At 33.8% G+C, this 72,089-nt stretch overlaps 4 protein-coding genes across 7 annotated transcripts; all 4 read left to right on the plus strand.

Moving 5' to 3' along the window:
* The first annotated feature begins 19,026 nt into the window (after positions 1–19,026).
* LOC146901416 (azadirone synthase LFS-like) lies at positions 19,027–23,558 on the plus strand. The gene is made up of 11 exons (XM_085733571.1): positions 19,027–19,168; positions 19,272–19,461; positions 20,894–20,971; positions 21,101–21,152; positions 21,499–21,620; positions 21,721–21,806; positions 21,887–21,945; positions 22,045–22,101; positions 22,183–22,228; positions 22,342–22,421; positions 23,231–23,558. Exons 1-11 carry the CDS (start codon positions 19,085–19,087, stop codon positions 23,316–23,318), a joined length of 942 nt encoding a protein of 313 aa, XP_085589697.1. The 5' UTR covers positions 19,027–19,084; the 3' UTR covers positions 23,319–23,558.
* Positions 23,559–26,900: 3,342 nt separating this feature from the next.
* LOC146901417 (kihadalactone A synthase LFS-like) lies at positions 26,901–30,706 on the plus strand. The gene is made up of 11 exons (XM_085733570.1): positions 26,901–27,066; positions 27,163–27,355; positions 27,600–27,677; positions 27,806–27,857; positions 28,328–28,449; positions 28,564–28,661; positions 28,770–28,828; positions 28,940–28,996; positions 29,082–29,127; positions 29,254–29,333; positions 30,351–30,706. The coding sequence occupies exons 1-11, from the start codon at positions 26,983–26,985 to the stop codon at positions 30,448–30,450; spliced, it is 969 nt and encodes a 322-aa protein (XP_085589696.1). The 5' UTR covers positions 26,901–26,982; the 3' UTR covers positions 30,451–30,706.
* A 757-nt stretch (positions 30,707–31,463) lies between these two features.
* LOC146901418 (kihadalactone A synthase LFS-like) lies at positions 31,464–43,157 on the plus strand. Of its 4 annotated transcripts, XM_085733573.1 has the most exons (11): positions 31,464–31,560; positions 31,655–31,847; positions 33,786–33,863; positions 33,959–34,010; positions 34,097–34,215; positions 34,414–34,514; positions 41,053–41,111; positions 41,217–41,273; positions 41,354–41,399; positions 41,513–41,592; positions 42,785–43,157. In XM_085733573.1, the coding sequence occupies exons 2-11, from the start codon at positions 31,712–31,714 to the stop codon at positions 42,861–42,863; spliced, it is 807 nt and encodes a 268-aa protein (XP_085589699.1). In that variant the 5' UTR covers positions 31,464–31,560; positions 31,655–31,711; the 3' UTR covers positions 42,864–43,157. The 4 variants fall into 4 exon arrangements, 2 of the variants coding, with proteins under 2 accessions (XP_085589699.1, XP_085589698.1); XR_015021871.1 differs by lacking the exon at positions 31,464–31,560 and having other exon boundaries at positions 41,061–41,111; positions 41,354–41,439; positions 42,785–42,822; XR_015021870.1 differs by lacking the exon at positions 31,464–31,560 and having other exon boundaries at positions 31,660–31,847; positions 41,354–41,439; positions 42,785–42,822.
* Positions 43,158–46,122: 2,965 nt separating this feature from the next.
* Positions 46,123–49,465, plus strand: LOC146901419 (myb-like transcription factor family protein). Its single transcript, XM_085733574.1, has 3 exons — positions 46,123–46,585; positions 47,825–48,033; positions 48,736–49,465. Exons 1-3 carry the CDS (start codon positions 46,306–46,308, stop codon positions 49,225–49,227), a joined length of 981 nt encoding a protein of 326 aa, XP_085589700.1. The 5' UTR covers positions 46,123–46,305; the 3' UTR covers positions 49,228–49,465.
* The last annotated feature ends 22,624 nt before the right edge of the window (positions 49,466–72,089 follow it).

Here is a 72,089-nt window from a genome sequence, read left to right on the forward strand (position 1 = left end):
CAACGGTCATTTCAAAGGTGTTTGAAGGTGTGTGTTTGCAATTTGGACGAAAGCGTTGACATTGTACTTTGTACGAATTGTACAACCACGTTCTCCACTACTCTGTTTTGTGTCTGCACTTCAAGACAAGAAAACAGCTCCAGAATACGGTCTCGCCTGCATAGATGTTCCTTTGGATAAGGAATGGATTTCAAATTTGTTCTTCATAGGACAACAACCAAATCAGGCAAAAGATCATTGGTGAAAGATCAAGCTTCAACAACGACTCTTTGGTGTGCTGGCAATTTCACAACGTCTCTTTCACACCTCTATATAAAGGAGTGAAGACCTAGAGATTTGGTAATGCAAGAACGCTGAACGAAAGACTCACAAGATTTTCACAAGTACCAAACCTCTGCTGAAATTGTTCTGCATTCACTTAGAATTTCTGTGTCTCAAAGTCATATCTTAGAAATTCTTAAGTCCATTGAGTCTGTATCTGATTTGTATTGCGAGCACCTCTGATTGTATATCAAGTGTTCAACCTTAAACAATTTTCTGTGTAATTTTGTTTAGTTAGGAAGTCTCTTGCAGTTGTGCTTGAGCAGGAAGTCTCTTGATTGTGTTCTTGAGCAAAGGAAGTCTCTTGCTTGTGTGCTTGAGCATTGGAAGTCTCTTGCTTGTGTGCTTGAGCATTGGAAGTCTCTTGCTTGTGTGCTTGAGCATTTGTAATCAGATATTACTCATAGTGAAATCTCCTTGGAAGTGCAAGGGGGACTGGACTACTTCCGGATTGTGGAAGGAACCAGTATAATTGCTTTGTGTCGTTCTTCTTCTCTCTCTCTGTTTTATTCCGCTGCATTTAGATTCTGATCATCACTTCAGAAGCTGTCTCACTTAGCTTCTGATCAGTGTATTCAGTTGTTTAGAGAAACGAAGAATTTTTCAAAACACAATTCAACCCCCCTTCTTGTGTTTTTTCTCACCTTCAATTGGTATCTAGAGCCTTGGTCTGTTGTGTATCACTTAACCGTGCAACAGTCAAAGATCTGAGAAAAACATGACTACTCCTCCTCCTGATGGTGATACTAGCTATAAAAATGTCTCACATGATTATAGTGATAGTAAGAAAACCAGTGTTGGAAAAGTTCCAAAGTTCAATGGAGATGCTGAAGAGTTCTCTTGGTGGAAGACCAATTTTTACAGTTACATCATGAGCCTAGATGAAGAATTGTGGGATATTCTGGAAGACGGCGTTGGTGGTTTAGTCCTTGATGAAGAAGGAGCTGCTGTGGATAGAAAGAAACATACTCCAGAACTGAGGAAACTTTACAAGAAGCACCATATTATCAGAGGAGCTCTTGTCACTGCCATACCCAAAGCAGAATACATGAAGATGAGTGACAAATCCACTGCTAAAGCTATGTTTGCTTCTCTCTGTTCAAATTATGAAGGGAGCAAGAAGGTCAAAGAAGCAAAGGCTCTCCTGCTTGTACATCAGTATGAGTTATTCAAAATGAAGGATGATGAAACTATTGAGGAGATGTACTCAAGGTTTCAAACCTTAGTTTCTGGTCTACAGATTCTAAAGAAGAGCTATGTTGCTTCTGATCATGTAAGCAAGATTCTCAGAAGCTTACCTGCCAGATGGAGACCGAAGGTGACTGCCATTGAGGAAGCTAAAGATTTAAACACTTTAAGTGTCGAAGATCTTGTTAGTTCTCTCAAAGTTCATGAGTTAAGTCTTAATGAACATGAGTCTACTAAGAAGAGTAAATCAATAGCTCTTCCATCCAAAGGCAAGTCATCAAAAGCTCTCAAAGTGGTTGAATCTGAAGAGGAAGAACAGTCAAGTTCAGATTCTGAACCAGATGCTGCAGAAATGGCCATGCTCTCAAACAGACTTCAATATCTGGCCAAGAAGAACAGAAAGTTTCTCTCCAGAAGGGGTAACTCCAGAAGCTCAAGGAAAGAAGATCAGAAGGGATGCTTCAACTGTAAGAAGCCAGGTCACTTCATTGCTGAATGCCCTGATCTTCAAAGAGAAAAGTCAAAGGACAAGTCAAAGAGGTCTACATTCAAACCAAGCAAATTCAAGAAGCAGATTAAGCAGAGTTTAATGGCAACCTGGGATGATTTGGGTAGTGAATCTGGATCTGATAAAGAGGAAGCTGATGAAGATGCAAAGGTAGCTGTTGGGTTGGTAGCAACAGCAACTTCAGAAGCTGGGTCAAATTCAGACTCAGAAGATGAAAATGAGGTATATTCCAAAATTCCCAGAGATGAACTTGTTGAGTCACTTAAAGAACTTCTTACACATTTTGAAGTAAGAACCAATGAGTTGAAGGATTTAAAAGAAAAATATGCTGATTTGGTACAACAGCAAAAATCAACTTTATTGGATCTGAAAGCTTCTGAACAAGGACTTAGGGGCTTTGACTTCATGTGTAAAACATATGAAGATCAGCTCAGGTTCTTATGTCAGAAGCTACAAGAAAAGTGTAATGAAAAACCTTTAAGTAACCATGAAATTGCTCTTGAAGATTTTATTATATCTGGCATTGACAGAAGCAGAGTGGCTTCTATGATTTATAGCATTTACAAGAACAATGGCAGAGGAATTGGCTTTCCAGAAGTGAAACTGGAGAAAACCAATCTAAAGTCTTGTTGTGAATGCATCAAGGAAGGTCTGAAAACATTCTTTGTACCAGAAGGGGCTGAGTTGGAAACTGTTGTTCAATCAGAACCTGAAGCTTCTAGTTCTAAGGCTAAGATTACTTCAAAGCCAAAGAACTCTAAGTCAAAGGCTATGATCAAATCTGATTCCAAAACTTCAAAGGTTAGGATCCTGAAAAGATCAGAACCTATTCCTCAGAGTCTGGTGAAACCAAAATCTGGGGTTCTGAAGTCTAAGTTTCAGAAGAAGACAGTTACTACTTCTGAAGTACCAAAACCTAAGGTGATGGTTAATCAGAAGCAATCCAACTCACAGCACAAGGTACAAGAAGTGAAGAGTAAAGCCTTATGTACTAACCTTCCAGGACCCATAGAGCAATGGGTACCTAAATCTAAAAATGTCAATGATGCAGGTATGTCTAAGAGCAGTGCCAAAGCAAAGATCATGGTACCTAGACAGTGGTTGCTCAAGACACATGACAGGAGACAAGTCCATGTTCCTCAGCCTAACAATGAAAGAGGGAGGAAATGTGAAATTTGGAGGCAACCAGTCAGGCAAGATCATAGGTACAGGAACTATTGGTAACTCCTCTACCTCGATTAATAATGTATGGTTGGTAGATGGTCTTGAACATAACCTTTTGAGCATTAGTCAATTTTGTGATAATGGTTATGATGTGTTTTTTGAAAAACCCAACTGTACAGTAATCAACAAGGAAGACAAATCCATTGTGTTCAAAGGAAAGAGAGTTGACAATGTCTATAAAATCAATTTTTCTGAACTGGCTGATCAGAAGGTGATTTGCCTACTATCAGTGAATGATAAGAAATGGATGTGGCACAGAAGGTTGGGACATGCTAACTGGAGGTTAATCTCTAAGCTTAGTAAGTTACAACTGGTGAAAGGGCTACCAGACATTGACTATCATTCAGATGCACTCTGTGGTGCATGTCAGAGAGGGAAAATTGTGAAATCATCTTTTAAAACAAAAGATTTTGTTTCAACCTCAAGACCTTTAGAATTACTCCATATTGATTTATTTGGACCAGTAAGTACTGCATCCTTATATGGAAGTAGATATGGATTAGTCATTGTTGATGATTACAGCAGATGGACTTGGGTGAAATTCATAAAGAGTAAAGATGTTGCGTGTGATGTATTCAGTAGCTTCTGCACTCAAATTCAATCTGAAAAAGAATCAAAAATTTTGAAAGTCAGAAGTGATCATGGTGGAGAATTTGAAAATGAGCCATTTGAAGCTTTTTGTGAAAAACATGGAATTTTCCATGAATTCTCTTCTCCTAGAACACCACAACAAAATGGAGTTGTAGAGAGAAAGAATAGAACTTTACAAGAAATGGCCAGAACCATGATTCATGAAAACAATTTACCAAAACATTTTTGGGCAGAAGCAGTGAATACAGCATGCTATGTTCAAAACAGGATCTATATTAGACCTATTTTGGAGAAAACAGCATATGAACTCTTTAAAGGAAGAAAACCCAATATCTCTTACTTTCATCAATTTGGATGTACTTGTTACATTCTGAACAACAAGCTCTACCTAAAGAAATTTGATGCCAAGGCCCAAAGAGGAATCTTTTTAGGTTACTCTGAAAGGTCAAAGGCATACAGAGTGTATAATTCAGAAACACTCTGTGTTGAAGAATCTATGCACGTTAAATTTGATGACAAGGAGCTTGAAGATAAAACTTCAAAGCAGGGTGAAAGTTTTGCAGAGATACAGGTTCCTGAAGCTACTCCAGAACCTGATCAGATAGCTGAGTCTGAAGATAGTCCAGAAGCTGAACCCACATCAGAAGCGCAAGATGAAACTGCTTCTGATGAAGCACAAGATGGCTCACATCAAGAAGATCCTCCCAGAAACACATTCAAACACAAGTCTTCACATCCTGAGGAGCTAATCATTGGAAACAAAGATAGTCCAAGAAGAACAAGATCACATTTCAGACAAGAAGAGTCAATGATTGGACTAATCTCAATGATTGAACCTACAACAGTTGATGAAGCACTTTCAGATGATGGATGGATCCTAGCTATGCAAGAAGAGTTGAATCAATTTCAAAGAAATGATGTGTGGGATCTGGTACCCAAACCTCAGCACAAGAACATTATTGGAACAAAATGGGTATTCAGAAACAAGCTGAATGAGCAAGGTGAAGTAACAAGAAACAAAGCCAGACTTGTTGCACAAGGGTATAGTCAACAAGAAGGCATTGATTACACTGAAACGTTTGCTCCAGTTGCAAGATTGGAAGCAATCAGGTTACTTCTTTCCTATGCAGTTAATCATGGCATAATATTATTTCAGATGGATGTCAAGAGTGCATTTCTCAATGGTGTCATAGAAGAAGAAGTGTATGTTAAGCAACCTCCTGGATTTGAGGATATTAAATATCCTGACCATGTTTTTAAATTGAAGAAATCACTATATGGCTTGAAACAAGCTCCCAGAGCTTGGTATGATAGACTAAGTAATTTCTTAATCAAAAATGATTTTAAGAGAGGACAGGTTGACACTACACTCTTCAGAAGGACCCTTGGGAAAGATATTCTTGTTGTGCAAATATATGTTGATGATATAATATTTGGTTCTACTAATGCATCTCTTTGCAAGGAATTTTCTGAGTTAATGCAGGATGAATTTGAAATGAGCATGATGGGAGAGCTGAAGTTCTTCCTTGGCATTCAAATCAATCAATGCAAAGATGGAGTCTATGTTCATCAATCAAAGTACACAAAGGAGCTTCTGAAGAAGTTCAAACTTGAAGATTGTAAAGTGATGAACACTCCAATGCATCCTACGTGCAACCTGAGCAAAGAAGATGAAGGAACTAAAGTAGATCAGAAGCTGTATAGAGGTATGATTGGTTCTTTGTTATACCTCACTGCATCTAGGCCAGATATTTTATTCAGTGTATGCTTGTGTGCAAGATTCCAATCAGATCCTAGAGAATCTCATATGACTGCTGTCAAGAGAATCTTCAGGTATTTGAAAGGAACAACCAATCTTGGACTCCTTTATAGGAAATCCTTAGATTATAAGCTAATTGGATTCTGTGATGCTGATTATGCTGGTGATAGGATTGAAAGAAAGTCAACCAGTGGCAATTGTCAATTTCTGGGCGATAATCTTATATCCTGGGCTAGCAAAAGACAAACAACTATTGCTATGTCTACAGCAGAAGCAGAATACATTTCAGCTGCAAGTTGTTGTACACAACTACTTTGGATGAAACATCAGTTGGAAGATTATCAGATAACTGCTAACAGTATTCCCATTTATTGTGATAATACTGCTGCTATTTGTTCGTCTAAAAATCCAATTTTGCATTCAAGAGCGAAGCACATTGAAATCAAACACCATTTTATCAGAGATTATGTTCAAAAAGGAATTTTAGATATACAATTCATTGATACTGAAAATCAATGGGCTGATATATTTACTAAGCCTTTAACTGTTGAAAGATTTGATTTTATAAAGAAAAATTTGAACATGCACTTTGTATCTGATTAAATGCTTGCTTGCTCCTGAATAGGATTTTAGGTTCTGAAGTTAGTTCAGAAGCAGTAGTCCATCAGAAGCTCTTTATTGAGGTTCTGAGGAAAACTCGCTTCTGATGATGACGTCAGCATCTGAAGTCCAGAAGCTGGATTTATTGCTTCTGAATAGTTGAATTAGTGGAAACGTTGGAAGTTACCTTTTAAAAAAAAAAAAAAAAAAAATAACTTCTGGCCCACTAACTTGGTAGTTACTCTGTGAACTTCTTACGTGGCCTGTATGTGTTGGTGTATAACTAAAAGGGCAATGATGATTTAAAAAGCTTTGAAAGTACTTTTCACGCGCCCCCAATTTTGTCATTAATGTTTTGTTTGTTTGTCTCTTTTGAATTGCAATCGTTTTACTTTTAACACTTTGTCAATTCACACACTACTCACTCACAACAAACACATTTGCTCTCAAACCTCTTGCGAAGTAAGCGCATTCTCTCAACCTTAGAACCCTAAAAATCTTCATCTTCTTCAAATCTTCGTCAATCATCAAATGGCATCATCAAGCTCAAAAGTTTCAGAATCTACATCAAACAAGCAAAGCGTATCAGAATCTGGGTCCATCTACAAAGAAAAGACTATGGATATTCCATGGGAATCCTTGATAGTCCAAATAGAGTCACCAGTGGATTTTACTTCACTCAAGAAGTACGAAGTAAACATGGAAGGTTTAATAGAAACACAGGAGCTGTCTGAGTATTTCAGAATGCTAAATGGGCCAACATATGTGAATTTGGTCAAGGACTTTTGGTTAAAAGCTGAAGTGTACAATGAAAAGCCTGCAAAAGTTGTAAGCAAACAAGCTGGGTCAAAGAAAGGGAAAATGGTCATGGATATGAATCCTACATCATTTGACAGCTTAGAAATAAGGTCTGAAGTGATGGGCATTCCTATAACCATCACTGAGGAAGTTATAGCTAAAGCTTGTAGAAGGCATGCTGAGGGAAGATTCCAAGAAATAGTCAGGAAGGAAGATGTCCTGCTACAAGGTTACTACAACACTCTTTTGGGTGGGAAGAAGGATGCAAAGCCTTCTGAAATGGAGATTCACAACAGGATGTTGGTGAAGTTCAGTAATGATTGCTTCTTTCAAAGAGCAGGAGGATCTGACCAACCCAACAATCAACAGAAGCTAGCAATCTACTTCATGGCTATTTTGGAAAAGATAAACTTCCCAAGATATGTAATGGATCATCTCTGCTGGGCCATAAACGAAAGCATTACAAGAGAAAGAAAACAAGTACCCTATGGAAGATTGCTGTCTGAAATCTTTCATCAAGGAAGGGTGCTGGAGTTCTTAAAAAGGACAAGGAGTGCTTCTGATAAATGTTTCAAAGTCTCTACTGCTGAAAGGACTATCAGTAGCAGGAGCTTACACTCTATGAAGTTCTTCAAAGAAGCCCCTAAAGATGAGAAGTGGTTAGAGATGACAACTGCTGAGACTGAGATAATCAGGGACTTTCCTCCCATCTTTAAAGAAAGCAACCCTGAAATCTTAGCCAATTTAGTAGCTGAGTACATCTTGGAGGAAGATGCAAGCACTCAGGATGAAGCTGCTCCTGTTAAAGTGAAGAAAGTTAAAAATGCTCTTGGAGCTGCTGCTGATAAGGTCAAGCAACTGAAAGTTGTTAAGAGAAAGAGAGGAAAGACTGAAACTGTCTACCATAAAGAGAAGTTGGATGAAGCTCTGGACGAGTTAGAGAAAGAAGAAGCTGATCCCAAGTTGAAGAAGAAGAAAGCTCCTCTTGAGTTGAAAAACTCTATGTTTGAAGTAACTCCAGTCATGGAAAGGATGGCTAAGGAATACGCTGCTGATAAGTTAGCAGATAGAATGGAGAAGAAGAAAATTAGGGCTGCTTCTATTCCCATAAAAAGAAGCAAGGACAGATCAGAGTCAGTCATCACAGAAGAGCATCTGAATAAAGCTCTTGATGGGATAAAGGCAAATGAGCACAAGAAGAAGGCATCTGAACTAATCTTCACTCCAATGGTTGAAGTAACTTCTGATATGGAGAAAGAAGCTGATGGGCAAGCTGTTCAGATGCTAGCTGAATTAAAAAGGAAAGAAGCTCAATACAATTTGGAGAGGGATCAAAGGCTCAAGGCTTCAGGTCTGGAGAATTGTGATGAATTTTTCAAGAAGAAGTCTGAAGAAGTCAAGGAAGTGGCTGTTAAAGCTTCAGAAGCGGTTCTGAAAGCACCTAGTACTATCACTTCTGAAGCTGGCCCTGCAGATCAGGTAATCCAGATTCCAGTCACCTCTATCCCCACTTCACCCTCTTCACCATCAGCACCTGAACCAATAGAAGACACTTCTGTCTTAGACAATCTTGCTCTCCACTACTCAGGTGAGTTACCCATAGACAAAGCCTCAGAAAAAGCCTCTGAAACAACTCCAGAAGCAGCTGCTTCTGAAAAAGTTGTTTCAGAAAACCCTCATCAACAAACACCTGAACCACAAAAACCCACAACACCCCCACAATCACCAATAGCCATCACTGACCCCCAACTCAACACTCAAACAACAACTTCACCACAACAACCACCATCTGAAACTGAATTTCAACCTTTACCTGAACACTCTCCTGAACCAACTCCCATGGATGTTGACATCTCTCTAGTCAATGTTCAAGCCTCAACCTCCACCACACACATTGATTCTGACCAGCCCTCATCTTCTAACACACAAACACACCTTACCATTCCAGTTCCTAACCCTATTCAAGACTTAGAAATCAGTGATTCTGATCTTGAAATCCTTGAACATCCACCCACAAACATCCTGGAATCTGGATATATCAATTCTGAGCTTCTGACAATCTTGAGTCAGATGCACAATCTGGTGGATCAAAGAAGGACGATTGATCTCACAGGTGCATATGAAGACTCCTGGGTATCTCTTCAGAACCGGGCAGCTGAGGTTATTGAAGAAATCAAGGCTAAATGCATCAGAGTCAAGCAAGCTTCAGTCAGAAGGCTAATGGAAAATCTGAATCAGAGTCTTAGAGTAAGAAGTTCTACACTGCTCTTGGCAAACCAGCCTTTCTTCTTTGAAACGGATTACTTGACCAGAGAAGCAAGGCTGTGTAAGCTTCTGAAGAAACAGATGGCACAGCAGCAGCAAGAAGCTAGAGAAAGGGAACAAGCTCTTCTTCAGAGGCAACAACAACTTGAAGAATTGTTGAAGAAGAAGATTGAAGAAATGGAAGAGATGAAGAAACAACAACAAACCAACCCTTAGTTGCACACCCTTGTGTTTTTCTTTGTTTGTTGTTTGTTTTATTTTCTTAGTCCTTGCTTCTGAAATCATCTTGTCTTATTTTTTTTTGCTTCTGAATGCTTACTGATTCTGACTGTTTAGCTGCTTCTGACAATTGAATATACATGATTTTTGCTCTGACTTATTTAGTTCATTTTCTTTTATACTCTCTCCTGTTTGAGTTTTTTTCTCATATCTTTTTGTCTTTTATGCTTAAATTTATTCTAATTTTTTTTGATAATGACAAAAGGGGGAGTATATGTGACAAGTATTTAAAGGCTCTGAGCCCCATTAATGGCATTTGAAATTTTTGAAAAACTTCTATCTTTTTACCTTATTGGTATAAGCTATGAATGAACGAAGGAGTATCAAAATTCAAGTAAAGTTAATTGAACCATTCTTCTTATCTATAAGTAAATTCTTTCAATGATTCAATTTTGCTTTTAAGCTCTGATAATAATTATTGCGCAAAATGAATTTAATTAACCTGGATAGAACTTAGGGGGAGCTTACAAACCTCACCTTAAAGACTATCAGACTCAGGGGGAGTTGAGCTTACAAACCTCAGAACCCCAAAGTCAACTTGTTAATTAGATTAACAACAATTGATCAATTTTAAATACTTTTGTTTGTCATCATCAAAAATGGGGAGATTGTTGGAACAAAATGTGTTTAACAATAAACCTTAAAGAGTTTTGATGATAACAAGGTATTAAAAATTGTAAATTGGATTAGCTAATATTTGTTCAAGTGTACAGGACCATAAGTATAAAGTTACATCATCATTGGTTCTGAATGAGCAAATAAAGAGCTATGGAAACAACAAAAATTTGAAGCTTGGACGCTCCTGAAGGCAACTTGCTCCTGAAGAAAAAGCGCTCCTGAAGTCAAGTTGCTCCTGAAGAAAAAGCGCTCCTGAAGTCAAGCTGCTCCTGAAGAAATAGCGCTCCTGAAGTAAGCTGCTCCTGAAGAATAGTGCTCCTGAAGACAAGAGGTCCAGAAGTCACATCATCAGAAGCTGCATCATCAGAAGCTGCAGAAGTCATCTCATCAGAAGCTGCATCATCAGAAGCTGCATCATCAGAAGCTGCCTCATCAGAAGTCATTTCACCAGAAGCTGAATATCAACTGGATTTGCAAAGAATCAAGAATTGAAGAATCATCAATGCAAAAGCTGTCTATTGGATTCGAAAACACAAACAAAGGATTAGTGGAGCTTGCAACGGTCATTTCAAAGGTGTTTGAAGGTGTGTGTTTGCAATTTGGACGAAAGCGTTGACATTGTACTTTGTACGAATTGTACAACCACGTTCTCCACTACTCTGTTTTGTGTCTGCACTTCAAGACAAGAAAACAGCTCCAGAATACGGTCTCGCCTGCATAGATGTTCCTTTGGATAAGGAATGGATTTCAAATTTGTTCTTCATAGGACAACAACCAAATCAGGCAAAAGATCATTGGTGAAAGATCAAGCTTCAACAACGACTCTTTGGTGTGCTGGCAATTTCACAACGTCTCTTTCACACCTCTATATAAAGGAGTGAAGACCTAGAGATTTGGTAATGCAAGAACGCTGAACGAAAGACTCACAAGATTTTCACAAGTACCAAACCTCTGCTGAAATTGTTCTGCATTCACTTAGAATTTCTGTGTCTCAAAGTCATATCTTAGAAATTCTTAAGTCCATTGAGTCTGTATCTGATTTGTATTGCGAGCACCTCTGATTGTATATCAAGTGTTCAACCTTAAACAATTTTCTGTGTAATTTTGTTTAGTTAGGAAGTCTCTTGCAGTTGTGCTTGAGCAGGAAGTCTCTTGATTGTGTTCTTGAGCAAAGGAAGTCTCTTGCTTGTGTGCTTGAGCATTGGAAGTCTCTTGCTTGTGTGCTTGAGCATTGGAAGTCTCTTGCTTGTGTGCTTGAGCATTTGTAATCAGATATTACTCATAGTGAAATCTCCTTGGAAGTGCAAGGGGGACTGGACTACTTCCGGATTGTGGAAGGAACCAGTATAATTGCTTTGTGTCGTTCTTCTTCTCTCTCTCTGTTTTATTCCGCTGCATTTAGATTCTGATCATCACTTCAGAAGCTGTCTCACTTAGCTTCTGATCAGTGTATTCAGTTGTTTAGAGAAACGAAGAATTTTTCAAAACACAATTCAACCCCCCTTCTTGTGTTTTTTCTCACCTTCAAGAAAAGCATCCAAATTGTTATTCATACTGTTGTAATAATAATAATAATAATAATAATAATAATAATAATAATAATAATAATAATAATAATAATAATAATAATAATAATAATAATAATAATTTATACAATATAAAAGAAAGTAGACCGTTTTGGACCGACTTTTTCTTATTTTAATTATACACTTAAGCAAATTTGACCATAAGAATGCTATTTCGTTGGTGTCATTAAAAAGATAAGAATTTATATTATATTTGTTACATTTACTTGAAATATATTATATTTGTTATATTGGTTGCATCATTTAAAAAGATAAGGTTCCTTTGTTACGTCCTTCAAAAAAAAGTTTAGTTTATTACGATATGAAAATGCAAAATATCTATTATTTGTACATATAATTTTAATCAAAATCAAATTAATTTTAATCAAAATTTCATAAAAACTATTGCTTGTAATTTATACCATTAGCGCAACAAGAAAGAGCAGATAGACAGACACAAAGTGCCCGTCTAAACGCTAGTAATAATAATAATAACTGGATTATAAATGCTTACCGGAATCGAACTATGTGACATTTGATAAAGGTTCTGTATAAATACTACACAAATACTACTCACAACCCAAAAAAATCCAAGTTACACCCAAAAAATATCAATATATCCTTTAATTGAGTTCACACGTTCACGCACATTGGTTATATATATGTAAACTCAGTTTACTTGGTTTATGTAAATTGAGTTTACATAAGTTAAGTAAACTAAGTTTACGTGTACATGTATAAATTGAGTTCACACGTTCACACACATTAGTTATATATATAAGTAAACTCGGTTTACTTAGTTTATGTGTACATGTATAAATTGCGTTTACGCGTTCATGCACATTAGTTATATATACGTAAATTAAATTCACATATGTGCTACGTAAACTTAAATTACGCTACACATGCGTGTGCTACGCAAATTTAAATTACGCTACCTTACTACTTAATACGTAAACTTAAATCACGTTACCTTACGTAAATAATACATGCTTTAATCTAAATTCATGTCTACCCTATACGTTACACACATATCAGAACAAAACGAAAAAACGAACAAACAATAAATAGAAACTCTTCAATGAAGAAATTCATGAAAATTCACTTACTTGCATGAATAGAGTACAAATCAATGAAAAAGATGTTGATTCAATGTTTAATCTTGGTAGGTATTGGTTGCACATCTATGATGGTTTGTGGGTGAAAAGGGCCGAAGGTTCAAATGATGGTTTGTGGGTGAAAAGGACCGAAGGTTCAAAGTGATAATGAAAAAAAGATTTTAAGGATTTAGGAACCAATTTGTCTATTTATTGTTAATTTTAATGAACACTTTGCACACAAGTGTGAAATTGGGGGGTTATGAGGTGGGAACGAATGTTATTGTTGGGAAAACAAATCTAGGGAAAAAAATATTCTTTAAAATAAAAAATACGAGTAGATTGTTCAAAAAAAAATAACGAGTAGCATAATGTTTCAGGCCACGTGACATGCCACATAAAGATAAAACTATCGAAGCGGTGAATTTACACACGTTTAATAATTTTAGGTTTTTTTTTGTCTTGTAATAATTTTAGGTTTTTTTTTGTCTTGTAAGAGTTTACAATTTGACGGGTTTTTTTATGGCTATTTACTCCTACATAAACATTGTAAATCCGAATGGGAGTGAGACAAATTTCCAGTTCACACGTTTTCAGTGTAATTGAGAGGCGTATTGAATGTGTTGGCCAATTTCAAGTCATCTTAGAAGTGATGACAACTTATCATTTGTCTTTTTTCCAAGAGAAGACATTAAAGATGAAGCAGGTTTGTTTCAAAGGATTCATATTCAGATGAGTGACTATAGTGCACTTCATACGATCTTAAATACAAATAAAAATTGGTTAAAGAGGTTCTAGATATATATAAATTTGTAGTATGAAACTTATAATGTTTTTTTTTTAAAAGCATGAAAATACATCATAATTGTTCTTTGGTATTTTTATGTTCTAAAAAAATTGAATGATTGTTTTTTTTTATGTGAATAAAAATATCTCTCTTTTTTTTATGTGAATAACTATATCACATGTGAAACTTAGGTCAAGTGCACACAATCAATCCATTGGTAGGCTTTTAGAAGCAGAATTTCACATGATCATCTATTTGAGAAATAAGTGTGACCAGACTTTTATCATTCACATATGCACTTACATGTTTTTTCCCCGCAAAAGATATGAATGAGTTACCCATTCATACACGTCTACATAGGAGGATCACATTAGAAATTCAGGAAAGGAAGTTGTGGATTAAGCTGATTAATTGAAAATCTAATTCCAGCATGGAATTCACCGGCAATCAATTTTGTTAGGCAAAGAGAATTCTCTCTTCTTGCAATGGGTTTTTTTTTTTTGGTAGTGTCTTGCAATGGGTTTGGCAGGCAAGTTAGCAGCTACTACTACATCACGCCCTTGGCTCAGATAAGATTGGCGTAATACCCCTTAGCTCAATTGGCTATTTACTTAAAAAAGAGGCCCTCTAATTAATTTGGAAGTAAGGAAGAGGCCAAAACTAATATCAAATGAAAACTAGCTAGCAACCGGTTGTTTGGTCTCAAATATAAGCAATAATATGTAAAAAAAAATTATTTTCTTTTCTTTATCATTTTTTGTCCTAATTTTAAAATAAATATATTTTTCTCGATATTCAATACACAATATGTAGAGGGGCGATTTCGAATTTGCAATTTTCAATTTCTCTATATGTTATTTTTCACCATTAGATTATTTTAAACGAAGAAAATATTAATCACAAGAAAAATGAAGAGGGACTAGAGAATCATACAAAGAGAAGAATTACACCACACATTTCGGTGACTTTTAAGGTACACAAATGGTTAAATTTGTGTAACTATACACAAGTCCATTTGTAACCATTCATTTGTGGATTTACAATTTAATGGATAGAAATTTGCAAGAGAATATAAGATATGATATATCTTTGATGGTTATGAAACATCAATAAACACAATGTAACATTACAAATAACTAGATTATAAAAGAAAAGTGATATTTTAAAAATATAATAAAATGTTTTATTATTATTTTACAAATAAAATTATTTATTTAACTATAAAGAATTAATGAATATTTTTTTCACGGTAATAGTTGAAATTTTTGTTATAAAGATGTCGTGAATAACTGTTATATTAACTTTTTTTTATAAAGGATGTCTTTTAAAGGATTTTTTTATCATTAGCTCAACTCTTTGAGCTCACTACTAGAAAAAGCAAAATTAGAGAGGAAAATTAGTGACGGAAAAAATAAAATCCCTCACAAATTCTTTGGTCGCAAAATTTAGTGACGGAATTTGAGAGGGATTTCATGTTTTCCGTCACTAAATTTCCCTCACTAATTTTTGTTTTTTTAGTAGTGGAGTTAAAATAAAAACCACCAAAGGAGCTCCTACCAAGGACGTATCCGGGGAATACAGGGTTCGATTCCCAAGGGGAACAACGCTTGGCCAGTGCGCATGCCTCTACGCATGAACCGGATTAGTCGTCCACCTTTGATGGGTCGGAAACCGGTACAAAAGCCAAAAAAATAAAATAAAATAAAAACCACCATATGCTAGAGTGTACATTTTTACAAAAGAAAAAAAACATATTATATCCTTAAACATATTTTGTTATTTATTATTATACATATTAGTTTATCAAAAATTTATTAGTGATTTATTTCAAAAAAAAATATTACTAGTACTTTTTTTTTTGAAAAGAAAAAAAGTATGCATATAGTAATTTTTTTCTAGTTACCAAAAAAAATGCATATAGTAATTTTTCTTTTCGAAAGTTTTTTTAGGCAGCCGTGAGCATCCATACGGTAACAATTATTTTCTAAACTAATTTGCATTATAATACCAAAATATACTAAGGATATAACAATTTTTTCATTATAAAATAAGACGGAGGATGTTTTTGAGGAAATTCTAAACTAAAGATATAAGTTATTAACGTATTGATTTTTTTACTATATGTTAAGGAAATGACACTTTTTTTTTTGAGGAAAAGGAAATGACAAATTATTCAGTTTTATTAACAACAACAAAAAATCACTCATTCTTCATTATTAAATATAACATTTTATTCTAATTTAATTATTTATAATTCTAAGATATATATAGTGTTAATTGATATTTCATAACCAACAAATCTATATTATATCTTATGTTCTTGTTGCAAATCATATCCATTGAATTTTTGAACTCATAAACCTATAGTAGATAATGGACTTGTGCATGGGTACACAAATTTAACAATTTGTGTACCCTAAAAGCCACCACACATTTCATAACTTATTCTTTTATCGGTTTATCCCTCTTTCTTAATATCGGGTCTAGAGAATCATACACAAGAAATTTATTCACAACCTAATCATCATATTCTTCATCGGTTTTATTTGAATTATTTTTTCAAAAAAATATTTTCAAATCCGAATCAAATAAATCTGATGCACCATATTTTTTTGTTTGGTTAGGAAGCTAAAAAGAACGGAAAAAAAGAAGAAGGAAACAATTAAGCTCTAAGGAACCATGTTCCCATAGAGTCTGTGGAGAGAAGGTTTGTGATACCAGTTGAAAGGGAGTGATGTCGTGAATCTTAATGAATAAGGGAGTTTGTGATACCAGCTCTAAGGGATCAATGTTAGAAGAAGCTCTTAGCTTAGCTAGAAAGTCAATCTTAATGAATAAGGTATTTGATGTCGTGAATCAAAGTGACATATTTGTGAAACCTTAGAGTTGGAATTTGGAGAATATCAACACAATGAAAAGAATATGCGAAATAAGTTTTATAATGGTAATTTTGCTGCTTGGCCAACAATAGTCCATGTTGAATAACATGGAACTCAACATGGAGGATATTAGAGGATCATGGATGTAGCCCCGAGAAACTAGAGATTTATTTCCTTCTCCAACACACCATATTTGTGTGAGTGAAAATTATTATGTGGGGGAACATATCCTTTCAATTGTTTTTCTTTTATGTCTCTCAATTGTTATCAATCTTACCATTGAACGTTTTTACTCATTTTTTATATTAAAAACCAATACCATATTTTTCAATTCAATTGTAAGATTGATAATAATTGAGAGACATAGGATAATTTTTTTTTGGAAGGATCTATTCCATCATGTGAATATTGTGGTGTTGTGTGTGTATTGGGTGAAGTCACGTGTGTATCGACAACGATGTGCAAATAATTTTTATTCATAGCCAAGATTGTAATAAAAAAGGGAAAATAATTTTTAAACACCCAACATATCATTAGAGAGAAATAAATAAATAAAAGTCGTGCTAACATATGTTTTTAATTTTTTTTTAAATAGTTTAGTGTATTTGTTATCACTTCCCATAAATAAACGGTCATGCTAACTTATGCACTTATATACTTTACTATGTGATCAATCAAAAGTGAAGTGTAGAATAAAGGGGGTGTATTGGATTAGGATTTTAAAAGACAATTTTTGCTTAAAAAAGTCTCAAAGATTTTATAGGATTTTAATGACTTTCATGATTTTAAAAGACAATCAGGATTTTCAATTTGGATTTTGATGGATTTAAATCATAAGATTTTAAAGAATTTTAAAGGATTTTATGGATTTACAAGATTTCAAAAGATTTTATGAATTTTAAGGACTCATTGAAAAGAAATGATTAAAACACACTCTCTATCATCCTCTATCATAACATTTTCAATACATACTCTTATTTTTTATTTTATTTTTATGAGAGATAGAAAGAGGGGGGAAGAGAGGAAGGAGAGAAGGGATAAAAGAAAGAAGAATGATTAAAACACACTCTCTATCATAATATTTTCAATACATACTCTTATTTTTTATTTTATTTTTATGAGAGACAGAGAGGGGGAGGGGGGAGAGAGGAGGGAGAGAAGGGAGAAAAGAAAAAGGAGAGAGATAGGGGGAGAAGAGAGAGATGAATAGAGAAGGGAGAGAGAGAAGGGAGAAAAGAGAGGAGAGAGAGAGAAGGGAGAAGAGAGAGAGACGAAGAGAGAAGGGAGAAAGAGAGAAGGGAGAAGAGAGAAGGAATAAGAGATAAGAAAGAGATAGTAAACTTTTAAATAAAAACAATCCCAAGCAATCTTATGTCTTCATGAAAGACTTTTTCTTGTTAAAATTTCACTAGAAAATCCTGCAAAATCCATCAAAATCTAATTTATTAAACAATCCTTTGAAATTTGAATGATTTTGAATACCATGAGACTTTTTTTAAGTGATGAAAAGTCTTGATTGAATACCTCAAGACTTTTTTAAAATGACAAAGAATCTTGATTGAATACCATAAGACTTTTTTTTAAATTGCAAAGAGTCTTGATTGAATACCACAAGACTTTTTCATAATTAAAAAGTCTTTTAAAATCCCTTAAAATCATAATCCAATACATCCCCTAAATGTATAAAAGTTAAGAGTATTTAACTAAATGTTTTAGAAAAAGTGTATCATACATGTTTAATATTATCCCTCGTGTTTAGAGCTGTCAATTGAGCCCCAAATTTCAAAGCCCACTTGAAAAAGCCCCCACCAAGCCCACTAAATTAAAGCCCTTAATTGAACAAAATTATTTGGGGCCAAGCCCACTATAAAATCAACTTATTTGTGGGCCTAAAAAAAGCCCACATTAATTTATTTTGGGTAAAAAAATTCCGGTAAATTTTTTTTCTGGGGTAAAAAAAAATTTTTACGGTAAATTTTTTCTCTGAGGTAAATATTTTTTTTTACGGTACAAAACTTTTTTTTTGGGGTAAAAAATTTTTTTTACGGTAACTTTTTTTTTTGGGGTAAAAAAATTCCGGTAAATTTTTTTTCTGGGGTAAAAAAAAATTTTTTTACGGTAAATTTTTTTTTCAGTAAAAATATTTTTTTTTGGGGTAACTTTTTTTTAAATAAAAAAGTTTTAAAAAAATGTTTATAGAAATTTTGGGGCTTGGGGGCTTTTTGATTTTTTTATTTGTGGGCCTGCATCAATGTGGGCCTTTTTGTTTTGTGAATTTTCAAACCCCCTTACTATGTGGGCTGGGGCCAAAACTTCAAGGCCCCATGATATTGACGGCTCTACTCGTGTTCCATCACCCTATTATTTTAGTTCTCCATGATAGAATGATGATATCAGAAAATCGAAAACAAATCTCTTCAATACTGTTTGCAGGTGACAAACATATAAAAGATACTCCAAGTTTTGTTTTTGATAAGCAATAAACATATCTAGCTGTGAAGCAGAAGTACTAGTACTATATAAGCCATTTTGATATCAAAGGTCCATAGTTAGACATTATTATCAAGTGAAGCTAAATTGGAAGTGAGTAGCATCAAACTAGGAGATGGCAGCAACGGCACCAGTGAGTCTTCCTATCATAGACCTCTCTTCACCAGATCGTCTTTCCTCAGCCAATTCCATCCGTCAGGTTTTTCTATACTATTTTTTTTTGAATAAATTTTGTATACTATTATTAGTATTAGTTTAACACTAGAGATATTATTGCAAATATTAATAATTAAAATTTATAGGCATGTGTTGAGTATGGTTTCTTTTACATTGTGAACCATGGTGTGGACAAAGATTTTATGAAACAAGCGTTCGAGCAGAGTGCAATGTTTTTTTCACTTCCAATTGAACACAAAATTAAATTGAACCGCAAGGAGTACAGAGGTTATACTCCTCTCTATGCTGAGAAACTTGACCCTTCACTCTCCAAAGGTATATATCTCTCTTTTCAAAAGGCTAGCTACACTAGACCAATGAATGACGTGTAAGTTTATACTCAATTACCAATTCAGTCCAAAAAAAATTAGGAGTTAAACAATGTGGTCCCTCCTTTAAAAAAATGTGGTCCTAAAAATTACCTTGATATATGATAGAATACTATGATATGGTTCATCCCCTTAAGTTTAGTTCAGTTGGTAGGGATATTGTATTTTATATGTAGGGGTTGGGGTTTGAACCCCGGATACTCTACTTCTCCACAATTAAATTGTGTGAGCTATAGCCACTAGTAGTCATTGTCCGATCCATGACCATAATTTCAAATTAATCCATAAAAATATAAAATTTTATATCATTACGATCTTTTGGACAACTTTAAGGATTAAATTTATAAACTCAACAACGAGGTCAAGCACTAAAACTATTAGCAAAAAACTAAGTCCTATATAGAATAAAGATAAGGTCTTAAAAAGAGGAACATCTCTTATTTTAAAAGTTGGTTTTTAAAAAATGAGTTAAGACTCAATATAAAATTTTAAAGATGTATTGAAGTTTACTTAAGATTTGTTGAATCAACAATCATTTGTAATACATGATCAAGCCCCATATTGTTGAGCGTGATTGAGTGTATTGAGCAAAATTCACGTTTCAAATAAAATAAAGATATCAGGGCACCCATTTTCCTTCGAAGTGGTTTTGTAAGAATCAATATAAAATGACTAATGATGTTTGTACAACTATTTTTAACAACTTTTATGACAACCTTCTTTTTAATTCTTAATTGTAAAAAATAATAGAGAATAAAAATACAATGAGTGTATAAGAGAGAATTGTCCAAAAATTATCTCAAAATAGTTCTATAAATATCATTTTTCATGAAAAATATCTAAGAGAAAAGGTGATTAAGTTGTTTACCTAGGGGCGAGCCTATGGTTATTAATTGGTTAGGCAAAGCTACCCAATTTTTTATTTTATTTGTATAAGCATGTGTATGTGTTTTTTATGTTTAGCTACCCAATAAAATATATTTAACTACTAAAAAATAAATTTGTCTGTCAAAACTAAGGATAAATAAGACACATAAAAGATTTTCAATTGTTTGATAGATTTATTTCGTCTTTTTTTAACACTTTCGATAACTTAGGTAACCACAGAGAAAACTTTGTTAGTAACGATATATAATTGTAAAGACATAATATTATATAGGCTTATTTTGCTTATATATGTAAAATTACTGTTAATTTTTCTTCTCATGGATTAAATTTCACATATTATTTTTAAAAAATATATTTTATTTTATTTCGTTATATTTGGTAACCTTGTAAAAAATTGGTTAGCTTCGCCACTTTTGTTATGTTGATTCTACAATTGTTGAATTTTAAGAGAGATTGATGAAAACTTTAATATGAAGTTTTATTATAAGCAGGTGATCCAAAAGAGAGCTATTACATTGGCTCTTTGGAAGATACCACTAGTGTTCGTTTGAATCAGTGGCCTTCTGATGGTATGAATTTCCTTTGTGTTGTGCACATTCTTCATTAGGAATAATGAAAATTAGTTTTGTATACATGGTTTGTATTTACATGAGCTTAATTACTTGAGGTGTTTTTTTCTTCTTGCATTGATACTCCAGAATTACTACCAAATTGGAAACCCACAATGGAATCCTTATTTTGGAAAATACTGTAAGTTTTATCTCCCTTGAAATTTATTTTTCTCCAAATTACTAAATTTCAATAATCTACAGAACATGAAGGATTTTATTTTATTTTATATTTAATTTAAATGAGGGGTAACCTTGGCGCAACTGGTAAAGTTGTTGTCATGTGACTGAAAGGTCACGGGTTCAAGTCCTGGAAACAGCCTCTTGTCAAGTCCTGGAAACAGCCTCTTGTGTAAAACAGGGTAAGGCTGCGTACAATACACCAAATGGTGGGACCCCTTCCCGGACCCTGCATATGCGGGAGCTCTAGTGCACCGGGTTGCCCTTTTTTTTTTATTTAATTTAAATATTCTTATGTGCCACAACAGGTCAGCTGGCAAAGAGTTGTTGTCTCTAATTGCCTTGTCTTTGAATCTTGATGAAGATTACTTTCAGAAGATCAGTGCCTCAAACAAACCGGATGCTTTTCTTCGCCTTTTGCGCTATCCAGGTTTGTTAATTATCGACGCGCTTCAGTATTGCATGTGATCAATGTGGAAGACAGTAGTCCACTTCACAGTCCTAATATCAATTTGAAATACATACATCAGGTGAATTGGGATGTTGTGGTGCCTCTGCTCATTCAGATTATGGCATGATCACTCTCCTAATCACCAACGGTGTTCCAGGACTACAGGTTCACATCATTCCTTTAATATAGTTTATGTTTAAAGTTAGTATTTGTATAATTAATGACTTAAACATTCATATTTAAAGATATGCAAAGAGAAGTTGAAGCAACCTCAGGTGTGGGAGGATGTGTCTCATGTAGAAGGGTAAGTGCATGTGCATGTATAAAAACTTTGTAATACAATCACTTTTAAGTTATGCTCTTTTTCTTCCTAGTGTTATGTGTTTTCTATTTGTTTGTGCAGGGCCATAATTGTGAACATTGGGGACATAATGGAGAGATGGACAAATTGTGTATACCAGTAAATTCCATCACTCATTCACTTAAAAAGTTATTTCTTTTGTCAATGTTATATAAATCATTTCTGTCATTACTCTTGCAGGTCAACACTTCATAGGGTGATGCCAACAGGGAAAGAACGCTATTCTGTAATTACTAGCCACTTGCTTGTTTGCTTTATTTGATGAGGTTTTCTAGTTCTATAACATGATTTGCCAATGCATTTCTAGTAAAATATGAGTGGTGATGTGCAATTTTGCAGGTGGCATTCTACATGGATCCACCTTCAGACTGTGTAGTGAAATGCTTTGAAAGTTGCTGCAGTGAATCATCTCCCCCCAGGTATAGAAAAGTTTTAGCCAATTAGAGTTTGTTTAACAAGCTAGACTGAATTAAGAGTCTAGTATGTGTCTAAGCACACAAGCAATATAATAGAGTTCAATTTTGAGTGTGTTAAAAGAAAAACGGTTAACTGGGATGATGACCTAATGTGCAATAGAGATCCTATTTGTAATATGGGGAATACTTGATGGACCCATTTCACGTGCAATTGATGTTTGTACGAGTTAAATTGCACGGTGGAAATATTTAAAAGTCAAAAGTGCAATTAAACTTCGTTAAATGGGGCTCTTAATTAAATTTGCTTGCAATATGAGTCTCTAATACCCCTGAAGAAGAAAAGCTGAGGCAAAAACAATTATTAACAATGTTGGAGAATTTAGTTAGCTAGGAGTGACCAACATTGGGTATCAAGTGAGGCACCATAATTTTGTACAGAGTGTTGTTTTTATATAATCATGGTGGCTCACAGTAATTTCAACAAATGCAATGTGGTACCAAACATGTACTAAACAACACAAGTTTACAAAAGAGACACATTTGGTCATGTTTGATATTTACAAATTAGTCATAATCATGGTGAACTAGTTTTGCAAAATCTACAAAGTATGGCTTCACAAAAATACAATACTCATCCACTGTAATTAATACAAACTTGCTGTAATTTTAAACATGCACCGTGTAAATCTCATGTGCCTACAGAAAGTCTTTTTTCTTTTTCTCTTGATGGAACTAAAAGTGATATGAAAGTTACATATAAATCTTATTTTTACGTGGAAGATGCTATAACTTTTTGTCAACATTCTATGCAGATTCCCTCCAATACGTAGTGCAGACTACTTCAATGAGCGATTCGAGCTCATATATGGGTCTGAAAAGGATCTTAAATGGTCCATTTAGTCTATGATCACCGAAGGAATGCACTTTCTGAAGTCTATATCCGAGGGAAAATGGGTGATCCCTGACGATTTCGGGGAAGAGGAAGAAGGTTCCGAAGAGGCGGATGACGAAGAGGATGCTTTTAGTCTCTTAGTATTTTGTCATGTATTTTGGGGCAATAATGCTAGAATATTTTCATTTTTCAGCCCTTGTGGTTCGCTTTTAAATAGTAATCTTTCTCGAATATCTTTTTGTGTTTGACATCCTTTGTGTGAATATTTTCTTTTCGTTGTTTTGTTTAATGTTTTGTCAAGAGTAGTGATTCCATACAATGATGATGTTTTAGCATTACCTTCAGAGTATTGACTTGGACTTGGGAGTGTGCTCCTCCTCGAGGTCTCAGGTTCGACTCCGTGCCAATTTAGGTGGGCTAATTTAGCTTCTTTAAAAAAAAAAGTTTATCCTAACGTTTGTTCAGAGTTGTTTTGTTTTCCAAACTAGTATGATCTTGGCGGAACCTCTAAGGTTCTTTGCCCCAAGTGTGAATATCCCATCCCAAACTGGGTGTTCTACCTGATGTACTAGTGGTGGTGGAGCAGTTGGATGCTTCCTACCTCGTGGCGAAGGCTTAGTTCGTAGGGGAGACTAGGCCTTACTAAGTTTCTTTGAGGTGGATGAACTAGAACTAGTTGATTAAGCAAGAAGATGGAGATTAAAGACTAGTTCAAGGGAAATGTGGAACTAGAGTTGAAGAAGGAGCAAGGATTAGAGTAACGAAGGCCTGAGGGTTTGCATTTCATCATTGTTATCATTATATCATTGGTAACAGAAGTAGGTTTCCTCTTTTCCCTTATATTTTAAGTTAAATTAGTAGTATTAATTAAGAGTATATTTAAGAAAAAATAAAATAAAAGCACATAGTAATTTGTATATGAACTTATTTTTATAGACAAATTTTTTTTTTTAAATAGGCATATAATTAGGGTCGGAAGGAGTAGTGATTTTTATTTATTTGGTATTTGGTATTATTCACAAAATAAGTCAATGATAATTTGCATTTCATTAGCCATTATTAGTTTCTCAATACCACATTGTAATTTATGTATATGTATATTATGCAAGTGAGACATGAATGAAAGATTATTCAATCATTTTCTTATATTTATTGGTTTGATTTGAATTAAATTTCGTAAAAAGTACTCTTTTCGGTCTTATTTATAAGAGATGTTTGTATCAACAAAAAATGATGTACCTCATTCAAAATTTAGACCAAATATATCGAATTTTGTTGACTAAAACATCTTTATAAATAGGACCGAATGAAGTATTTTAAAAGCCGAACCAAACAAATCCCATTCTCCATGCTTGTGAGCTATGAAGCTCACGTAGTACGAGTACGTATACGACACAAATACAAGGATACACAAAATTTTAAAATTTAGGATACAATTAAATATGTTAACAAAAATCCTTATAATAAAACTAATTGCATGTGAAATACTTGAAAGAAATGTTCATTGAAACTCTTCATTAAATATAATTATAAAAAGAGCTATGTTATACATAGCGACATGAATAATCCCGAATTGATCAAGAATGAAAAACAGGCCAATGAAAATCAGTTTTGAGCGGAAAACACAGAAAACATGGCAATTGGAATTAAAAATGAAAATAAGCGCTATAGTTAAATTTGCCTTCGTGAGAGTTTCCTGATAAAAATTTCGCTTGATCCAACATTTCTCTTATAAAAATCACAATTCACCAAAAAAATCATACTCCCTCTTGTTACATTCATCTAAAAAACATAAATGTTAAGTATGATTGATTGAGAGAAAATTCAACAAATACACATCTTAAATTGAATCATATACATTTCAACTAAATTCTTATAACATTGTCTCATTTTTTCCCTTCATCTTTTTTAGGATACATACATACATACATACATACATACATACATACATACATACATATATTATCTTATAAGCATCCTTATGTATCTATAGAGTATCCTATAAATATCTTATAAGATATAAAAAAATTTAAATTAAAAAAGTTAATTCAGATACTTCATAAGTACATACTCGCAGAATATCGGTATCTGATACACGCCCGTCTCCATGTTTGGAGTATCAGGTATTCATGTAAAGTGAAAGTATTCTCACGTGCATATTGTGGTGATATGTGCGTGTATTAGTGTACTTTGACAATGATGCCCAACATCCTCTCTTATATTTAAACACCTTTAAATTTTGAGTTTTTCTATCATACATAAATTTATGCATGTTAAGAAATTTAAAATTGTAAATATGTCTTGAAACTTTGTATTTTATATTAAATATATAACTTTTTAACAGAAACTTTTGTATTTTATATTAAATATATAACTTTTTGACAAAGAGAAATGATATTTGAACAACAATTTTTTGACAACTTTTGTGACAACTTTCTTTCTCATACTCATATTATTTTTTTACTTTCTCTCTATTGTTTTGGTTTTTGTGTCAATACCTTATTTTCTTTGTATAATTTTGGTTGTTTCAAAAGTTGTCATATAAATAGATGTTCAAATAATTATTAATTTGTATTTTTCATAAAAGTTACTACTTTTATTGTTTTAACATATACAATGTTACACATGTTAGACAAACTCTTCAATTTTACACACTCATTCTTTTTTATTTATTTATTTTATCACACGAGCAATATATTAGCTTCACGTATTGTGTTTAATAATACCCCTCGTGTTTCATCACCCTATTATTTTAGTCCTCCATGATAGAATGATGATATCAGAAAATCGAAAACAAATCTCTTTGGTACTGCATTTAGGTGACAAAAAATATTTATAAGATACTCCCAAGTTTTTTTTTGGGGGAAGATATTCCAAGGTTTGTTTTGATATCTATACTATATATATATATATTAAGAAAGTAGACTGTTTTATTACACACATTCAAATAGATAAAAATTTATATTATATTTGTTATATTAAACATATTTACTGTAATAATATCCGGCCACTACAAAAAAAACATATCTAGATGTGAAGTACTAATACTAAATAAAGAAGCAATTGAATTCAAGTTTTTTTTTTTGGGGAATTAGTCACTTTAGTCCCTGAATGGGAAAGAAGTAGTCACTTTAGTCTCTGAATGCAGAGAAATTGTAAAACAGTCCCTGAATGTAGACTTTGTTGGTCAATTTCAGGGATTAAAGTGACTAATGGAGTCTACATTCAGAAACTAAATTGACTAACGAAGTCTGCATTCAGGGACTAAATTGACTAACATAGTCTACATTCAGGGACTAAATTGACTAACATAGTCTACATCCAGTGACTATTTTGCAATTTATCCGCATTCAAGTACTAAAGTGACGACTCATTTCCTATTCAGGGACTAAAGTGACTGATCTCCATTTTTTTTTAACTCCATCACCGACATATTATTAAGAACAATCTGAGTTCGATTTTTAGATAGAATAAGTTCTGATCATATTTTTATTTTCAGTCGAACATCAGATTAACAAGGCTCATTTTCCATGAGAAGGGTTGACACAAAAAAAATTACTATATATAAGTATTTTGAAATCAACTCAATCAAACAACAAAGGCTCCAAAGCTAAAAATTATTATCACAAGTGAATCTAAATTGGAAGTTAGTATCAATTATCAAACTAGGAGATGGCAGCAACGGCACCATTGAGTCTTCCAATCATAGACCTCTCCTCACCTGATCGAATTTCCACAGCCAAATCCATCCATCAGGTTTTCTATACTGCTATTAATTAATTAGTTCAACACTTGAGAAATCGATGCATATATTGTGTTTCAATATTAATAATAACTAAGAAAAATTTATAGGCATGTGTTGAGTATGGTTTCTTTTACCTTGTGAACCACGGTGTGGACGAGGATTTTATCAAACAAGCGTTTGAACAGAGTGCAAAGTTCTTCTCACTTCCAATTGAACACAAAATCAAATTGAACCGCAAGGAGTATAGAGGTTATACTCCTCTCTATGCTGAGAAACTTGACCCTTCTTCGCTATCCAAAGGTAATTGGAGACACTTATTTGAGTTTTCGGACACCCGACACATGTCCAAGGGGTGTCTAAGGTGTATTGAAACAAAGCAAAAACAAATAATTTTTTTGGGACATGTATCTAAATTGCCGGATACTGACATATGTCGGACACAGAGACGCACCTAATTCTAGAGGTGTTTGTGCTTTAGAGTCTAAATTTGTTGAATTTTCTGAAAGATAGAAAATTTTAATTTGATAACTTCTGTTATAAGCAGGTGATCCAAAAGAGAGCTATTACATTGGCCCTTTAACAGATACCACAAGTGTTCGTCTGAATCAATGGCCTTCTGTTGGTATGAATTTCCTTTGTGTTACGCACATTCTTCATTAGGAATAATGAAAATTGATTGTGTTCTGGTTTTGTTTTTACTATGAGATTAATTACTTGAGGTGTTTTTTCTTTCTGGCAATGACACTCCAGAATTACTCCCAAATTGGAGACCCACAATTGAATCCTTATATTGGAAAATACTGTAAGTTTTATCAACTTTCAAGCAAAGTACTTTTCTGCATGTTACTAAAGCTCCGTCTACTTTGTGGAAACATTTTCTAGTTTTATTTTCTAAAATACGTGTTCATTTTAACTTGTTGATAAGAGGGTGCGAGACTCTTGAAGCGAACAATTGTAATGAAGAGGAAATGCTAGCTAGTGTGATGATGATTCATTTATGGAAATAATGAAATCAAGTTTTTGGCATTTTCATTATTTTCAAAAAATGACAACTTGTTCACTTCAAGAGAAGGTGAATTTGATGGTGCCAGCCACTAGTAAAGTAACTACTAATAGTATATGTTTGACTATATCAAGAACTTTGCTCTTATTTTTTTCAATTTTTTCTGTGAGTGTATATGGCTTCTGTGAATTTGAGCATTCAAATATACATACTTTTATTTTTTCTCGTTAAAAAACAGTTTTGAATTTAAATATTCTTCTGTGCCACAGGTCAGCTGGCAAAGATTTGTTGTCTCTAATCGCCCTGTCTTTGAATCTAGATGAAAATTACTTTGAGAAGATCAGTGTCTTAAATAAACCAGAAGCTTTTCTTCGCCTATTGCGCTATCCAGGTTTATTAGGATTTATTTTATTTCTGAACCTTCTTAATTAAGCACATAGCATAATCGGTAATACCAATTTTTTTTGCCTTTTACTGTTGATAACTTGTTTGTAAATTACATTAGGTGAATTGGGACCTAATGAAGAGATATGTGGTGCCTCTGCTCATTCAGATTATGGCATGATCACTCTCCTATTGACCAACGGTGTTCCGGGACTGCAGGTTCTCATCTTGAACCTTAACTCCTGTTTAAAGTTAGTATTCAAATAATTTTTTTTTTTTGAAGAGGCGTATTCACATAATTAATGACTTAAGAATTCATATTTAAAGATCTGCAAGGAGAAGTTGAAGCAACCACAGGTATGGGAGGATGTGCTTCATGTAGAAGGGTAAGTTCATCTATAAGAACTTTGTAAATAATATGTTACTACCACTTTTAAGTCTATATGTTCTTCCTTTCCCTTCTAATGTTAGGTGTTTTATGTTTGAATAATATGCAGGGCCATAATTGTGAACATTGGGGACATGATGGAGAGATGGACAAATTGTTTATACCAGTAAATTCTATCATCTAGCATCTTATAAGATATTTCTTTTTTCAACGGTTTATATCGTTCTTAGTTTCTGTTATTACTCTTGCAGGTCAACACTTCACAGGGTGATGCCAACAGGAAAAGAACGCTATTCTGTAACTATTACTAACCACTTCTTTCTAGCCATAACATTACACATTTGGCTTCTCTGTTTTCATTTTGTTGGCATGTTTGCATATACATTTCCAGCGAATTATGAGTGGTGATTTGCACTTTTGCAGGTGGCATTCTTCATGGATCCACCCTCAGATTGTGTCGTGGAATGCTTTGAAAGTTGCTGCAGTGAATCATCTCCCCCCAGGTATAGAAAAGTTTTATCGAATTAGATTTTCTTTAACAAGCTAGACTGAATTAAGAGTCTAGCATGTGTGTAATCACACAAGAAAAATATATAGTTCAATTTTGACTGTGTTAAAAGCAAAATTGACTTGATATATTTTCAAAATTCTGTCTCTCTCCAAACAAAGTCTTTCATTTCTTTTGAGAAACATTAAAGTTTGTAATCTATTCATATTTTAGTACACGTTCGATTTAACTTCCATAGCCTGTGTGCATTTGGGAATTAGTTGCACTGACTTTTGCTAGCTTAACAATGACAGCAAGTAACAAGAAATGAACATTCACATGCCAAAAACATGCTTCTAATAGTTGATATGTGCAGTCTCGTTGTGTGACCACTTCGGCATCTCACACTGGTTGCACTAAGCGCCAACTTAGACTCACATTGATCACATAGGCTACGGGCAATTGGTATTTGTGTGATTAAAAATCGCACGTTAGTAATACCTAGAAGATCAAAAGCGTAATTAAACCTTGTTATAAAGCAAGGGACCCTTTCATTATAGAAACGTTAACTAATGACATGGAATTTTCTTTTGCTTTTGCCCAAAAAAAAAAAAAAAACTGATGACATGGCAAAACTATCCATCTACAGTATTTCTTTAGTGGTCTTACAAGACATATGAGGATGCCATATATAGGGACATAGATAACCTTAAAAGTTACTTTTATTGCAATCTGAGTCTCCAATAGCTCTGAAGAAGAAAAGCTGTAGCAAATACATTTTTATTAGCATTGTTGGAGAACTTAGTTAGCAAGGAATGACCAACATTCGGTATCAAAAGTTAATCTTTAAGAAAAGTTGGGGGCAACAATCTTTAGTCTTTACCTAGACAAAAACAAAACAAAACAATTTAGAAAAGTTAATCTTTATCTTTGTTTTTTGGCACAATAAATCTTAAACATTACGTAGGCTACAAATAAATCTTAGTATTTTTACACGTAAGATGTTATAAGCTTTTGCAATGTTCTCTTGCAGATTCCCTCCAATACGTAGTGGGGACTACTTGAATCAGCGGTTCAAGCTCACATATGATTCTGAAAGAGAGCTCAAGTGCTCCATCCAGTCAAAGAGCTGAAGTTTGTACAAATCTTTATTGGGCTTCAACCAAATTTAAATACTTTGTTTCATTTTAATAAATTTTCAAAATCTGGTCTATGACTATTGATTGTTGTGATATATCATATCTAGTTTATTATTGATGTTTTGTTGTTTTTGTAATAGTTGGACCCGATGGATAAATAGCTTATTTAAGTACTTATGCAATAAGTGTTTATTTCTAAGAGTTTACATTCAAATGCTTAAATTGAAGAAAATTATTTGTATTTGGATTATATGTGGAAAGGTATTTGTACAGAATTAAAGTGTCTCGATGAATTTGATGTTAAATCCATACCTAAAAACGTAAACTCAAACTCATACAAGTTTACGAGTTAACACTTACGTTTGGAAACATTGGTATGAATCTTAAACCTCTATTGTCATAACAAGCATATAAGTGCCTTGCTATACCAACAAATCTTACATTGTTTAATAATCAAGACTAAATGTAGTTTATAAACAAATAGTCACCCACTAACTATTGAGATGCCTTTTTACAAATGATAAAATCGTAAGTGCTTGTACTAAAGACTCAAAGAAGACAATACATTGGAAATACAATATCGTAGACTTAGGTCAGATCATTGGCGCGTCACGTAGGGGTTGAACATATTTCACGCTTTGATAGAATCTTTAGCCCCCTTAGCCTTGATTGGAGGGCTGGAGGCTACTATTCTAGGTACACCAAAAAGTTTCATATTATTTGAGAATCGAGATTAAATATAGTTTATAAACAACACCTATATTGCTACTCTATCGCCGAGACGTCTTTTATAAATGACGAAACCTTAACATACAATATTGCTCGAGGTTGGAACTTGGAACAATAAGATAATAAGTAGTTGTGGGAGGTGGGGAGTCACAATCGAATATCTCGAGATTTGCCTCTATATATCTATCTATATTTATATCAATCAACGAGTCAACAAAATTAAACCTCCATAGTTAAAGATTATCAACAGAAGCTGAACTGGAGGTAGTATCAGACAAGGGAAAGAGATGGCAATGACGGCAACATTGAGTCTTCCTATCATAGACCTCTCCTCACCTGATCGTCTTTCCTTCCACAGCCAATTCCATCCGTCAGGTTTTCCTGTACTATTATAACTATTTATTACTTCAATGCTTGAGAAATTGATGCATATATTAAATTGTTAATATTAAATAAAAACAATTTATAGGCATGTGTTGAGTATGGTTTCTTTTATCTTGTGAACCATGGTGTGGATGAGGATTTTATGAAGCAAGTGTTTGAGCACAGTGCAAAGTTCTTCTCACTTCCACTTCAACACAAAATGAACTTGTCTCGCAAGGAGTACAGAGGTTATACTCCACTCTATGCTGAGAAACTTGATCCTAGTCCACTTTCCAAAGGTACACGTACACCATATTCTTATTTTTAGACATTTATTTTAGTTCATAAATTCTAGACGTTGAATGACGAGAAATAATATTCAGACACCCTCTTTTTCTATAGCTAGGAGATCTGATTATCCATGTTCAAAAATTTGTTTGATTCATTTGAATACATGATTAATTTATGGGTTATGTGGTGCCCGGGGCACTAGTTAAGAAAGTAAAAGCAGAAATTTTTCATAAAAAACACCAACTTTTTGACTTTCATAAAATTGAACATTCTACTTTTCACCACTTCTCCATGCAAAGTTTATATATTAGTTTTTGTTAACTAGTGTCCATTTCCCTTAATTTAATTCACAAAATTATGGTTAATTCAATCAAGAAAACCATAATTTCACAATTTCCATTGTGATCTAAACTAACTTTATGTTCAATTTAGTAGCAATAGATAAAAAAAGGTCGCAGCAAACGAGAGAAGAGAGTTTTTTTGTTTGTTTTTGATAATGAAGAACAGAAAAGACGAGGAAGATGAAAGTCCTTTGATGCAAAAAGGATCCACTACATTATAGTTTTTAATGAGCAACTTGATCTCAACCGTTAATTAATATCTAATGGTTATTAATCAATCCTCTCATCTCTCATTTTAAATTGTCCTCTCATTTGATACACCCTCTATATATATATATATATATATATATATATATATATATATACACACACACACACACACACACAATTACTTCGATACTCCTTCTTTCACGCACATCTATAATGTGATTTTTTTTTTGAAAGGATCTATAATGTGATTATAACTTCAAAATTTAATTTTGTCAAAAAAAAACTTCAAAATTTCATAGAATAAATCAATTAGAAGAGACTCTATCAGATGAAAATGAGTCTACCATAAGAAATTAGACCATCAACACGTGAACCAATATTCAAATTCCACCTAAAAAGATATTGACATTTAGTATTTGAAATGATTCAAATTGAACTATCTCCCGTAAAGAAATGAAAATAAAAATATCAAGGACAAATTTAAAATAACAAATTGTTCGACCCTATCATTTATTATAATATCCAAATTATCATTTTTTTTTTTGAAAGAATATCCAAATTATCCTATCCTCTGCTCTTTTTTGGACACATCTGCACCTCTATTTTTATCTGTTCGGTTCTTGTGGAGAGGATTGACCAATTGATATTGCTTTATACCTAATTATTTGTCTTTTTTTTTATGAAAGAGGGCTCAGTTTTTTGTATTTTCCCACTTTATTATTATCATTATTATTATTATTATTATTATTATTATTATTATTATTATTATTATTATTATTATAATACTTGAAATTCTCCAAAATGCAAAAATAAAAGTTATATCGATCTTCATTTAACGAACGTTTCTCTTTAGAGAGATAGCGCATTACAGACGATGATGTTATTTTAAAATTATTATTATATTTAAATGGAAGTCTTTGTTTAATAGAGAATAGAGATGATCAACCTCATAATAGATTTTATCTTGAGAGAATCAACCACAAAGCTAAAGTTGTTGTATAAACTATCCACAAATGTGATATAGAGCTAGACTTGTGTGATCACAAGTCTAAATTTAAAGTATGAGTTAATAAAATTGTATTCTAACTCAAGTCTTGAATTTGTCACTAATCACAAAAAATGGTGATTCAGGGTTCACCTTTTTTTTTTCTTTTTCTTTTTTTAAATTCAACATTTAAAATTTAAAGGTTCATTTTACTCCTTTTGTTTTTCCAAGCACTTCTCATAGTTTATTAGTTACCTGCTATCCCCCTTAAGGTATTTATATAGCAACCTTGTTTCCTTGCTACACAAATACATATCAATGACCAAAATGTATGCCGAAAGAAAAATGTCTACAACTGTTCAATTTTCTAAAAGGTATAAAACCTTTGATCATTCCTTATAATTAAGCAGGTGATCCAAAAGAGAGCTACTACATTGGCCCTTTAACAGATACCACAAGTGTTCGTCTCAATCAATGGCCTTGTGATGGTATAAATTTCCTTTGTCCTCATTTTAAATGGCAATTAAAAAGTTATGTACTCTAATTTGAGTTAATTTTTTCTTTTCATACAATGATACTCCAGAATTACTGCCTAATTGGAGACCCACAATGGAATCTTTATTTTGGAAAATACTGTAAGTTTTATTACCCTTCAAATTAATGTCTTGCTAAACAGATAACGGATTAGAATTTAAATATTCTTGTTAATTATCTGCCTCAGTTCAGCTGGCAAAGAGTTGCTTTCTCTAATTGCCTTGTCTTTGAGTCTAGATGAAGATCACTTTGAGAAGATAGGTGCCTTAAGCATACCAGAAGTTTTTCTTCGCCTTTTGCACTATCCAGGATTGTTAATTAGCATTTTCTTTTTAAAAATCGTACGCACAGCTTAAACGACTATTGTTTTGAGACATAGAGAGTATATTCTAAAGTTTTTTTCTGCCGTACTTTATTAGTAGAGTCAAGTTTTTTTACCTTTTTCTTTAAAAAAGAAAACCAACTAATCTATGTAACCTTTTATAATATGTGTGTCAATTATATCAGGTGAATTGGGATCTTGTGAAGAGAAATATGGTGCCTCTCCTCATACAGATTATGGCATGATCACTCTCCTATTGACCAACGGTGTTCCAGGACTGCAGGTTCTCATCTTCTCTTTAGTATAACTTTTTGTTCTAAAGCTCCTCATATCAGCTGAGAAAGGAAATGGTGTTGAACTCCTTACATGCATGGCTTCCTTCTTCTATAGGAGGATTGGATTCGAAACAAAGGAAATAAAAATAAACATAAAAGAACAGAATTTCCGTATTTTCTTGCACCGAATTGAAAATATATTTATAAGTGGTTGACAGTCATCACCTTACAAACTAATTTTGTAAGGGTTGAGTCTAACTCGACCCAAATTTTAAATCACTATGAGCGTGAGCCGTGAAGGGCTGCGTTAAGTTCAAAATTCTAAGACTCACCTAGGTTATAAATCTCATACCTTCTTCTCCTTTTTCTTGCATCCTCATTTCTGGCTTACCTTTCTGTTGGAACATGTGTGGAAATTGAGTAAAAAGACTATAAACACAAATTCCCATGTTGGGTAGAACTAGTGTTGTGTGAATTGAAAAAAGTGGAAGTCCCACATCGGATGGAACACACACATTAGTAGTGTTTATATAGTGGGGGTGTACCTCTAATTAATGGGGGTACATAAGCACTAGAGAAAAAATATATATTGATATATATTTTATCATTTAGAAATGATAAATTAAATAATTAATTTAATCATTATTAGAAAGTGCTTTCTTAGTCCCCAAGTTTTGCTAAAATATTTTGGTACATAATATAATATATTTTTGTACTAAATTTAATATATTTTAAATTAAGATATTTTTGTACTAGATCTAATATGTGAATTACTTAATCGCAAAGTAATATGTTACTTGTTCCCAAAGTTTCTCATATTACTTGTTCCCAAAGTTTCTCACTTATTAGTTGTGAATTTTCTCTATAAATAGAGAGCTCACACAGTGCATTCCACACACCAAAGAGTTTCATTGAGTTGTCGGGAACTCTTTCTCTCTTCTCCCTTTTTTGACTTGTGTTGACGAGTCTTTCATCTCTTCTCCCTCCTTCGACTTGTTTAACAAGTCTTTCTCCTTTTTCTACTCCTTTCTGTCCCTTTGGAATTAAGAGTGTTCTTAAGACCATAGTCCCTTTTCGGTTTAATGTCCCTTCGGAATTAAGAATGGTCTTAAGTTCATAGTCCCTTCGGTAATATATGTCCCTTCGGAATAAAGAGTACTTTTAAGATCATAGCCCCTATTTGAAATAATAATGTCCCGTCGGAATCAAGAATGATCTTAACGGTATATAAAAATTATTCAATAATTTTATTTGAGGAGAAATGGTGGTAACACCATATTTGAGTGGTCATAGTACCATATTGATAGTTTGGAGAACTTAAAGGTTAGAATGGTGGAAACACCATATTTGAGTGGTCTTAGCACCATAATAGAATGGTAATAATACCATATTAAAGTGGTTTCAGTATTAAAAGAGTGGTCTTTGTACCATATTGGAGGTGTAATTCTCGAACGGTTTTCTACGGTGCAGTAGTTAACCGCACAGTTGTAGCTGGGCTTGTTTTATCCTGGAGGCGGCGTGGTTGATAGTCTACCTTGCACAATTTTGGGTAGTGCCACGAAACGTCTTAAAGAGAGCGACCTGGTCGTGACTCAACCTAGTAACAACTTCGGTAGATAATAGAATTTGGAAATCCAAATACAATAGTTTGGAAATCCAAAAACAACAATTTTAAGACGTTTCTATATGCTATGTCTACCGAAGAAGTTACTTATTGAGATTCAGTTGTCCCTAAATACATTAAGGATAAATCAAGTTATAGAAATACATCTTTTGACTGAAACGATGAAGTGATTGTTGTTATAAACAACAATACTAAGAAATTCACATATGTGACTTTGAATTTGTTTTCAAAAATCAAAACCACACTGTGAATAAAGAATCGAACACTACTTGTTTAAGGACTATCGATCATTAATAATGATAAAAAGGATATGTTGTAATTTTTTTTTTTTTTTGGTTGCTACAAAACATTAAAAAAATGTTTTGGACCGAAAAAGAAAAATAATGAACAAATGAATGCTTCCGATGGAATTGCTTGGCATTGATTCTGTTATTACGTTAAGTGGAATTGCACTATACTACTTTGGAATAACCATATGCAAGAATGTGCAAAATTTGCGTCCATATAAGAGAGTGTTAAAGAGATGGGAACTTGGCTGCTATAAAAGTATATGCAGCTGAATTCCGTTTGAAGCTAGTTGCTCCAAAATAAGAAAGAATCTGAATTTCAGATTTCTATTGAATAAGACTGAGTTGACTCGGACTTGAAGAGAGACTTGTGTACAATGTATTCTTGTGGAAAAAGACCGCGTCTTTGATGACATGTTCGAAATTAAATTCTCCTTCTATTCTATAAGTTGTGTGATTTTAATATTCAGCATATCAAAATTTTAATTTTAAACTCGAGTAACTTGGACTTAATTCCAACGTTATATAATTAGACAATTTTATTTATTGCAGTCAAGATATATGAACCAAAAGTTCATATAAATCAGAATTTAGAGAACATGAATCTCTAAACATAATAAATTATGATATGTGTGAATTTGATGACACATAAATTAGAAATGATAAAAAGATGTTTTTTATCATATTTATTGATGACTGTGAATAAAATTGATATGCTTGAATGTTCAATTTTTATAACGAAAATTGAAATTTATAGAGTACCCAAGTCTAAGAACAAAAATTCTAATTAAGAAATTTTTGAAGAAAAGACAATCTAACTTGTCTTATTTTTGAACTTGGGATTGTCCGGACTATATTTGGCTTCAGGACCCCAAGAGAGTTAAACTCACTAGTAGAGCCTATGAATGTGTATTCATTAGGTATGTTATAAATAACGAAGCATATAGGTTTTAGGACCTAAATGTTAAAGTGATCATAGAATTAAAAAGATGCTGATTTCTATGAAGTAAGTACCCCTGTAAATTAAAGAATAGTGGGGGCACTAGTGGGGGTAAACTAAATTCCCTTCTAAAAATTAAGAACTAGTGGGGGCACTATATCTAATCACATTCATGTAATTAGAAATAGTTATGAAACATCGTACAAGATGTTATAGAACCTCAAGGAGGTAAGAAAGCTAAAAATGCTAAAGAGTATGAACTTGGTTTATACATTGGAAGAAGATTCATTAAGCCTTAAAGAAGTTATATCCTCATTGGATGCTGAATTATGGCAAAAAGCAATAAACGATGAAATGAATCTTCTAGAGTCTAACAAAACATGACACTTGGTTGACTTGTCTCATAGTTGCAAAATCAATCGGTTGTATTTGGATTTTGGAAAAAGGAACTAAAACCTGATGGTACGGTTGATGAATACAAGGCTCTCCTTGTAGTCAAAGGTTTTAGACAGAGAAAAATATAGACTTCTTCGACATTCATTCACCAGTCACGAAAATCATATCCATAAGAGTACTAGTCCCTTTCGCCGCCGTTCATAACTCGATAGTACTCCAAATGGATGTGAAAGTTGCCTCTTTTTATGGTGAACTAGAAGAAGAAATCTATATGAAACAACCTGAAAGTTTTGCGATTCATGGACAAGAAAACAAGGTCTGTAAGTTAGATAATTCTTTGTGAGGTCTAAAAAGGAATGACATAAATTTTTTGACATTCTAATGCTATCGAATGAGTATAAAGTGAATAAAAGTGACAAATAATATTTGCACGATCATAAGTCTCTATAAAGACGACTTGCTCATATTTGATTTAAAGATTCATGTTATGAATTATGTGAAATCATTGTTTATCAACAACATTGATAAGAAAGACCTAGACAAAGTTGAAGTAATTCTTGGTTTCAAGATTACTAGATCAGAAAAGAGAACTTTTTTGATAAATCTCACAAAGTTGAGAAGTTCTTAAGGAAATATTATTATTTCACCGTAAACTTGCAATCATATATTATGATCAAGTGTAAGAACACTTGAGATGGAGTTAGAAAAACTGATGCGAGCATCATTGGCAATACTTAGGTATGTCACTGAATGTATTAGACCCGACATTGCCGATGTCGTAAACCTCTTGTGCAAGTTTACTAGTAGACGGATGAGAAGCATTGCCATGCTATAGAAAGAGTCATGAGGTGCCTTAAGAAGACTATGACTCTAGAATTACTTCATGAGGAGTAACCGATTGTACTTAAATGGTACAAGATATAAAATAGAACATCTTTCAGATGAATATTTAGCGACTAGTGTTTGCATATTGAGCATCACTAGAGGAGTTATTTGTTGAAACAAATGATATTGACTCAGTCCACTATGGAATGAATCTGAGATGAGAACACTAGAGAAAACTAGTGAAGAAGCAAGTTGATAAGATACTTGCTAGTTGAAATCCCTTAGTGGATAAAACCGTTTCCAGAAGTGTTAATTTATTGTGATAGTCTGCAGCTATTACAAAATTGAGAATCGTTACCACAATGGTAAGAGGCGATTATTAAGGCACGAACACATAGAGAAATAGAGAGCTAGCTACTCTCAAAAGGAACGGTTAAAGTAGATCCTGTACGTACTGATAAAGAATTAGTTAATCCTTTGACGAAAGGAATTACTAGAAAGAAAGTCCTAAACACATCCAATAGGATGTGACTAATGCCCAAAGGTCACAAGTGATGGTAACCCGACCTACATGACTGGAGATCCCAAGAAATAGGTTCAATGGGTAATAACAAGTCACAAGTGATAGAACATGCTATGATAAAAGTAAGAAAGCATGATTCCTGCAGCGATAGAAGGATGAGATAATAGAAACTCTTAATGAGATTTATACTCTATTTGGAGTGGAGTACATAGCTACAGGAGTACTCTTGATAGACTCACCTATATGAATGTGGAACTAAGGGCCGGTTCCTATGGGATTCGGGGCAGAATACCTAGAGCGTTCGTTAAAACCGGGATACACGTGCAAGGCCATAAACGCACGGGCTTTTAGAATACACCTTATGAAAAGGTTTGTGTGTGGGTTCTATGTCTGAGATAGAGTTCAATGCTGTAAGCAACTCTTGTTAATCAGAATTTTACTCGCTATGCAAAGGTTCAAGTTGTAGGCGACACCTTTGTTTACTAGCAAATCTTATGGAGACGTTTTTGACGTTATGGAGACGTTTTTGACGTTATTTATGAAACCATTTTTTAAATTCAAGTGGGGGATTGTTGGAACATGTGTGGAAATTGAGTAAAAAGACTATAAACACAAATTCCCATGTTGGATAGAACTAGTGTTGTGTGAATTGAAAAAAGTGGAAGTCCCACATCGGATGGAACACACACATTAGTAGTGTTTATATAGTGGGGGTGTACCTCTAATTAATGGGGGTACATAAGCACTAGAGAAAAAATATATATTGATATATATTTTATCATTTAGAAATGATAAATTAAATAATTAATTTAATCATTATTAGAAAGTGCTTTCTTAGTCCCCAAGTTTTGCTAAAATATTTTGGTACATAATATAATATATTTTTGTACTAAATTTAATATATTTTAAATTAAGATATTTTTGTACTAGATCTAATATGTGAATTACTTAATCGCAAAGTAATATGTTACTTGTTCCCAAAGTTTCTCATATTACTTGTTCCCAAAGTTTCTCACTTATTAGTTGTGAATTTTCTCTATAAATAGAGAGCTCACACAGTGCATTCCACACACCAAAGAGTTTCATTGAGTTGTCGGGAACTCTTTCTCTCTTCTCCCTTTTTTGACTTGTGTTGACGAGTCTTTCATCTCTTCTCCCTCCTTCGACTTGTTTAACAAGTCTTTCTCCTTTTTCTACTCCTTTCTGTCCCTTTGGAATTAAGAGTGTTCTTAAGACCATAGTCCCTTTTCGGTTTAATGTCCCTTCGGAATTAAGAATGGTCTTAAGTTCATAGTCCCTTCGGTAATATATGTCCCTTCGGAATAAAGAGTACTTTTAAGATCATAGCCCCTATTTGAAATAATAATGTCCCGTCGGAATCAAGAATGATCTTAACGGTATATAAAAATTATTCAATAATTTTATTTGAGGAGAAATGGTGGTAACACCATATTTGAGTGGTCATAGTACCATATTGATAGTTTGGAGAACTTAAAGGTTAGAATGGTGGAAACACCATATTTGAGTGGTCTTAGCACCATAATAGAATGGTAATAATACCATATTAAAGTGGTTTCAGTATTAAAAGAGTGGTCTTTGTACCATATTGGAGGTGTAATTCTCGAACGGTTTTCTACGGTGCAGTAGTTAACCGCACAGTTGTAGCTGGGCTTGTTTTATCCTGGAGGCGGCGTGGTTGATAGTCTACCTTGCACAATTTTGGGTAGTGCCACGAAACGTCTTAAAGAGAGCGACCTGGTCGTGACTCAACCTAGTAACAACTTCGGTAGATAATAGAATTTGGAAATCCAAATACAATAGTTTGGAAATCCAAAAACAACAATTTCCTTACATATATACCTTATACATAAGGCGTATATCATATTGAACCATAATTTCTTTTATAACTTAACATTTGTATAATTAATAACTTATGAATTCATATTTAAAGATATGCAGGGAAAAGTCCAAGCAACCTCAAGTATGGGAGGATGTTTCTCATGTAGAAGGGTAAGTTCATGCTTAAGAGCTTAGTAAATAATATGTTACCACTTTTAAGTCTATGTTTTTTTTTCCTTCCTAGTGTAATTAGGTGTTTTCCATTTGTATCTACAGGGCCTTAATTGTGAACATCGGGGACATTATGGAAAGATGGACAAATTGTTTATACCAGTAAATTCCATCATCAAACAAAATCTATTTCTTTTATCAACGATATATATCATTCTTAGTTTCTATCATTACTTTTGCAGGTCAACACTTCACAGGGTGATGCCAATTGGAAAAGAACGTTATTCGGTGATTACTAGCCACTTCCTTGTTTGCTTTATTTGACGAGGTCTTCTAGTTCTATAACATGATTTGTATATGCATTTCCAGTAAAATATGAGTGGTAATGTGCAATTTTGCAGGTAGCGTTTTTCATGTATGCATCCTTAGACTGTGTAGTGGAATGCTTTGAAAGTTGTTGCAGTGAATCTTCTCCCTCAAGGTAGAGTAAAAGTATTATCCAATTAGAGTTTATTTAACTATTCCGACTGAAATAAGAGTCTTACATGTGTGTAAGTACAAAAAAATTATACAGAGTTCAACTTTGAGAGCGTTAAAAGAATAATATATACATGTTTATCAAGAAAAAAAAGAACCATGGGCTTGAATATTTCATACAAATACAATCAGCTAATTACATTATTAGAAAAAATACAACTTTGTATTATAAATGACATCGAAAAAGCCATCCATATCATGTGTTAAAATCTTAATTTTGGGTTAATTAATAATGACTAAAATGGATGTCTTCTGATTTCTAGATTTGTAAGTCTTCATCTTTGTTCCCCTGGACCAAAATTTGATAAATTGTTTAGAGGAGGAGACAAAATTTGATAAATAGAATTTACATGAGAGGAAATCTTGCTTAGTCACAATCATTTGCACACATCATCTACACACATACACAAAAATACATACTATCATTTAATTATTTTAAAATATGCACTATTTTTTTTTTGTTTCTACCTTTTCTCAAGCGTGTGTGCGCCCAAATGAAAAGCCTAAATTGTTGTGACCAAGCAAGTATTTTCCTAGTACATGCTATCCGTTTTCTTTTTAAGCTATCATTCCATCTCTGAAATGTGGTGGCTACTAAGAGTAAGAATTTCCTTCTCCTCCAACGATCGAGGTTCCAATGGTTAAAGAATGGAGATGCAAACTCTGGATGCTTCTATGTTTAAATCAAATCAGAGAAGGTCGAATGGAGTCACAACATTAAAGGTTGGAATGGGGTTGATGGAGAGTCCTCCTCATATTAGGGAGGCAGAGTACCTTTTCCTGAAAGAGACATAACCCTCAAAAATTAATATCATAAACTTTGAGTGTCTAGTGGTGGAAGTAGCAATACTTCAATGATCACAAATACAAATGTTTTGGATTTAGTCACACTCATCTAAAATGATAAAAAGTACAAGGGAAAATAATTGATTTTTCATTAATATTATTGATATTTCCTCTTGTGCTTTTATTTATTTGCGAGTGTGCATAAATCCAAAACATCCGTGTTTGTGAGTATAGAGTGTTGCTCTTGATAGTCTTTATTTTTTTTGAAGAACTCTTGATAGTCTTTATTGAAAGTTACTTATAAAAAAATCTTATTTTACATGCAAATATTTTGTCAATGTTCTATGCAGGTTCCCTCCAATACGTAGTGGGGACTACTTGAATGAAGGGTTTAAACTTATATACGGTTCTGAAAGAGATCTTAATTAATGCTTCATTCAGTCGAAGAAATAAAGGCCCTGCGTACGTATGGGCTGCAGCCAAATTTAAAAGAAAGCTACACTTCCCTGGGTGCAAAATTATCATGTTTTAGATAAATTTTAAGAAATTTGCAATAGAAATTTTATCTGTCAGGCGTAAGTTTTGTGAAACTATTTGCAAGATTTTATGAAAACGGCTTATGGTATAGTCCATAAGTTGTTTTAGTTTATTTTCATAAGTTTTTTAAGATGGTTTTATAAAGACAACTTATGATATATATGGAAACAATTTAACTTTGTTTTATCTTTTGCTATAAAGACAACTTATGTTTTGTCAACTTATGATCCTCAAAGCAAGTGGCGTCCATAACACAGAACAGCCAACCACTCCAGTCCTTGAGAGGCAAACTAAAACCACTAAATGCTGCTGACATGCGCTGCTATACCAGAAAAGATCTCAGCTGCCAGCACCAAAAACCCCTAGCGCCCCAAATAATTGTATTAACTTAGTAAGAACAATTGAGAATAAATGAAGAACAAATGGTGAAATAACATTTGAAGAACAAAACGTGAAACAACAATTGAAGAACAATTGAAATAAAGAACAAGAACAATGAAGGAAAAAAAGCGTGAAATAAAAAAAATAAATGATTAAGGAATTAACTCACAGAGAGTAGGAAGAAGAATAAAAAGTGAAAAATAATAACAGAGGAGAGAAGGAAAAAAATTAATTTTCAAGGAAGTGAGGTCATCATTAATAAGATGCGTAGAAACCTATAAAAGTGGGTGCATTAAATAACTCTTATCATGTGCAATCTTGCACAGGTTAGAAAAACCCTTTCTTTATAGATGAAAAGTTAGTACACTGAAACCTAGTAAATCCTTGAAGTTTTTTCAATTTTAAATAGGTTTTTAACCTTTTTAAGTTTTAAATAGGTCCTTTAAGTTGTTCATTTAATGCACATATTTAAAGTTTTTAAGTTTCAAATTGGTCCTTAAAAGAATAATAAGGATTTATGTGAAATTTACTTAAATGACTAATCTGATACTTTTGTCAAACTTAAAAGACTATAAGAGATATTTGGCATATATATATATATATATATATATATATATATATATATATATATATATATATATATAAGTTCTCCTAAAGAAATTATTAATGAAGTTTAAGAGCCTGCACCCCCTGATTTAGGGTCCTGGATACGCCACTGCCTAACCTCCATCAGAAAGAAGAAAAAAAATATGTTCCCAACTTTCTGAATTAAGTTTAGACCATCATTAATACATTATTCATTTGGGATGCCTTATCGACCAAGGCTTTAGTTCACTAGGCTACTCTTGGTGTTTAGGAAATGATAATTAGTGTGTTTTTTTTTTTTTTTTTTATAATGGATAAAACAGATTTGTAATCGACTAGAAAGAAGAAATAGAAGAATAAAGAGAAAGTTGTTAAATAATTTTTACATGCTAACTTAACTTTACCTCTTATTTTCTTAGTGTGTAAAGTATTCTAATCATAATAAATTCCCAAGACAAATGTTTAATACAAAGAGTTTTTTAATGATATGTAAATTAGTAGTACTTCTTCCGTTCTAATAACTGAGTCATTTGCAGTCCTCGTGAGCTTAGCTCAGTGGTAGGGACAATGGATAATATATGTAAGGTATGAGGTTTAAACCTCAGCCACCATAAAAAAAGAACTGAGTCATTTGCAAAAAGATATTGTTCTAAAAAAATTGATCCATTTCACTTTTCAATACAATAATACAATTATTTTTTTTCAATTATAACTCTAATTAATACAACTTTCATCGCTCACAATTCAATATATTCTATTTTGCATTTATGATAAGAAGGAATGCATCAATACTTGACAAGACACGCAAAACTATTTTTCGATCTCTGTCTCTCTCTTTCACTTATACTCCCTCCGTCCCAGATCAACCGAGTCATTTGCTCATTTCACACATATTAAGAAAAATGTATAGATGAAAGAGAGAGAAAAATGTTTTAAGTGTTATTGTTATGTATTGGTGCATTCTCCACTATCTTAAATGCAAAGTGAAATATATTGAATTGAGAGTGATGAAAGTAATATTAATTAGAGTTATAATTAGAAAAAAAAGCAACTAATATTGTATTGAAAAGTGAAATGAGTCAGTTATTTTAGGACAATATTTTTTTACAAAAAGCTCAGTTATTATGGAACGGACGGAGTACACTTTTTTTTAATACATGTGAAATGAACAAAAAAACTCAATTAAAATCGGATAGAGAGAATATATGTTAAGTTCATATCAAAATTTGTGCATTTTACGTTAAATATATAACTTTTGTTATTTTCAAAAAAAAAAATTTGGGTACAAAAGAGGGCAAAAGTCCAAGAAGAAAACTACAAATCTAAACGAATATTCCGAGGCATGCAAGCGTCGGATCTATCATCAAAGAGAATGTTTTGAAGCTCCCTAAGAGGAGTCTTCATACATGAAAATCAAAAGCGTTCAAATTTAAGTTAAAGTTAGCTAACCAATGTCTTCACGCCAAGTATGGTTAATTTGCACATGCCAATTCATGTTTTTAAGCGCACAGATGCATCGAAACAAGATAGGATCACTCCCATTAATTTTACAATTTCCTATTATCGTGTCAAGCAACACTTAAAATCACTTTCCAACTTTTTTACCTTGGAATCAATTTTTTTAAGGAAAGTGTTAACTTGTGCCCTAAGGGCACAAGTTTAAAAACTAAATATAGAAACTTTTTTTTGTGAAATTGTACATTCATTGTATCAAAAGTTTAAAATTTTATATTTTCAATACAAAAATTATCTTTTAATTCTATTTTTAGTTTCTTAACTTGTGCCCTTAGGACACAAGTTAACATGACTTTTTTTTAATATGGACAATATTAAAGACAAACTCATTCAAAAATATCCATACACGTCACATTACTCTATATCTACGTTTTTTGTCATTGCAATTCTGAATATTATTTTTCTCATTTTCGAAGAAAAGTAGTAATTGTTTCATCAAGTTGATGATAAGTACTGTATCGAAAGCAACCCAATCACTTGCATGAAGAAAAAAAGCAATCCAATCACTATACTCAACTTCTAATCCTCTGCCACGTCAACAATCTCCGAACCAATCCACGGTCATAAATAAACGATCACGTTTCATAAGAAAAAACACCGCGTAGCATCTTATCTTTACCTCTCTTTATCCACGACAAGATAAATGGATAGTGTTGTGTTGTGTTGTGTTGTTGGTCTTTCTCTCTTTCTCTCTGCAGCAGCAAAACCCGAGGGAGACCAAACCAAACATAAATACAAATAAACCAAAAACAAAACCTTAAAACCTTCAATTTCATTTCATGCCTCGGATCCTGTGATTCGGATCTTCAAAACCTGATAATTCACCTCTCTCGTTCGATCCGGTTCAGAAATCATGACCCGTCGTTGTTCTCATTGCAGCCACAATGGGCACAACTCAAGAACTTGTCCAAATCGTGGTGTGAAGCTGTTTGGAGTAAGATTAACCGATGGGATCCGGAAAAGTGCTAGTATGGGTAATCTTAGCCACTATAGCGGGTCCGGGTCTGGACTTTTGAATACCGGGTCAAATACTCCTGGTTCACCTGGTGAAAACCCTGATCATGGTGCTGATGGTTATGGTTCTGAGGATTTTGTTCCTGGTTCTTCTTCTACTTCCCGTGAAAGAAAAAAGGGTTTGTTTCTTGAAAGCTTATTTTTTTTACCTCTTTTGCTTGCATGTGAATTATTGGAATTTAATTTGATTTTGTTTTTTTGAGCTAGATGAATTCAAGTATATTGGATAAATTATGTGATCTTGGTTTGGATTGGTTTGTATTTACGATTATGACAAAAAAATATTATATTTTTGATTTTTGGTTGGTGTAATTGTAGGAGTAACTAGACAAGAAAGGTACTGATACGTGTTAACTTTATTAGTGATTGTCTTTTTTGAGAGAATTATTGGAATTTTGCATCTGAAATATATTGAATGTTGGTCTAAGAAATGGATAGGTATAAGTCTCAGGCCATGTGGTTCAAAAACAATGTTTCTCATGTGCTTCAAAATTATTATGTTTGTTTAACTTGGATGTGTTGTGTATTCTAGTGCCTAATTATGGGGGATGAGGTCCATTAATATGCATATATTTCACTGTTTCAGCTATCTAAACTAGGCTTTGTATTTTACATTAAAAAAATAAATAAACTTGTTGATAAAAGTCTATGATAGATTAAATACCGGGCTGTGGCAGGTGTTTGACAAACCTTGTCTAGCTTGTTTCACCCCTAATGATCTGCAAGCATTGGCAGAATATGCTCTTTTAACTATATGGTTCGGCTCAAGTGGTTAATGAGCTTCACTTAAAGACGAATGAGAACCAGAGTTCGAATCATGACTGAAACAATCTTTGGCCAAGCTTTATTTTTGTCCAGGTCGAACTCTGGATTACCGGAGGCCCTTTCCCGAAGGTTCAAGACACAGAAAAAATGGTCTTTTTGATGATGATTTCTTAAGTTTTATCAGATTACACACAACCCTGAATAGGGTCACATTTCTTAAACGACGACATGGCTAGCATATTTCCTCCCCTAAATCTGATACTCTGTGCAAGCTTTGCCTTCCCATCCTTCCCAAGAGTGAGTAGGGCCTAGATCAAACTTTAGATAGACCTTTTTGCTTTAAATGATATTTGTGGCTATTTTTGCTAGCATTTAAAGCTTTATTTTTTTAACATTCAAATAGTCACTAATGTTAGGTATACTTTTTTGGAGGCCTAAAACCTTTGACTCATTTAACTAGGTTTCGGACCAGTACTGTTTAGCTGAATTTGAATTCTATTTGAAGTTCACATTACAGTCAGCTTCAATGGGGATTACGGAAAATTCTTGTGTTGTATTTGTCAGCTTTTTAATTTTTAATATTTTATTTGCAGGCACTCCATGGACTGAGGAGGAACATAGAATGTTTTTACTTGGATTGAACAAGCTGGGCAAAGGTGATTGGCGTGGAATTGCCAGGAACTATGTTATATCAAGGACACCTACTCAAGTGGCCAGTCACGCTCAAAAATATTTCATCAGGCAAAGCAATGTGTCTAGGCGGAAGAGACGGTCCAGCCTGTTTGATATTGTTGCAGATGATGTTTGTCCCCTTATTTCCAAATTCTATATGCTTAAAATGTGTTTCCTTTACATTATGTTGCATATAATTAAATTGATGCCACATAACCTGTTCATTACCATTTGATAAGATTATCCAAATGTGTTTTTTTCTTTAATGATATTGTTTGACCTTTTAGGGATTCTTTGAAAATTAAGTCAGTGAATCTCATGTTCACGACACTGTTTTCCATTTGGGAAAATTGTCCATTTCCTGGATATTTTGGATGTTGATGACCTCTCTGTGTATTAATAATGTTCTGGTTAGATATTGATAGAACCATGGCTCTGGGGTATTTGGCAATGTTTTAATAGCCGGACCGAACCAACCGGTTGTGCCGAGAGGGAACCAACTAGTTCCCTGGTTGGTTTGAATTCAATTATATAGCTGGCTGGTTGAACCGCAGTTCAACCATGGCTGGTTCAACCGTTTTTTTTTAATACTTTTTCTTAAAAAATATTTTTTATTTGTCATTTAGTTCATTGAACCATGACCCGTATTTCTCACTAATTTGATGTCGGGACTGATTTTTAAAACATTGGTATTTAGTTTGGAGGAAAAACATTGCATTTTCTGATGTGGTTCTCTTTTGAAATTTAAAGCATTATGTAACCTCGCTTTTCCTTTTCCTTCTGAACCTTCTAATTTTTCGGGATTTCTTGTATTTTTGTTTTGATTTTGCAGGCACCTGATACTTCAATGGTACCGCAAGACTTCTTGTCAGCTAATCAACTACAAACTGAAACAGAAGGCAATAACCCTTTGCCTGCTCCTCCTCCACTCGATGAAGAATGTGAGTCCATGGATTCTACAAACTCAAACGATGGAGAGTCTGCCTCTGCCCCATTAAAGCCCGACATCAATGCACAAGCGTCGGCTTACCCGGTAGTATATCCAGCATATTATTCTCCATTCTTCCCTTTTCCTCTTCCATATTGGTCTGGATACAGTCCTGAGCCAGCTCCTAAGAAAGAAACACATGAAGTGGTGAAGCCAACCCCAGTACATTCCAAGAGCCCAATCAATGTCGATGAACTCGTTGGCATGTCAAAACTGAGTTTAGGTGAAACTATTGGTGATACTGGCCCCTCGACTCTGTCTCGTAAACTACTTGAAGAAGGTCCTTCTAGACAGTCGGCTTTTCATACAACTCCAGCTTGTGGGACTGTTCTGTGAGCATTATTATCATGATGTGGTCTTGTGTAATTCATCAAATATACTTGGTTTGGGATAACCTTAATAATTTTTACTTGCCCTTCCAGAATGGTTAACCTAGTTTGTGTTTGTTTGCTTGTAGGCAGTAGTATCTAGGATTTACTTGGGTTTAATTAAAAACTTATGTTTGTTTAGTACTAGTTTTCAACTTTTCATTTCTCAAGGTTATGTGAAGCTGATTGTGCAGTTTGACAATCTACCAAGTTGTGCTTCCTATTTAAGTGTTGTCAAAAAGTTAGTGTCTCGAAAGCCCAGTGTAACAAATGCAGGGAGGGGAATTCTGCTCTTTACCCAAATGCTTTTGCTCACTCCCAAAATAAAAGTTCATAATGCCCCTACGCATGTTAACTCACGTGGCGTGAGTTAACTTACGCTAGTTATAAGGTGAACGTGACTTAAGTCACGCTACATGACTTAAGTCACGCTAGTTATAAGATGAACGTGACTTAACCATCGCAATTTTTATTCTAATTTACTTTATTTGAATTTATTAATTCAATACGCAATCGTAAAATAAATGCGACAATGAACAAAAATAAAGAAACAAAAATAATAAATATAAAATATCATTTTATTAATATAATTCTTATTACATTTACAATGGGGTAAAACTAAAACTGCGAAAAAATAAAAACCACCAAAAAACCTATCTTCCTGGGGTAAAACTAAAAATAAACCACAAGAAAACCAACCTTCCTGGGATAAAACTAAATCTGCACATTTAGTTTTACCCAATGTGGTTTTTTGCCCAAGAAAGCTGCTCACTACTTATATTTTCCCCAGCATTCCCACTATTTATCATTCTTTCTCTTTTTACACCAAAATAAAGAAGGAAAAAAAAAGGAAAGGAAGAAGATTCATAGGGGGGAGGGAGTGAGAATGAGAGATGGTGTGAGGAAATTGGGAAGTTTAGGGGTGTATTTATAGGGGGAGATTGTAACATAGGTTATATCTACCATAAATAGGGTCAAAAAACGTGTAAAAACTTATCAAAAACGTGTAAAATCAATTAAAATGCATTGAACAAAGTCAAAAAAACGTGTTCTTGAGCCCAGGATTAGTACTAGCGTGAGTTAACTCACGCCCAGGATTTACACTAGCGTGAGTTAACGCACGCACAGGTTAACACTAGCGTGAGTTAACTCACACTAGTTAGGCCGGTGGTCACAACTCAATAACACGTTTGTTGGACTTTGGTCGGTTATTCAACCATGGTTTTATTGAGTTTTACACGTTTTTTTTTACTGTTTTTGACTGAATTTAGTGCATATAAAACCTATGCACTAAATTATTTTCAATTAGGCCTTCATTTTTTTTGTTACATTTAGGGCCTATATTCTAAATTAATTTATTAAATTTATTCTAAATTATTTTGTTTACATTAATCTAAATTATTTTCTTAAATTTATACTAAATTATTTTATTAACATTATTCTGAAATATATTTTTTAACATTATTGTAAATTAGTTTGTTTACATTAATCTAAATTAATTTATTAACTTTATTCTAAATTATTTTGTTTACATTAATCTAAATTATTTTCTTAACTCTATACTAAATTATTTTATTAACATTATTCTGAAATATATTCTTAACATTATTGTAAATTAGTTTGTTTACATTAATCTAAATTAATTTATTAACTTTATTCTAAATTATTTTGTTTACATTTATCTAAATTATTTTCTTAACTTTATTCTAAATTATTTTATTAACATTATTCCGAAATTATTTTGTTAACATTATTCTACATTATTGTTCGATATTATTCTTTAAATAAATACAAATATAAATAAAAGTAAATGGACTAAATTAATAAAAGCAAATGGACTAAATATAAATAAAAGCAAATGGACTAAATATAAATAAAAGTAAATATAACAATATCTCATTTCATTGATAATTCATACATTACAATTATTCATACAATAATTTTGAACTTATTCACTAAATCTACTTATTTTATCCTTCTTGGGGTAAAAAGTGAACAATCTTCGTGGGATAAAATAGTGAGCAGCCTTCTTGAGGAAAATACATCATCAACCCTTGGGCTAAATTTAAATCTGATTTTTTTTACCACAAGAAGTTCTTTTTACCCACGGTAAAAAGTTTCTGCGGTTAAAAAAGCAGATTTAAAATTATCCCACGGGTCGATCACTTTCCCAAGTCGGCTACTCACTATTTTACCCCGACGAATTTTGATCACTTTTTACCCCAAAGAGAATATTGAAAAAAAAAACAAAGGAAGAAGAGAATTAGAGGGAGAGAGTGGGGTGGCACTTTGGTGCCATTAGATCAGGGCCACACATTGCCCCAAGTGTAGGTATGATGTGTGTGTTGGGTGCCATCAATGACCAGGATTTAATGGCACCCAAGTATTGTTCGAGAGAGTGGGAGGAGATAATGTGAGGAATATGGGAAGTATGTGAGGGTATTTATAGGTAGAAATGTGAACTAGGTTGTATCTAACATAAATGTGGTCAAAAAAAACGTGTGAAAGTGGTAAAAAAAACGTTTTTCTTTAATGTTGAAAAGATGACCAAAGTTGGAAAAACGTTTGTTCTTCACCGGCCAACTAGCGTGAGTTAACTTGCGCTAGTGCTAAGTGATGTGTGACTTAAGTCACGTTCATATTGCACTAACGCATGTTAAGTTACGTAGGGGCATTATGGACTTTTATTTTGGAAATGAGCAGAACCGTTTGGGTAAAGAGCAGAATTCCAGGGAGGGATCCATACAACACACAAAAGGTGTGAATTATCGCGCCCTACCCACTACTCAAACACCATTGGAAATTGTTAAACACGTACTCCATTTTTTCTGGATTTTACAATCTGAAACTATGGCGCGGACAAAATTGGAGTGTGGAAAAGAAAATCACATAAAAGATGATGAATGCAGACACAAAAAAATCTAAAACCTATATTCTAGATAAGTGTTTTAATCATGGGACGAGGAAGGGAGAGATGGCATGTTTGATCATCCAATAAAGTGGAAAGCATCGCTACCATTATGGCGAGAAAAGAAGGTGATGATAGAGATTAATTAATAAAAAAGTTATTTTTCAATTAGAGAATGGAATGGGGTATCCTAAGAAAGAGAGGAAGAATGGGAAGTTTTGTTTAATACTCCCTCCGTTTTAAAATGAGTGTCGTTTTTACACACATATTAAAAAATGCAATGATTAAAAGATAGAGAGTGGTTATTTTACCAAATTATCCTTTAAATATTGGTTAGTTTTAAAAGTAATACTTTGGAAGTAGTGTGCAGAGTATTAATTGGAGGGCACAATTGAAAAGAAAAAGTTATTATTGCATTGGAAACTGAAAGCGACATTTATTTTGAAACAATTTTTTTTGGCTAAAGCGACACTCATTTTGAAACGGAGGGAGTAATAAATTTGCTAATTTGAACAGATGGATGAGGACATTTTTTCATCAACTCCTTTTGTTCAAACGTAGAAGGATAACTATTACAATATTTACCAATTGAATAAGTTTTCAGAAAGCTCAAGTTGTATGGTAGAAAAATTGTAAAGAACCCGGTTAAATTGTAGATTTCTTCAAACTTTAAGGACAACAAAAATCACAAATATAAATATTTAAATATTAGGCTCGTATCAATTAATTAAATATTTAATTAATTATTCAATTAGAAATTTAAATAGTCTTAATTTATATGTTAATTAATTACGGCTTTTGATTAATACAATTATTATAAAAACTGGCGTTCAGACAAACAGTGTCCATCTGTCAAATTTTTTTTTTTTAAGGAATCTGTCAACTCTTTTTTATCGAGTTAACATGTAAATTACGAACAATGTTTTTTTATATAAAATTTTGATTTTGAATAAATTTTGTTTAGTTTCGATTAAGATTATAGGTATATATGTTTGTGACTTTCAAATTATAACAAACAATGTTGATCTTTTACAATGACACCAACAATATACTAAATATGATATGAATTCATATCTTTTTCAATAGCACCAACAAAGTAGCATAATTGTAGGCAAATTTGCTTAAGGATATAACTGAAATAACAAAAAATTCAGCCGAAAATTCTCTATTTTCTTTATATATAGTTATAGATGTATGCCCACAAAATGACATTAAAATATAATTAAATAATAATATATTCCAATAATCTTTATAACATTATTCTTTGAGAACACGAAAAAAAATTGTTTGAAAAAACAGCTTAATTTGAGAACACGCAAAAAAAAAATGTTTGAAAAAACAGCTTAATATTGAAAACTTAAGATATGTGTAATTATTATTTTGATAATTACTCACATAGAAAGAAAAATAACTTAGTATTGATCATATATTTACCATCACATGTATGTAATTGTCCGACCAAATTATATATGTCTTTTTACTTATCAACTCGTACAAACAATTTTAGACTACATTTTTTTTGTAATTTTGATTGCATCAAATCTATGCAATGGAGGTTGCCTTGTGCAACTTATGTGTTTAAACCAACCCAATCAAAATTATTAGACAATTTAATAAATTAAATGAGAAATGTCTAAATTTACAAGGCCGTATTAAAAAAATATAGGTCGAAACAATAAAAAGTTAATCGACAAACTCGCAAGGATAGAAAAAAGTATGAAAGCCAAAAATCACTATCAATATGCATATGATTAGGCATGGCAATGGGGCGGGGTGGAGACGGGTTTTACCTTCCCCGTCCCCATACCTGATTCTCATATACTTACCCGTTACCATACCCATACCCAACGGGGATGAGAAATTGAATCTCGTCCCCGACGGGTTCGGGTATCCCCGCCTCATCCCCATCCCAGCATTGAATAATTTTCTTTATTAAAAAATAGAAGTTTTTTGGCATCCCCAGGAGCAATGTTGTAATACATTATCCAACAATGCGCTCACTTTAACATTTCTTAGATGAATGATGTAGTTGATCTTTAAATATCAATGGTAGTTTTTATTAACATGACAATTATCAAACAAAATAACATGACATATCAACATAAAGTACTACAATATCAATGGTAGTAATTTTTTACATTTGGGACGTGTTTCGGTATGGGTTCGGGGTGGGTACCTATATACCCATTACCCATCTCATACCCGTGTTTTGAAATCGGGGAAAACCCATACCCATACCCAAACCCAGTCAAAACGGGGAAAACCCGTCAAATTGGGTTTGGTTCGGGCGGGTAACCGCGGGTATGAATTTTGTTGCCATGCCTACATATGATAGTGAAATTCCATGCATCACATATCAACAACAAAATTAACCTGAAATATATATACAATACATGATTAAAATATATCATTGTAAAAACTTCAAAACAATATACTCATACACACAAACATTCATGTCCCGATTGATTTGATTCACATATATACTTAACGATTCTTAAATAGAAAAACAAATAATTATAAAATCAATACTTTCATAAAGACAAATTCTTTACATGCTTATTAATAAGTAAACAGTTCCTTGACAAAAAAAGTAAACAATTATAGAATCAGTAATTTTCGATGAAAGAAACAATTCTTAACATCTATATCTATATCTATATCTATATTATATACAATTGCAAATGTTTTACATTCGCCAAAATTAAATGTTGCTTCTCTCTAGCCTATCCACATGTGCAATTGTGCCATTTGGCATATCATGATTACATTTGACAATTTTCCTTACACTAATCTACATAAGGCAATATTATATGGCAAGATTAAATTTCCCATTTGCTTCTTCTCTGTTGTCATTTAAATTAGTTAATTTTTTTTATATGATCAAACAAAAAAAAAGTAATTCTAAGAATGTTTGATAATCCTTTGAGAAAAAAAAGGGAAAAAGTCCCTATGTTTTTATCGTCTGGAATAATACCATTAATCTTTATACTAACAATTTAGAGTTTTTAGAAATAGCCTATTCCAAAATCATCTCCTCCAAAGATGTCCACATCATCATAATCCTACTTGACTTTTGTTCCAAATATTTCTCCTAATTTTTAATACAAGCTTAATAATTATAATTATTATTAAAAACCTTTTTTTTAAACATTAAATTGTACATAAAATACATAGTTGGTTACAATCAAATAATTATTAATCTAATAATTGTTTCGATTAAAATTTATATGTTAACATTAAAATTTTGTACGTTACAATCAAATAATTATTAATATAATTATTATTCGATTAACATTTATATGGTACATTAAAAATTTGGTAGGTTACAAAATTATAATAAATAACTTGAATAAATTATATTTTGGTCCGTTACACTATGACAGTAATCTACTAATTAAAAATTTAATTGCAGTAATTAGCTTTTAAGGTTATATAATTAATTTTTATTCGTTACAAAATTATATTACTTAATATTAATAAGATATTATTAAATTTCAAATGTTATGAAGTTAATTTTTTGTAGGTTACATGAAATATAATCTAATCGTTTAATGCACATTTTATAATATTAAATACGTTGATAATATTCATTTTAAAACAGTCAAATTAATAATTAATAGATATTAACCGTTATGGCACTATTTTTCTATATAAATAGTAGCGTTTTTGGGTACAAGTATACAACAATCACAAAATATAGTTCTTCTTTTTCTGTTCTCTGGTTCTCTGATATCTATATTCTAAGTTATTTCTGTAATTTTTTCTATTGCAAAGAAAAATGTCTACGAAACACGACTTCACCTCTGATGTTTCGCAAGAAAACAATCGTGGACATTAGTTGTGAGGGTTGTTCGTGCTTGGTTTGTTCAAGACTACAAAAATAAAAAACTACCATTTTCTATGGAGTCGGTTCTAATGGATCGAAAGATACTTTTTTCATACTGTTTTTGTTTTTTGTATTTTTTTTGTTTAAAGTATAGTGTTTTAATCTTTGTTATCTAGGGTGATCGAATAGGTGCGTCTATACGAAGAACATTGATCTACAAGTTCAAGGAGCAACTCCAAGAGGGAATGGTGTTCACGATTTCCTCATTTGATGTTGCTTGCAACAGTGGTTCGTATAGACCATCACACAATGAATACAAACTGAATTTTACAATCAACGCAAAAGTCAAAATATCTAAATTTTCTTTGGTCCCTACAAACATGTATTCGTTTACACTGCATATCATGTTTTCAACGATTCTTACGACATGAAATGTAATTTGAATCATATTTTTATCATCAAACTAATTTCAAACCCCCATCCCTTTCCAACAACATGAAATAAATTATATATTGATGTAGTTGGTGTCTTGACTGGGGTGGATTTTTTTTGTATGAAGACGTCAAATCAATTATATTAAAAACCCTTCAAGCACAAGATGTGCCCAAGAAAGGAAAATACAAAGTTCAAGATGCATAGATACAAAAGAACCAAATCATGAGGTAGAATAACCAAGACAAGTAGAAAGATTACAACTCAAAATACGTACATGATTTCTTAGCATTTTGTAACCAGTAAACGAGAATTGTAAATTTATCTAACAACACCATAAACTGGTTCTTGTGACAAAAATGTAAGAATTTTTGTCTTTCCAAATAATCCAAATGCAAGTCAACAAAATCAACTGAAAACTAAAACGAACTTTTTTTGGAACAATTGAGAACCACTGAAATGAAGAGTACCCTCACAATAATTAATTGGAAGAACACAATAATTCCAACCACTTTAGAATATTATTTCATATGCTACCAAAGAATTCACACTAAAAATAAAAAAGATAATTTTCCTCTTTTTCACATCTGCCAGAACATAAAAATAAGTCCATATTTTAAATACTCCATCAAGTTAAGTTGCCATTTGTTAGAATTCAGATATTCAAGAGCCTCCACGAAAAGAGAGAGACATTTAGAGGAGCTACTTTGTTCCTAATGAGATTTTTTAGAGCCATAGGTTCATCATGCTCCACTTGCATCATTAGATGATATACCCCTTTGTCAGGGTACCATTCACCATGATCAACTTTAAAGAAACTTATCAAAAACGCTAGCCTTAAAAATAATGTTGTCCAACAAATAACAACAATATATCCCCTGCACCTCATTCCAAGAAAAATTATAGGACATCGTCTCCACCCCATCCAACCCTAACCAGCGTATCTCCTTAAATGGCATAGAGTTATTTTGATATAACTCAAAAGTCCTTCTAAATATATCACACAAATGACCACTCTACATCCATAAATCATGGCAAAAAAAGGAGTATTTTTATCATTACCCTCCACTATCATACAATTGTCATCAAACCAATTTCTAATCCCCATCTCCGCCCCTATTTTAACACCATGGAAGTAATTTTACCACACATACGCCTAACTGTCCCCACTCTTCACATGAACTCACCCAACCTATTCTAAGAAGCTAAAACTTTAAAATGCAAACTCACTGATCCATATTAGCCTCCAAAACCATTCACGTAACAAAGATAAGTTAAAATTCTGCATTATACAAACCCCCAAGCAACAACTATATCGACCAAGACACACCTTATCTCACTTAACCCAATTGACTTTCCTAGCTTCCGCACTCACTCCACACTAAAAATAATGATTTAATAAAATAAATTTTACTTAAGTAAGCCTTGAAGAATGAAAGAAATTAAACCAATTGTGGTGGATATTGAAAGAGAATACAAAGATACATTACAAGAACATTGAATTGAATTCGAATGGGTGAAATCGATTTGTTTTTATTTTTAATATATAATACATTATGATATTTAATTATTATTTTAATTATTTGTAAATTAATTTTTAAGAGATATCAGTTTGAAAAGGCGAATCTGACAATTTTGTTGGCAAAAGTTAAGTTGTTCCTAGGCAAGTATTTATAGCTATCAACTTGATTATTTAATACCATTAAAACGTACATATTTATTCATTTACTTGATCCATTTTATTTGTTTCTTTAGAGATTGGAAAATGATGTTACAAAATTCTTTTCAATCAACTAAGATCAAATTCAACGGTTAAATTATGGAGACAAAAAGAACTACAGAAGATGTATGCTTATTTTGATGAAGGAGATTTTTTTTCCACAATCCTTTTAGTAAATACATTTTCTAATAAATGGTAAAACAATTACCTTTATTTTTAGTTGCATGATCTATCCCACATTAGCGTACCAGAAGAATTTTTTAACCTTACTCTTAAGATCATCATTGAGGAGTTGAAGAACTTGCATGAAATTGAGTGGGGTTGACATAGATCTCCTACCTTTTTCTTCCCCATGTTTGATGGAGGTTTTAATTTGTGGGTTTCGGTTAGGAACATTAAGAAGGAGGAAGTGCTTGCTTGGAAAAAAGGGAAACGATTTCTAAAGAGAAGTGGTGGAAGATTTCTAAAGAGAGGACAAAGCCATAATGGTAGATTATAACAGAGGTAATCATACATCGTATTAATTAGATATATTTATAAGAATATAGTAATTATTTATAGTATTTTTATATTTTAAGCATAGTTGTACTTTTTCTCACTATTTTAAGCAGAGTTGGCATTGTTGGAACAAAATGTGTTTAACAATAAATCTTAAAGAGTTTTGATGATAACAAGGTATTAAAAATTGTAAATTGGATTAGCTAATATTTGTTCAAGTGTACAGGACCATAAGTATAAAGTTACATCATCATTGGTTCTGAATGAGCAAATAAAGAGCTATGGAAACAACAAAAATTTGAAGCTTGGACGCTCCTGAAGGCAACTTGCTCCTGAAGAAAAAGCGCTCCTGAAGTCAAGTTGCTCCTGAAGAAAAAGCGCTTCTGAAGTCAAGCTGCTCCTGAAGAAATAGCGCTCCTGAAGTAAGCTGCTCCTGAAGAATAGTGCTCCTGAAGACAAGAGGTCCAGAAGTCACATCATCAGAAGCTGCATCATCAGAAGCTGCAGAAGTCATCTCATCAGAAGCTGCATCATCAGAAGCTGCATCATCAGAAGCTGCCTCATCAGAAGTCATTTCACCAGAAGCTGAATATCAACTGGATTTGCAAAGAATCAAGAATTGAAGAATCATCAATGCAAAAGCTGTCTATTGGATTCGAAAACACAAACAAAGGATTAGTGGAGCTTGCAACGGTCATTTCAAAGGTGTTTGAAGGTGTGTGTTTGCAATTTGGACGAAAGCGTTGACATTGTACTTTGTACGAATTGTACAACCACGTTCTCCACTACTCTGTTTTGTGTCTGCACTTCAAGACAAGAAAACAGCTCCAGAATACGGTCTCGCCTGCATAGATGTTCCTTTGGATAAGGAATGGATTTCAAATTTGTTCTTCATAGGACAACAACCAAATCAGGCAAAAGATCATTGGTGAAAGATCAAGCTTCAACAACGACTCTTTGGTGTGCTGGCAATTTCACAACGTCTCTTTCACACCTCTATATAAAGGAGTGAAGACCTAGAGATTTGGTAATGCAAGAACGCTGAACGAAAGACTCACAAGATTTTCACAAGTACCAAACCTCTGCTGAAATTGTTCTGCATTCACTTAGAATTTCTGTGTCTCAAAGTCATATCTTAGAAATTCTTAAGTCCATTGAGTCTGTATCTGATTTGTATTGCGAGCACCTCTGATTGTATATCAAGTGTTCAACCTTAAACAATTTTCTGTGTAATTTTGTTTAGTTAGGAAGTCTCTTGCAGTTGTGCTTGAGCAGGAAGTCTCTTGATTGTGTTCTTGAGCAAAGGAAGTCTCTTGCTTGTGTGCTTGAGCATTGGAAGTCTCTTGCTTGTGTGCTTGAGCATTGGAAGTCTCTTGCTTGTGTGCTTGAGCATTTGTAATCAGATATTACTCATAGTGAAATCTCCTTGGAAGTGCAAGGGGGACTGGACTACTTCCGGATTGTGGAAGGAACCAGTATAATTGCTTTGTGTCGTTCTTCTTCTCTCTCTCTCTGTTTTATTCCGCTGCATTTAGATTCTGATTATCACTTCAGAAGCTGTCTCACTTAGCTTCTGATCAGTGTGTTCAGTCTTTAGGAGAAAAGAAGAATTTTTCTAAAACACAATTCAACCCCCCTTCTTGTGTTTTTCTCACCTTCAATTGGTATCAGAGCCTGGTTTGTTGTGTATCACTTAACCGTGCAACAGTCAAAGATCTGAGAAAAACATGACTACTCCTCCTCCTGATGGTGATACTAGCTATAAAAATGTCTCACATGATTATAGCGATAGTAAGAAAACCAGTGTTGGAAAAGTTCCAAAGTTCAATGGAGATGCTGAAGAGTTCTCTTGGTGGAAGACCAATTTTTACAGTTACATCATGAGCCTAGATGAAGAATTGTGGGATATTCTGGAAGACGGCATTGGTGATTTAGTCCTTGATGAAGAAGGAGCTGCTGTGGATAGAAAGAAACATACTCCAGAACTGAGGAAACTTTACAAGAAGCATCATATTATCAGAGGAGCTCTTGTCACTGCCATACCCAAAGCAGAATACATGAAGATGAGTGACAAATCCACTGCTAAAGCTATGTTTGCTTCTTTCTGTTCAAATTATGAAGGGAGCAAGAAGGTCAAAGAAGCAAAGGCTCTCCTGCTTGTACATCAGTATGAGTTATTCAAAATGAAGGATGATGAAACTATTGAGGAGATGTACTCAAGGTTTCAAACCTTAGTTTCTGGTCTACAGATTCTAAAGAAGAGCTATGTTGCTTCTGATCATGTAAGCAAGATTCTCAGAAGCTTACCTGCCAGATGGAGACCGAAGGTGACTGCCATTGAGGAAGCTAAAGATTTAAACACTTTAAGTGTCGAAGATCTTGTTAGTTCTCTCAAAGTTCATGAGTTAAGTCTTAATGAACATGAGTCTACTAAGAAGAGTAAATCAATAGCTCTTCCATCCAAAGGCAAGTCATCAAAAGCTCTCAAAGTGGTTGAATCTGAAGAGGAAGAACAGTCAAGTTCAGATTCTGAACCAGATGCTGCAGAAATGGCCATGCTCTCAAACAGACTTCAATATCTGGCCAAGAAGAACAGAAAGTTTCTCTCCAGAAGGGGTAACTCCAGAAGCTCAAGGAAAGAAGATCAGAAGGGATGCTTCAACTGTAAGAAGCCAGGTCACTTCATTGCTGAATGCCCTGATCTTCAAAGAGAAAAGTCAAAGGACAAGTCAAAGAGGTCTACACTCAAACCAAGCAAATTCAAGAAGCAGATTAAGCAGAGTTTAATGGCAACCTGGGATGATTTGGGTAGTGAATCTGGATCTGATAAAGAGGAAGCTGATGAAGATGCAAAGGTAGCTGTTGGGTTGGTAGCAACAGCAACTTCAGAAGCTGGGTCAGATTCAGACTCAGAAGATGAAAACGAGGTATATTCCAAAATTCCCAGAGATGAACTTGTTGAGTCACTTAAAGAACTTCTTACACATTTTGAAGTAAGAACCAACGAGTTGAAGGATTTAAAAGAAAAATATGCTGATTTGGTACAACAGCAAAAATCAACTTTATTGGATCTGAAAGCTTCTGAACAAGGACTTAGGGGCTTTGACTTCATGTGTAAAACATATGAAGATCAGCTCAGGTTCTTATGTCAGAAGCTACAAGAAAAGTGTAATGAAAAACCTTTAAGTAACCATGAAATTGCTCTTGAAGATTTTATTATATCTGGCATTGACAGAAGCAGAGTGGCTTCTATGATTTATAGCATTTACAAGAACAATGACAGAGGAATTGGCTTTCCAGAAGTGAAACTGGAGAAAACCAATCTAAAGTCTTGTTGTGAATGCATCAAGGAAGGTCTGAAAACATTCTTTGTACCAGAAGGGGCTGAGTTGGAAACTGTTGTTTAATCAGAACCTGAAGCTTCTAGTTCTAAGGCTAAGATTACTTCAAAGCCAAGGAACTCTAAGTCAAAGGCTATGATCAAATCTGATTCCAAAACTTCAAAGGTTAGGATCCTGAAAAGATCAGAACCTATTCCTCAGAGTCTGGTGAAACCAAAATCTGGGGTTCTGAAGTCTAAGTTTCAGAAGAAGACAGTTACTACTTCTGAAGTACCAAAACCTAAGGTGATGGTTAATCAGAAGCAATCCAACTCACAGCACAAGGTACAAGAAGTGAAGAGTAAAGCCTTATGTACTAACCTTCCAGGACCCATAGAGCAATGGGTACCTAAATCTAAAAATGTCAATGATGCAGGTATGTCTAAGAGCAGTGCCAAAGCAAAGATCATGGTACCTAGACAGTGGTTGCTCAAGACACATGACAGGAGACAAGTCCATGTTCCTCAGCCTAACAATGAAAGAGGGAGGAAATGTGAAATTTGGAGGCAACCAGTCAGGCAAGATCATAGGTACAGGAACTATTGGTAACTCCTCTACCTCGATTAATAATGTATGGTTGGTAGATGGTCTTGAACATAACCTTTTGAGCATTAGTCAATTTTGTGATAATGGTTATGATGTGTTTTTTTAAAAACCCAACTGTACAGTAATCAACAAGGAAGACAAATCCATTGTGTTCAAAGGAAAGAGAGTTGACAATGTCTATAAAATCAATTTTTCTGAACTGGCTGATCAGAAGGTGATTTGCCTACTATCAGTGAATGATAAGAAATGGATGTGGCACAGAAGGTTGGGACATGCTAACTGGAGGTTAATCTCTAAGCTTAGTAAGTTACAACTGGTGAAAGGGCTACCAGACATTGACTATCATTCAGATGCACTCTGTGGTGCATGTCAGAGAGGGAAAATTGTGAAATCATCTTTTAAAACAAAAGATTTTGTTTCAACCTCAAGACCTTTAGAATTACTCCATATTGATTTATTTGGACCAGTAAGTACTGCATCCTTATATGGAAGTAGATATGGATTAGTCATTGTTGATGATTACAGCAGATGGACTTGGGTGAAATTCATAAAGAGTAAAGATGTTGCGTGTGATGTATTCAGTAGCTTCTGCACTCAAATTCAATCTGAAAAAGAATCAAAAATTTTGAAAGTCAGAAGTGATCATGGTGGAGAATTTGAAAATGAGCCATTTGAAGCTTTTTGTGAAAAACATGGAATTTTCCATGAATTCTCTTCTCCTAGAACACCACAACAAAATGGAGTTGTAGAGAGAAAGAATAGAACTTTACAAGAAATGGCCAGAACCATGATTCATGAAAACAATTTACCAAAACATTTTTGGGCAGAAGCAGTGAATACAGCATGCTATGTTCAAAACAGGATCTATATTAGACCTATTTTGGAGAAAACAGCATATGAACTCTTTAAAGGAAGAAAACCCAATATCTCTTACTTTCATCAATTTGGATGTACTTGTTACATTCTGAACAACAAGCTCTACCTAAAGAAATTTGATGCCAAGGCCCAAAGAGGAATCTTTTTAGGTTACTCTGAAAGGTCAAAGGCATACAGAGTGTATAATTCAGAAACACTCTGTGTTGAAGAATCTATGCACGTTAAATTTGATGACAAGGAGCTTGAAGATAAAACTTCAAAGCAGGGTGAAAGTTTTGCAGAGATACAGGTTCCTGAAGCTACTCCAGAACCTGATCAGATAGCTGAGTCTGAAGATAGTCCAGAAGCTGAACCCACATCAGAAGCGCAAGATGAAACTGCTTCTGATGAAGCACAAGATGGCTCACATCAAGAAGATCCTCCCAGAAACACATTCAAACACAAGTCTTCACATCCTGAGGAGCTAATCATTGGAAACAAAGATAGTCCAAGAAGAACAAGATCACATTTCAGACAAGAAGAGTCAATGATTGGACTAATCTCAATGATTGAACCTACAACAGTTGATGAAGCACTTTCAGATGATGGATGGATCCTAGCTATGCAAGAAGAGTTGAATCAATTTCAAAGAAATGATGTGTGGGATCTGGTACCCAAACCTCAGCACAAGAACATTATTGGAACAAAATGGGTATTCAGAAACAAGCTGAATGAGCAAGGTGAAGTAACAAGAAACAAAGCCATACTTGTTGCACAAGGGTATAGTCAACAAGAAGGCATTGATTACACTGAAACGTTTGCTCCAGTTGCAAGATTGGAAGCAATCAGGTTACTTCTTTCCTATGCAGTTAATCATGGCATAATATTATATCAAATGGATGTCAAGAGTGCATTTCTAAATGGTGTCATAGAAGAAGAAGTGTATGTCAAGCAACCTCCTGGATTTGAGGATATTAAATATCCTGACCATGTTTTTAAACTGAAGAAATCACTATATGGCTTGAAACAAGCTCCCAGAGCTTGGTATGATAGACTAAGTAATTTCTTAATCAAAAATGATTTTAAAAGAGGACAGGTTGATACTACACTCTTCAGAAGGACCCTTGAGAAAGATATTCTTGTTGTGCAAATATATGTTGATGATATAATATTTGGTTCTACTAATGCATCTCTTTGCAAGGAATTTTCTGAGTTAATGCAGGATGAATTTGAAATGAGCATGATGGGAGAGCTGAAGTTCTTCCTGGGCATTCAAATCAATCAATGCAAAGATGGAGTCTATGTTCATCAATCAAAGTACACAAAGGAGCTTCTGAAGAAGTTCAAACTTGAAGATTGTAAAGTGATGAACACTCCAATGCACCCTACATGCACCTTAAGCAAAGAAGATGAAGGAGCTAAAGTAGATCAGAAGCTGTATAGAGGTATGATTGGTTCTTTGTTATACCTCACTGCATCTAGGCCAGATATTTTATTCAGTGTATGCTTGTGTGCAAGATTCCAATCAGATCCTAGAGAATCTCATATGACTGCTGTCAAGAGAATCTTCAGGTATTTGAAAGGAACGACCAATCTTGGACTCCTTTATAGGAAATCCTTAGATTATAAGCTAATTGGATTCTGTGATGCTGATTATGCTGGTGATAGGATTGAAAGAAAGTCAACCAGTGGCAATTGTCAATTTCTGGGTGATAATCTTATATCCTGGGCTAGCAAAAGACAAACAACTATTGCTATGTCTACAGCAGAAGCAGAATACATTTCAGCTGCAAGTTGTTGTACACAACTACTTTGGATGAAACATCAGTTGGAAGATTATCAGATAACTGCTAACAGTATTCCCATTTATTGTGATAATACTGCTGCTATTTGTTTGTCTAAAAATCCAATTTTGCATTCAAGAGCGAAGCACATTGAAATCAAACACCATTTTATCAGAGATTATGTTCAAAAAGGAATTTTAGATATACAATTCATTGATACTGAAAATCAATGGGCTGATATATTTACTAAGCCTTTAACTGTTGAAAGATTTGATTTTATAAAGAAAAATTTGAACATGCACTTTGTATCTGATTAAATGCTTGCTTGCTCCTGAATAGGATTTTAGGTTCTGAAGTTAGTTCAGAAGCGGTAGTCCATCAGAAGCTCTTTATTGAGGTTCTGAGGAAAACTCGCTTCTGATGATGACGTCAGCATCTGAAGTCCAGAAGCTGGATTTGTTGCTTCTGAATAGTTGAATTAGTGGAAACGTTGGAAGTTACCTTTTAAAAAGTAACTTCTGGCCCACTAACTTGGTAGTTACTCTGTGAACTTCTTACGTGGCCTGTATGTGTTGGTGTATAACTAAAAGGGCAATGATGATTTAAAAGCTTTGAAAGTACTTTTCACGCGCCCCCAATTTTGTCATTAATGTTATGTTTGTTTGTCTCTTTTGAATTGCAATCGTTTTACTTTTAACACTTTGTCAATTCACACACTACTCACTCACAACAAACACATTTGCTCTCAAACCTCTTGCGAAGTAAGCGCATTCTCTCAACCTTAGAACCCTAAAATCTTCATCTTCTTCAAATCTTCGTCAATCATCAAATGGCATCATCAAGCTCAAAAGTTTCAGAACCTACATCAAACAAGCAAAGCGTATCAGAATCTGGGTCCATCTACAAAGAGAAGACTATGGATATTCCATGGAAATCCTTAATCGTCCAAGTAGAATCACCAGTGGACTTCACTTCACTCAAGAAGTACGAAGTGGACATGGAAGGCTACGTAGAAACTCAGAAACTGTCTGGCTACTTCAACATGCTAAATGGGCCAACATATGTGAACTTGGTCAAAGATTTCTGGTTAAGGGCTGAAATTGTCAATAGAAAGTCTGTGAAGGCAGCAGATAAACCAGCTGGGTCGAAGAAAGGAAAGAAGGAGATTGAGTTGAATCCCACTTCCTTCAGTAGCCTTGAGATAAGGTCTGAAGTGATGGGTATTCCCGTAATCATCACAGAGGAGATTGTTGCTAAAGCTTGTAGAATGGATGCAGAAGGGAGGTTTCAAGAAATTGTTAAGAAGGATGATGTCCTGCTGCAAAACTACTACAACACTCTTCTGGGTGGTAACAAAGATGCTAAGCCTTCTGAAATGGAGATTCACAATAGAATGTTGGTGAAATTCAGCAACGATTGCTTCTTTCAAAGAGCAGGTGGGTCTGATCAACCCAACAACCAACAGAAGCTAGCAATCTACTTCATGACCAATCTGGAAAAGATAAACTTTCCAAGATATGTATTGGATCATCTCTGCTGGGCTATTAATGAAAGCACAGTCAAAGGAAGGAAACAAGTGCCCTATGGAAGATTGCTCTCTGAGATCTTTTATCAAGGGAAGGTGCTGGATTTGTTGAGAAGAACAAGGGATGCTTCTGATAAATGCTTCGAAGTTTCTACTGCAGAGAAGACTATCAGTAGCAAGACTTTGCATTCAATGCACTTTTTCAAGACAGCTCCTAAAGATGAGAAATGGTTGGAGTTGACCACAGAAGAATCTGAGATTATCAGGGACTTTCCTTCCATAGTTAAGGAAAGTAATCCTGAACACTTAGCTAGATTAGTAGCTGAGTACGTCTTGGAGGAAGATGCGAGGTCTCAGGAGGAAGCTGCTCTTGCTAAAGGGAAAGGCAAGAAGGCCAAAGCAGTTGCTGTGTCAGAAGCTGCTGTTTCTGATGCACCTAAAGGAAAAAGGGCCAGAACTAGTTCTGAATCTGATGCTGCTCCTACTAAAGGAAAGAAGGCCAGAACTAGTACTGAGTCAGAAGCTGCTAAACCTGTTTCTATCAAGGAAAAAGGAAAGATGCAGAAGGTTGGTGCTGCCTCTATTCCTCAGAAAAGAAGAAAAGGTAAGGCAGATTTGGTAATCACCCAAGAGCAGCTGGAGGAAGCTCTTGAAGAAATGGAGAAAGAAGAGGCTGATCCCAAGCTGAAGAAGAAGAAGGCTCCCCTTCAACTTGTGAGTCCTATGGTTGAGATGACTCCAATAAGGAAAAGGATGGCAGATGAACGTGCTTCTGATCTTATATCAGACAGAAAGGAACAAAAAGCACAATACATTCATCAAAGAGATGAAAAGCTCAAGGCCTTGGGATTGGAAGATTGTGATAGGTTCTACAAAGATAAATTGGCTGAAGTAAGAGCCATTGCTGGTAAGCCTACTGAAGACAATGAGGAAGACGATATGATGCTCATTTTTGAAAATGCTCCAGAAGAGGGAACTTCAGAAGTAGTTCCTCAAGCTGCTGATCCACAAAAGATCACTTCTGAAGCTGGCCCTGCAGATCAGGTAATTCAGATTCCAGTCACCTCTCTCCCCATTTCACCCTCTTCACCATCAGCACCTGAACCAATAGAAGACACTTCTGTCTTAGACAATCTTGCTCTCCACTACTCAGGTGAGTTACCCATAGACAAATCTACCTCAGAAAAGGCCTCTGAAGCAACTCCAGAAGCAGCTGCTTCTGAAAATGTTGTTTCAGAAAACCCCCATCAACAAACACCTGAACCACATAAACCCACAACACCCCCACAATCACCAACAGCTATCACTGACCCCCAACTCAACACTCAAACAACAACTTCACCACAACAACCACCATCTGAAACTGAATTTCAACCTTTACCTGAACACTCTCCTGAACCAACTCCCATGGATGTTGACATCTCTCTAGTCAATGTTCAAGCCTCAACCTCCACCACACACATTGATTCTGACCAGCCCTCATCTTCTAACACACAAACACATCTTACCATTCCAGTTCCTAACCCTATTCAAGACTTAGAAATCAGTGATTCTGATCTTGAAATCCTTGAACATCCACCCACAAACATCCTGGAATCTGGATATATCAATTCTGAGCTTCTCTCAATCCTAAGTCAGTTGCATAATCTTGTGGATCAACGAAGGACAATTGATCTCACAAGTGCATATGATGACTCCTGGGCATCTCTTCAGAACCGGGCAACTGAGCTAATTGAAAGCATAAGGGCTAAGTGCATCAGAAGCAAGGAAGCTTCTGTCAGGAAGTTAATGGAGCATCTGAATCAGAGTCTCAGAGTAAGAAGTTCTACACTGCTCCTGGCAAACCAGCCTTTCTTCTCAGAAACGGACTACTTGACCAGAGAAGCCAGGTTGTGTAAGCTTCTGAAGAAACAGATGGCACAGCAGCAGCAAGAAGCTAGAGAAAGGGAACAAGCTCTTCTTCAGAGGCAACAACAACTTGAAGAATTGTTGAAGAAGAAGATTGAAGAAATGGAAGAGATGAAGAAACAACAACAAACCAACCCTTAGTTGCACACCCTTGTGTTTTTTTTTCTTTGTTTGTTGTTTGTTTTATTTTCTTAGTCCTTGCTTCTGAAATCATCTTGTCTTATTTCTTTTGCTTCTGAATGCTTACTGATTCTGACTGTTTAGCTGCTTCTGACAATTGAATATACATGATTTTTGCTCTGACTTATTTAGTTCATTTTCTTTTATACTCTCTCCTGTTTGAGTTTTTCTCATATCTTTTTGTCTTTTATGCTTAAATTTATTCTAATTTTTTTTGATAATGACAAAAGGGGGAGTATATGTGACAAGTATTTAAAGGCTCTGAGCCCCATTAATGGCATTTGAAATTTTTGAAAAACTTCTATCTTTTTACCTTATTGGTATAAGCTATGAATGAACGAAGGAGTATCAAAATTCAAGTAAAGTTAATTGAACCATTCTTCTTATCTATAAGTAAATTCTTTCAATGATTCAATTTTGCTTTTAAGCTCTGATAATAATTATTGCGCAAAATGAATTTAATTAACCTGGATAGAACTTAGGGGGAGCTTACAAACCTCACCTTAAAGACTATCAGACTCAGGGGGAGTTGAGCTTACAAACCTCAGAACCCCAAAGTCAACTTGTTAATTAGATTAACAACAATTGATCAATTTTAAATACTTTTGTTTGTCATCATCAAAAAGGGGGAGATTGTTGGAACAAAATGTGTTTAACAATAAATCTTAAAGAGTTTTGATGATAACAAGGTATTAAAAATTGTAAATTGGATTAGCTAATATTTGTTCAAGTGTACAGGACCATAAGTATAAAGTTACATCATCATTGGTTCTGAATGAGCAAATAAAGAGCTATGGAAACAACAAAAATTTGAAGCTTGGACGCTCCTGAAGGCAACTTGCTCCTGAAGAAAAAGCGCTCCTGAAGTCAAGTTGCTCCTGAAGAAAAAGCGCTTCTGAAGTCAAGCTGCTCCTGAAGAAATAGCGCTCCTGAAGTAAGCTGCTCCTGAAGAATAGTGCTCCTGAAGACAAGAGGTCCAGAAGTCACATCATCAGAAGCTGCATCATCAGAAGCTGCAGAAGTCATCTCATCAGAAGCTGCATCATCAGAAGCTGCATCATCAGAAGCTGCCTCATCAGAAGTCATTTCACCAGAAGCTGAATATCAACTGGATTTGCAAAGAATCAAGAATTGAAGAATCATCAATGCAAAAGCTGTCTATTGGATTCGAAAACACAAACAAAGGATTAGTGGAGCTTGCAACGGTCATTTCAAAGGTGTTTGAAGGTGTGTGTTTGCAATTTGGACGAAAGCGTTGACATTGTACTTTGTACGAATTGTACAACCACGTTCTCCACTACTCTGTTTTGTGTCTGCACTTCAAGACAAGAAAACAGCTCCAGAATACGGTCTCGCCTGCATAGATGTTCCTTTGGATAAGGAATGGATTTCAAATTTGTTCTTCATAGGACAACAACCAAATCAGGCAAAAGATCATTGGTGAAAGATCAAGCTTCAACAACGACTCTTTGGTGTGCTGGCAATTTCACAACGTCTCTTTCACACCTCTATATAAAGGAGTGAAGACCTAGAGATTTGGTAATGCAAGAACGCTGAACGAAAGACTCACAAGATTTTCACAAGTACCAAACCTCTGCTGAAATTGTTCTGCATTCACTTAGAATTTCTGTGTCTCAAAGTCATATCTTAGAAATTCTTAAGTCCATTGAGTCTGTATCTGATTTGTATTGCGAGCACCTCTGATTGTATATCAAGTGTTCAACCTTAAACAATTTTCTGTGTAATTTTGTTTAGTTAGGAAGTCTCTTGCAGTTGTGCTTGAGCAGGAAGTCTCTTGATTGTGTTCTTGAGCAAAGGAAGTCTCTTGCTTGTGTGCTTGAGCATTGGAAGTCTCTTGCTTGTGTGCTTGAGCATTGGAAGTCTCTTGCTTGTGTGCTTGAGCATTTGTAATCAGATATTACTCATAGTGAAATCTCCTTGGAAGTGCAAGGGGGACTGGACTACTTCCGGATTGTGGAAGGAACCAGTATAATTGCTTTGTGTCGTTCTTCTTCTCTCTCTCTCTGTTTTATTCCGCTGCATTTAGATTCTGATTATCACTTCAGAAGCTGTCTCACTTAGCTTCTGATCAGTGTGTTCAGTCTTTAGGAGAAAAGAAGAATTTTTCTAAAACACAATTCAACCCCCCTTCTTGTGTTTTTCTCACCTTCAGGCATGTCCCTGCCAACTCTGTCTCAATTTTAAATATGAAGATAAAGTACTACATAATATCAAAATTCTGAATAAAATCAAACTAAAAAAGTCAAATAATATCTAAAAAAACTTATTTATGTGTAAATCCCGCTAAAAAAATTTAAATAAAATGTATCCCGTGCTTGGCACGGGGCGTTACACTAGTATATAACAATTTGTTCTTTGTTCTCTCTCAAAAAAAAAAAAACAATTTGTTTTTTGTTTAATTGGAAAAGCTGCTGTCTCACCAGCACATATGAAAAAAGAGTCACAATAATTTATATGTTTAATAGAAAGTTATGAAAATTTGTTTTTTTTTGTTGAAAATATTCACTAAGACAAATTGAACATGTTACATGCTAACATTTGTATTTACATATTAGTTAAAAATAATAGTCAAAGTTAGATAAACATTGCATATTTTAAAACTACGACATGTATTTTAAAACTGAGAGAGTATTTATTTTCCTAAATATTAGCTGAAGGAGGATGAAATACGAAATAGAGTTATGTATTCTTTTAAGCAATGTTCATTTATTTGTCGAATAAAGTTAATTCAATACAAAAAGAGTTTTGCATTTAATAAAAAAAAATAGTGTGATTTGTCAAAAAAAAAAATAGTGTGATAATGTTGGAACAACAAGGATTTAATAAAAAATGTCAAAAATGAAAAATTGATTTTTTTTAAGATGTGCAAGGGATAGCAAAAAAAAAAAATTGAACACAGGGATCACAAAGCTAAACCAAGAGATTTATCCACCAAACATGCAATTCAAAAGATAAATTACAAACTTAGCTCTGAAGTTAGTAAGCCATCAGGCACAATTTCAAGATAGACAAAGTGTATCACACTAAATTTACATGGGTTGGTAAAGATGATTTACCATCAAATATGTATCATTTCACTTCACAGGTTGATATCTTCAAAGATGAAGTGAGTTTTTTAATTTGTTCTTAAGTTAGTTTTACGATGAAACATAAGTTTTTCATTTCTTTGAACACATGTTGTGTTCCCATTTAAATTGATTTAGGTTATTAAAGTTAGGTGTTTTTTTAATAGATTCCTTTACATGTA

Source organism: Medicago sativa, chromosome 8 (assembly GCF_051527215.1).
Source record: "Medicago sativa cultivar Bolivia chromosome 8, Bolivia_mono, whole genome shotgun sequence".
Classification (NCBI taxonomy): domain Eukaryota; kingdom Viridiplantae; phylum Streptophyta; class Magnoliopsida; order Fabales; family Fabaceae; genus Medicago; species Medicago sativa.

Excerpts from the sequence above, each read along its gene's own strand:
- LOC146901417 (XM_085733570.1), top strand. The coding sequence starts at position 26,983 with ATGGCAGCAACGGCACCATTGAGTCTTCCAATCATAGACCTCTCCTCA. Across the intron at positions 27,067-27,162 it reads CAGCCAAATCCATCCATCAG|GCATGTGTTGAGTATGGTTT; the intron begins GTTTTCTATACT and ends AAAAATTTATAG. Across the intron at positions 29,334-30,350 it reads AGTGAATCATCTCCCCCCAG|ATTCCCTCCAATACGTAGTG; the intron begins GTATAGAAAAGT and ends GTTCTCTTGCAG.
- LOC146901418 (XM_085733573.1), top strand. The coding sequence starts at position 31,712 with ATGAAGCAAGTGTTTGAGCACAGTGCAAAGTTCTTCTCACTTCCACTT. Across the intron at positions 33,864-33,958 it reads CAATCAATGGCCTTGTGATG|AATTACTGCCTAATTGGAGA; the intron begins GTATAAATTTCC and ends ATGATACTCCAG. Across the intron at positions 41,400-41,512 it reads TTGGAAAAGAACGTTATTCG|GTAGCGTTTTTCATGTATGC; the intron begins GTGATTACTAGC and ends GCAATTTTGCAG.
- LOC146901419 (XM_085733574.1), top strand. The coding sequence starts at position 46,306 with ATGACCCGTCGTTGTTCTCATTGCAGCCACAATGGGCACAACTCAAGA. Across the intron at positions 46,586-47,824 it reads TTCCCGTGAAAGAAAAAAGG|GCACTCCATGGACTGAGGAG; the intron begins GTTTGTTTCTTG and ends TTTTATTTGCAG. Across the intron at positions 48,034-48,735 it reads TTGATATTGTTGCAGATGAT|GCACCTGATACTTCAATGGT; the intron begins GTTTGTCCCCTT and ends TTGATTTTGCAG.
- LOC146901416 (XM_085733571.1), top strand. The coding sequence starts at position 19,085 with ATGGCAGCAACGGCACCAGTGAGTCTTCCTATCATAGACCTCTCTTCA. Across the intron at positions 19,462-20,893 it reads TGACCCTTCACTCTCCAAAG|GTGATCCAAAAGAGAGCTAT; the intron begins GTATATATCTCT and ends TATTATAAGCAG. Across the intron at positions 21,807-21,886 it reads ACGGTGTTCCAGGACTACAG|ATATGCAAAGAGAAGTTGAA; the intron begins GTTCACATCATT and ends TCATATTTAAAG.